Source organism: Helianthus annuus, chromosome 11 (assembly GCF_002127325.2).
Source record: "Helianthus annuus cultivar XRQ/B chromosome 11, HanXRQr2.0-SUNRISE, whole genome shotgun sequence".
NCBI classification, from domain to species: Eukaryota; Viridiplantae; Streptophyta; class Magnoliopsida; order Asterales; family Asteraceae; genus Helianthus; species Helianthus annuus.
This window is the reverse complement of record NC_035443.2, coordinates 176,215,087-176,282,032: the sequence shown is the minus strand read 5'-3', so window position 1 is coordinate 176,282,032 and position 66,946 is coordinate 176,215,087. Positions and strand designations below refer to the sequence as shown.

The following is a 66,946-nucleotide window of genomic DNA, read 5'->3' as shown; positions in this document are numbered from 1 at the left end:
CAGTTGTTCTGTACTGATGATCGGTTTATCTTGGCCATTCAAGCTCACAATAGAACTTATCGTTTTGTTTTCTTCGTCATACATTGCATTTTTTCAGAAACGTTCAATGTGTGATCTGAAAACAAGATGTTGATTCGTCAAAGCTTTCTGTATAGGTAATCTCTTCATGAATTCCAGAATACTCTTGAATTCAGCCATCTTTGGAAGTTTCTCATCATAAACACAACAGATGTTGTGTAATGGATCAAACTGCACAATCGAAGCCTGAAAAATACCACAAAAATTCAAGTTAAACAGTTAGAATAGTTTTCAACACAAACAGTTCATTCAAACGAAATGCCCTCAAGCGAAATGACCTTACATATGAAATACCATATTCACACGAAATAACATTTACAAACGAAAAGACATTTTCAAGCGAAATGATTGTTTCAAGCGGAATGACTTTTCATACGGAATAGCCTGATTTCATACGAAATCAACTTCAAACGGAATAGTCATTTCGTTTGAATTTGACACATTTATCAATAGACTATTTCGTTCGAAATACCTTATCATTTCATTTGAAATCCATGATTATGAACAATGATTTCTAACACGATCAACAACTGAACTGATGATTAAATTGATCTCCTGGGTTTGTTCTTTAGCAAATTCCGAGCACATGGGTTTGTTTTATTTTCATTTTTATTCAAATATACATCCTAGATCTAAGTTCGAAATTTTAGATCTACCGTGTTCATGCGAATCAACCAAATTGAAACCCTAAATTAGATCTACAACACATTCCGAGTATACAGAGATGATTATTGTTCATTTTAGGTCAAAATCAAACCCTAGATCTATGTCTGAAACAACTGTTCATCGACAAACAGTCGATTCGGCTCAAATCAACATGAATCTCACCTTCCCCATGATTATAAGTTGAGTAAACCAACTTAAAATCAGATTATAAGTAATAAACAGGCAAGATCTCGGCAAGAAACGATGGATTTGGTGATTTCGTCTGAAAATCGCTTTGACGGAGTTTTGATACGAAATGACAGAACTGATGCCTTCAAGCGAAATCAGTCCACTATTTATAGATGAGCTCATTTCGTACGAAATGAGCTTTGAGGCTGTTTCACGCGAAATCACAGCTTCAAGCAAAATGGCTATTTCGTGCGAAATAGTCATTTCGTTTGAAATGGAAATTTTTTCTAACTTTTTTGACTTTTTGAATTTTTACCATCACACCCAATTAACCAAGTCCAAGTTAATGACCTTGGTCAACTGTTTAGCCTGCCAAGTCCAACTTAATGACCTTGACTGACCAAATTATGAAGATGCTGATTTTCTGACACTGCTTTTTGTTCAAATTAATGAACTTTTACACTTTCAAGCAATTACCAACACTTTATCTCAAACTTCTGCTTACCCAACCCTCATAATCCAGACTTGTTTAGCACAATAAGACTTTGATCATCAGATCCCCAACGTCCGTTGTCGAAAATAAGATGAAAATCAAATCTTTTTGGATTTTTTAACTTTGCTTAAACAAACAGACCATCTTTTTGGATTTTTGATAAGCAACAAACTGTAAATACATATTTTTGATGAGTGTGTTAGAGGATCATATCAGCTGCTGACAAGATACAAGTACCGTTAAGCTTTGATTTCATACACAACATTAAACAATTCGCTTTGATTGTCGATATACTGATCCTCTTAAATTTTCACACAAACTTCAATCTGTTCATGATACGAATTTAGTGTTTTAAAGTCTTAACTTTTACGGGTGTACTACCTAATAATATACCACCTCACTATATTCAGTCTTACAGGTGAGTGTACACTAATGAAATCTGTAATTAGGTGAATGCGAGGCCATGAGAGCTCAGGCTACGTTCAATCAGAGAGATGATGGCTCGACTTTAGGTGGGTTCCCTTTGGGAATCGTTTTTACAACAGCACATGATTAGCATCTTTCAATGTTTCATCATTTTTTATGCTGAGGGGAGGCTTTATGAATAAAGCTGTGCAGAGTATTATACGAGGACTACGTTATTGCTTCAGCAAAATCAGAAGTCCTGGTATAATACCCCAGATATCATCACATACAAAGACCTAGTATGTCAGAAATAGGATCTTTCAAACAGGATTTCAGGGGTTACCTATATATCCTGGAGATGTTCCCCACGTAAAAGCAAGTTGATATATTATGTGTATATCCAAACAAATCTACTAAATGTGTAAAAATCTATCGGCACATCGTCAGCGAGACTGCTTAACACATTTTAAACTATTCATTTCTTTAGCGTACTGCATCTGTCTAGCTAATGTACTATCATTTCCCCTTTTTACACAAACTCTTTTTCAGTTTTTCAATGTTTTTGGATTTTGTAATTTTATCATGTTTTTGGATTTAGAAATTTTATCATGTTTTTGGATTTTCTGCACATTTCTCCCCCTAAAAACAAAAACATATTTTTGTGTTTTTGGTTTTATCAAAAGCAGAAAATAAACTGTACAAAAACTTGACAACATGACGTGGATCACTTCAGATCGCAGTCCTCCTCGGCTTCACACTCAATTACCCTCCCAGAAAACAAATTTTTCAAACCATTTAATTTTAAAAGATAGTTAAATCTTGTTCTATCAAAAGGTTTGGATAAAAATCAGCTCTCAGATCATCGGTGTGTATATGTTCAATGCGAATCAATTTCTTCTCGTGACAATCACGGATGAAATGATGTCGGATTTCAATATGCTTTGTTTTAAAGTGGTGTACCGGATTTTTTGTTATGTTTATCGCCGCCTCATTGTCCACAAATATAGGCGTGTCCAAGAACTGCAAACCAAAGTCCCTTATCTGCTGCTGGATCCAGAGGATCTGAGAGCAACAGCTGGAGGCCGAAACGTATTTCAGCCTCGCATGTAGAGAGAGCGACTGAGGTTTGTTTTTTGCACTGCCAGGTGACTAGTCGAGTTCCAAAGAACTGACAGCCAGCAGTGGTGGACTTTGCATTTTGCTTGCAGCTACCAAAATCAGAATCAGCATAACCCGTGAGAAAAAAGTCACCAGACTTAGGATACCACAAGCCGGTGCTTGGGCAGCCTTTTAGATACCGTAAAATTTGTTTCAAGATCGTCAGGTGTAACTGTCTTGGGGCTGGACTGATATCGGGCGCATAAGCAAGTCAGATACATGACGTCCGGGCAGGAAGCAGTCAGATACATCAAAGATCCAATTATCGACCGATAATACGTCTCGTCCACTTTCTCTCCACCTTCATCCGGACAAATCCCATGATTTTGAGCCAAGGGGGTTGATGTTGGAGTAGATTCAGACATGTTGAACTTTTCCAGAACATCGTTCACGTATTTGATTTGATGAATGAAGATTCCTTCGGGTATTTGCTCCACCTGTAGCCCTAGGAAGAACTTCATCTCCCCCATCGAACTCATTTCAAACTTTCTTTTCATCACTTTCTCAAACTCTTTACACAAATCATCATTTATCGATCCAAAGATGATGTCGTCGACATAAATCTGCATGATCCATAGATGCCCTGCAACCTCTTTTGTAAACAAAGTACTATTAACCGTCCCTCTGGTGAACCCGTTGGTCAGCAGATATTGGGAAAGCGTCTCGTACCAGGCTCTCGAGGCCTGGTGTAGTCCGTAAAGCGCTTTGTCAAGAAGATAGACTTTGTTTTTGTGCACTGGATCTGTGAACCCCGGCGGTTGTCCAACGTACACTTCTTCTTTGATTTTGCCATAAAGGAATGCAGATTTCACATCTAATTAGTATACTTTGAATCCTTTCCAAGACGCGAATGCTAGGAAGATTCTTATTGCCACGAGTCTAGCAACAGGCGCATACACTTCGGTAAAATCAATGCCTTATTGCTGACTGAAACCCTGTACTACCAATCATGCTTTATTTCTTACAATCACTCCTCTATCATCTCTTTTACACTTAAAAACCCACTTAGTCTTTATCATCATTCAAATGAAAATTTAAGAGCTTCTGTGGGTGTGACTTCTTTGTTTGTTTTCCCTTCTTGCACTCTACACAATCATCATTCAAATGAAAATTTTTAAGATTTACACCTTCAACAAGATCATTGTGTACAAGGAAATTCATTTTTCTGACATGAATGTGGCCCATCTTTCGATGCCACATTCTTGACTCCTTTTCTGTTGCTTTTGTTTTTGTCACAAAACATTGTTTCTTTTGATCTGTTGTTGTTGCGACACTCATATCCAGGACATACAAATCGTTTTCCTGGGGAACTCGCATCAACACCATGTCTTCAGGAATTTTAAAACCAGGTTTTATGATTAAACACTCATTTTTTGTAAAGTGTACTGTAAATGACTTGTCACAGATCTGTGAGATGCTCAACAGATTATTTTCAAGTTCGATAATATAGTTCACTTTGTCAAACGTTACGACTCCATTTGTTAGAGTTCCTTTACCAACAATTCTTCCTCCCTGATTTCCCGCAAATCCAACATATCCTCCACTAATTGCTTTAACATTGTTAAGCAGTGCCAACATTCTAGTCATATACCTCGAAGCTCCGCTGTCCATGATCCACTTTGAGATTATTGACCTCGTAAGCCCCTGCATACATCAAAGAAATTCATTCAAACAATGAAGCCCATGATTTCTTTACCTTTGGAACACTACCAAACACAAGATCACATGACACATCAACTTTCGGAATGTTAAAGATGACGTTTGGAACAGCAGGTTTGGATTTTGGTTTTAAATATCCCTCCTTAATTGGTGGAAATTCCTCAAGCAACCTGTCTAGTTCAAATTCCAGTTTTTCAACATCATTTTCAAAAACTTTTGATTCAGATTTTAAAACAATTTCCATCTTCTTCTCTTCAACTGATTATTTTGATTTTGCCACCCATGATTGGTTTTCAAAAATTTTCGTCTTCGGATAAACCTTTGAAGTCTTTTGGATTTTCGAAGATTCGCCTATCTCAAAAGTTGATTTCGGCTTTTCTTCAGACTTCAAAGATTCACCTCTTTTTAAAATTCGAACGGGGGAAATCATTGGTGTTTTGCCATTAAAATCAGTTGAAATTTTAGGTTTGGGTTTTTACAAAACTGGTTTCTCAAGCTTTTTCATGCACTGCTTGGCCATGTGACTAATTTCATTGCAGCTGTAACAGATTCTTTTGTCATACTCGACAAAAGTTGATCTGTAGGTCTCCTGTCTCAACTTCTTCGCTGCATTGAAATCGTCAACGGCTTTTTGACTAAAGATATAATCCTTTTCATCAACAGTGTTCTTACCAGCAACAAAAACATCACACAACTTTTCCTTTGGTTTTACCTCATTTTTAGCCATCTTCTTTTCAAAACCGACACCCTTCTTTTTAAAGTTGTTACCTTGTCTTTTGTTGTGTCCATGATTACCCACCCACTCTTTCTTTCCTGAGTTGTTTGGTTGTTGCTTTACACAAGACTTTTTCGGTTTTGAAAAAAATGTGTTGTTGTGAACTTCTGAAATGTCAATCTCAACCAGTTTAAACACCTTCTTAACATTTTATAATCTGGCATTTTGAATTGGATACTCAAAATCAGAATAAAGTTTGTCAGTTCCGGTCATTGTGTAAACCACAATGATCGAATCATCATTCACAACTGTATCTGATTTATGAACTTATCTAAGAAGTTACCATCTTCTTCAAAATCAGAAATGGAGTTTTCAAAATGAGTTTTCACAGTATCAAACTCCGAGTTATCACTTTCTTCATCTAACACTTGGTCAACAACGGTTTTGATCACATGTGACTCATTATCAGTGTCAGATGGAGAAAATGTAACATCAATATTCTCAGGTAACTCATTCTCAACGGTTCTCAATTTGAGATTCAATGCAGCTTCCACCCCATCTGGATATTTTTGTGTATAATGATTCCACATTGGGGGTGGAACACTGTTGAAGGCAGGTGTCGCATCAGGTTGTTGCGGAACAATTTGATCAATCACATATGATGAAGCAACATAACTGATTAATTTTTTTATCAATTCTTTCATTTTCAATTCTCATTAATTCTAGTTCCTTTTTCAACGAAGCAATTGTGTCCAAATGGATGTTAATTTCCATCTGTTTATCCATGAATGTGGATTTTAACAAACTTGTAGCTTTATCATTTTCAAAACTTTCTTTTTGGATCATTTTGATTGATCGTGCCAAAGTATCATATGCTTCTTTTACCTCACTTAGATCATATTTTACTTCATCAGTATATTTCTTCAATTCTTGAAATTGTTTGTCTTTTTCAAGACAATCCATGCAGGGTTTTGAATTGTTTTTGCATGGAATTTCAAGAATTGAATCAACCTTTTCAGAAACCTTTTCTTCGTTATCAATTTTAACATCCGGTTTACCAAACCCATCAGACTCTGACTCAGACTCTTCTCCTGATTTGATCTCCTCATTTTCTGATTTTTCGTCAGACTCCTTTTTGACTGACTCCATATCGACAGACACATTTTCAACTGACTCTGTTTCGACAGACTCCATTTCTACAGATTCTGTTTCTACCTCTTTCAGCTTGCCCATCAAAGCTTTGTCAGCAATTTCCTTTAGAGTCTCTTCATTCATTTCTTTAGAAACGTCTATTATCTCTTCAACTTGAGCTTTCTCAGCGTCGTATTGTGGACAGAATCCTGTGGTTGGCTCACTGAAAAATCCTGTAAAAGAGTCAAACATGTTAGGAGGCATTATTGATTTGAAAGAACTAGCAATAATCTCCTGTTCAGATTGATAGTAGTAAACTTCTGCAGCTGCTTCTTCAAGATCGGCCAAACTTTCTTCAGACATGACTTCACTGACTTCTTCTATTTCAACAATGCATTCCGGTTCTTCCACAATCTCTGCCATCATGGCCATACCCTCACTACCAGGGATATACTTATCCTAACTAAAACCTTCTGCAACCTTCTCATCATCTTGATTGACTAAAAGAGTTTTTTCAGGCTTGTTTTCGATCTGAGGTCTTTATGTGAATGGTTGTTGACTTGTCTTGTGATAGATTGCTTGTCTGTAGTAGTCGTTTGTGAATGGGTTTTGATGGTTGTTGACTTCTCGGTTTGGACATTCACGTTTGAAATGCCCCTTCTCTTTGCATTTGAAACATGTGACTTTTGATTTATCAAAACCAAGCTTGCTATCTGGTCCTGAAAGACTATTCCGACCAGTTATTTCCATAAATCTTTGAGCTCTCCTCACCAAGATTGCCATTCCCCATTTGATATCGATCAACTCCAGCTCCTCTGGATCAATCTGATCATAATCTTCCTTAGTCATATCAGGGTTCCCAATTCTACCTGCAACCAAACTTTCATAAGATTCAAGAACTGATGCAAGTAGTGCAATATGTTGTTTGGCTGCTGACTCTATAAACTCTTGGCCATTCTTGATGTTCACTGCTATGTTGCACCAAATTCCTGGACCTTGACTTTGACTGTTTGATCCTGACGAACTTTGGGTATAAGATTGATCTGGTGAGTTTTGAACCTTTAGATTTGGTTCAAAACTTGCAAATGGTGAACTATTGTTGCTTGATGTGCCAGGTGAAACTCCGGATGTCGAATCAGCACTAAAAGCTATCTGGATCTTTGGACTTAGATTCGATGTTGCTGGTGAGTTTCCTTTGTAGTACAATGAAACGTCTTGTTGTACACTTGAAGACTTCATTTTTCTAATCTTTTTCAACTCAAGCTCATGTGATTCAATCTTTTCAATGAATGTGCTAAGATTGAATCTAACATACTCTAAGTTTTTTTTAACACCAACAGATATGTGCCCCATTCATCGTACGGTAAAGCATCCGCCAACTTATCAACCATTCTTCATCCATCTTGGTTATGTTCAACCTCTTCATCTCAACGACCAAATGACAATATCTCTCGATCAACTAGTTTGTTCTCTCACCCTTTATACCTGTAAAGATATCAAACTCTTTCTTCAGCAAAGCTGTTTTGCTTTTTATCATAGACACACTACCAAGAAACTTTACTTTCAATGCATTCCAGACCGACTGTGAGTTATCCTGATGTTGAAGCAAGACTATGATATCCTCTTTGATAGCTTGTTGCATGATACTCATCATTTTCTTTTCTACTTTGAAACCTTCTTGTTCAAGTGGAGTTAAACTTCCGATAGTTTTCTCTATTCCCGAACCATTCGTTGGAGGAACATACTTAGACTCGATTTTCATCCAACATTCGAAATGGTTGGCTTGCACCCAAGTCTTAAACCTTTCTGACCACCCAGCATACTCATCAATGTTCATCAACTTCGGCGGTTTCTGCATTGTACCGAGTTCATTTTCCATGTTCACATTTTGCACGATACTAGCTGGGGTTTGAGATGATGTCATTCCCCCTCCGGCAAACAAGTTGTAAAACTCTTGGTTATCCATTTTACGAAAATAGTTTCGGAAAAATTTTCAAGTTTTAGAAAAACAGTCACTTTCAAACGAAATACCTTCTACACACAAAATGAACTTTCGAACGTAATCACACAAACAAAATGGACTTCAAGCAAAATCAGTTTTTCAAATGAAATCAGCTTTTCAAACGAAATACCACTTTCATGCGAAATGAAGTGCCATTTCGTACGAAATCAATACAAAGCTTCTTTTCGTGCGAAATACTCAAACAGAATGATGTTTCAAACGAAATGAGTCATTTCGTACGAAATGAACTCAAATTTTCAAACGAAATAAGGTACATTCACACAAAATGAAGTTTTTGGCCCATTTTTTTGTCACTTTTAGTCTGAATTTAGGTTTGATTCTTTCAAGGATTTGTTAAAAATGTATTTTACACGTTATATCAAAAGATCAGTCCATTTTGTCCGTGAATTTGTCCAGAAATCCAAGAATGAGTAGAAAAACAGAGTTCTAAGCACTAATTCAAACGAATTGACTCATCTTGAGCTCTGATACCACTTGTAGGATTGTTTTGCGACCTATATGAGTTGTTCAGAGTCAAATCTAAGTCGTTTGAAAGGCGGAAACAGTCAAACAACTGAGAATCAGTGATAGAAAGGTGTAGAAACAGAGAATTATACTTAAAACAGGCTTTTCATTGATTTTCAACTTGATTACACGGTGAGAATTGGGCAGCACTTCGTTACACGTCTCACTATTTCGTACCAAATGAAAAATCCAAGTGCCATATTTATAGGCAGATGATTTCGCACGAAATGGCAACATGCCATTTCGTACGAAATAGCAAACTTGCATTTCGTACGAAATAGCCAAATGCCATTTCGTGCGAATTGACTTTCAAACATACATAAACTTACATTTTTGACATATTTAGCCCTATTACAAGCTACCGACATGACCTAGACTGTTGACGTAGGCGATAGACATCGTGCACCAACAATCCTAAACTTTGAAAATCTTAGAGGCAAGAATCTATTAATAACTTCCTAATACAAAACAAGTGATCGGATTAAATAATCTATATATGACTGAATTATAGTAAATAAACTACAAATCAGTAGGATGGGAACCCTAGAAACATCTAGACATATGCATCAATTATGGATATTTCATGTGAGTTTGTTTAATCAGGAAAAAACATATGAGTTTCTCTGATGTAACAAGCCACAAATAATGCAATAAACCAAAGAAATTACAATGAATTGTATGTGCAATTGTATGAAATTTCATGAAGACGTTTAGTCAAATATATGGCCATTAAATGCATGATGAATCAAGAATAAAGGTTGACTAATGTTGGAGAAAGTTGGAACCAAATAACTAAAATTTTGTAAAAGCATGTTATGTTTCTTTTGTCTAAATGATAGTGAAAATTAAGTGAACGAAATACAAACCTTGGTACCCCCTTTATCGAGGGCTTCATTGCTTCTGTGTCAACTTGCCACTGAAAACACATGCTGGAATCATATCAAAGTTCATGGTGAATAACTGAATTCAGCCTCAAAGTAGACAAATGGATTTTTTTTTAAAACGTTAGTCTTGGTGCTATATATATGTGTGTATCTGCACATAGTTTAGCTAGTTTCCCATTTTATAATGATTGAAAACATCCCATAATGTGTGTTTCAGCAAGAGTACCATGTCATTTTAGACCCCTTCCTGCAGCCTAACGTTTAACTTTTTGTATAAAATTATTTTCAAGCTCAAGCTCGTTTTTTATACAAGTTTTTTTTAGTCTCGGACTAGAGCTTGTTTAAGCTCAACTTAATTCGAGTTTTTAGCGAGCCGAGTATCACGTAGTTCACAAACGGCTTGGCTCATTTACACCCTCATGCTTAATGTATCTTAAGGGAGTAAAAGTAAAGTATCTCTTCAATAGCAAATATAAGAAGTTTTACCTAGGAGCAAGCTTCTGAACTTTTGTCTAAAAGCAACCCTAGGAGCAAGCTTCTGAACTTTTGTCTAAAAGCAACAGGTCTGTTCATGTAGAGTCAGTTGATTCTGTTTCAAATGCATATGAGGATCAATTCCTCCTGTAGTATCACAAGCCTTTATGAGTGTTGTCATGATCTTATTATCCAATAAGCAAATTCCAACTATACAACGAAAATATTAATGTGAATCATTATTGAAAAACAAACTTTAGCTTGGCATAACAATCTGATCAGGCCATTCATTGCCATATCAGAATTCTAAATGAGTAGAAAACTTTTAAGTGTTGCTTTATCTATGCTCACTTTAAAGCTCAACAAAGATGGCCACAATACTAATTATCAATTTGTCACTTGGCATTATAAGAGAAGCAAAAAACTACTGTTTTATTAAGAAAAAAATAAAAACAATGCTGCTTATAATATATGTTTAGCAATTGCTCGAACAATTAGGATTCGATTTATAGCAAAGGAGACACCTTGTTCTCTTGTAACAATTCAGTGTCAAGACATCTTACTTTACTCTATCTCTATGTAGCATATCATTAGACAGGTTGTGTGCAAAGAAAGCAAAAAAACCTAACAATCTCCAAATATCTAGATATAAAGTAAACCACACTAAACAAAACAACTTACAACAGAAAATTTCAGAACTAAATCGAATGGAAATAAAAAGAAATCAAGAAGAGAGATTGAACTTATCTTAATGAACGAGGTCGGTTTCCACCAGAGCTATAGACCGAGACACTAATTTGCGTTGATCAGTTTAGGGGGAAAAGGTGGAGAGGAATCCTAGATCGATTAGGAAAGGGAGAAGTGAGCAGATAGGGTTAGATGTAGGGGAGTTAATTTGGGTGTGGGGGAAATAAAAAATTCAAATCATTGAGAGGGAGTGCTGGAGCGGGAATTAAGTTGGAGAGACTTTTCATTTTTTCCTAACTTTACATATATATTGTATTAAAAATATAAAACTTGGATCATTTAATTTGTAAAAATTTTGAAAACTTTAATTTCACTAACCTTTATTTAAACTTTAGTTTTCTAACTCAAAAAAATATTATAACCTTTCTTTAAACTTTAGTTTGCTAATTCGAAAAAAAATATAAAAGATAGAATTAAAATTAATAGAAAATGAAATATTCTATAATTTAGATAGTGAAATTAAATTTATATCTTTTTTAGCTTATAATATAATAAAATATGGTTATAAAATAATAAATATTAACTTTCTAAAGCCAAACTTAAATTAATCCTTCATCCCTTAGACTACGGTGTGAGAGGGCATGAAGATGGGGCATTAAGCATCATGTGTAAGGCATGTCAGCAAAGAGGTGTGGTAAAAAAAAACACAGGGTGGTATTGGGCGTGAAAAGGACCCCACTTTTATTATATAATTCTGTAATGAGTCATATAGTTCATGATATATCGTAAGTGCATTAACTTGTCGTAAGGATTACCAATTAATCATTATAGTTTAGTGTTTTCTTTAAATCATCTTAATGAGTTATATACACATGTGTCACTATGTTTAACAACGCTTCACCACTTTTGGCTAGGGATAAGCTCGATATGAGTTGCATTAACAATAACTTATGGGAGACTAAAAATTAGTCTTCAATAAATGTCTATACAAAAGACATTTGAGGTTAATCATTAGTTTCCAATATGGTTTCTTAATGGAATTGTTAGGATTTTTTTAATCCCTTAGCATGTTTACTTATAATAGTATAATACCACTCGATTATTAGAGACAAAATATCACTCCCTTGCTTATTTCAACTACATAACTTGTTGGAGACTAAATATCAGTCCCAAATAAGGTCCTTTTACAAGATATGTGAAATCGATTTTCAGACGCCAATATTTTTCTCAAAATTACAGAATTTACGTCAAAAAGTTAGAGACTAAAAGTTAGTCCTTGATCCTTTTTCGTGTAGAAAAGGCGTTCAAGACTGAATATCAGTCCCTAACTCCATACATTTTAGAATATTAAGAATTGAATCTCTAATATTTTCCTTCCATGTTTGAGACTGAAGATTAGTCGCCATACATTTGGGTCATTATCTTCTATGTATCTAGGACTGAAATTTAGTCGCCAATAAGTTTCCCTCCAAAACCTAATAGTGCCTAAATTTGTTTGGGAGTGAAATTTAGTCTTAGATAAGGTACTAAAATATTTGCAACTAAATATCAGTCCCTAAAATTAGTCGCATACAAATCAGTCTCCGATATTATCAGTGAGTGACTGATAAATCAGTCCCAGATAGTATGTACAGAGGAGACTGACTGATATATCAGTCCCTAATAGTTTAGTCTCTGACGGCCACTTTTCTTGTAGTGTAACACGTGTGCATTGTTTAATTTTAATAGATAATAACCAGGAGAACCACCAGGAAGCTAAAGTATTACCTAAGTAAACAAAGTGAGTACACTCTCTTTTTGTAAACCCTTTTTGTGAAACCTTAAATGTTTTAAATTATAATAAACAGTGATTGAGTCTATGTGTTCTACAATTACTGTCGGTATGCTGGGGTTTTGTACATTACTTGAAATCTGTTACTATTGGACAACGCGTTAGCCAACGAGTAACATGACCACAAGTCAGGAATTGACCATACTGAATGAGTAACCGTGTAGATAGAAACATTGTAATCGCTCTCAATATTGTGAAGTTATTTAAACTGTTTTGATTAAACTGGGATGTACTCGCCAGTATTTCTTGCTGATAAACCTCTTTAAAACGCGTTTAAGGTAACTTAATGTGAAAGCTATTAGAAGCCTCTAGCTATAAAAGTTACCTAAATAAAAAGGATTTTATGTTTTCAATAAAATAGGCTTTTATCCCGATAAATGTATTGTAATGGAAACTTGGGTTTTATCCAATTTGTTTATTATAAAAGTTTGGTATTTTTAAACTCTGATAACATTTCCTAACTACGGTTCTGATGTCTCATTTCTGCTGCCAAATTAATAAACACCGATACCACTAGCACTGTGACAGCAGCTCCCGCGGTCGCCCGCCTCCCGGGGCAGGGGTCGGGGGTTGCGACAGTATCCATCATTGTCTTGAACCAGAGAAAAAGACAACAACTGATTGATGAGGAAGATGAAAAGAGAGAAGCTGAAATCAGAAAAGAGGCTATCAGAAATCAGTTACGATATGGATTGGATGATGCTTCGTTGCAACTACAAACTCAAGTTTCTTAAACACTTAAAAGGTTGGCAAGCAGGCCTCAATCGCCAAACTCCTCTCAAATAAAACTTCTCCCAAGATACCCATCAGACCCAAAAATACTAAAGTGGAAGTCTGACAAACAGACCCATATATTGACTTTGCTCAAGTCTGATGGTAGTGTTGAAAAGATATCAAGGGAGAATGCACTTGGTCTGAATTCAGTTGACTTCCAAGATCTTTTTAACCTTCAGCTTGATAGGGATGAAGATGATACTGATTCCTTGGATTTTGAGCTCCAATTCAAAGGGCAAATCTGGGAAAGGTTGATGAGAGAATAAAGATCTGCTGATTTCTAAATTCTGCTGATTTATAAAGGTTGTTATACACAAAAATCTGCTGAAGCCTAAAGTCTGTTGAAGACCTATCATCTGTTGAAGTCAAAAGGAGTGCTGGAAGTCAAAGGCCTGATCAACCTTGATTTAGCTTTGGTGAAAGTTGTGAGGCAGGTGATTGTGTGTTCGTAGTTAATGTTTGTTGAAACTTAAGTTGTATTCAAATTCTATTAAGTTTGTTAGACATCTTTTATATGTACTTATGTCTATAAGCAGTTTATATTGTCAATAGATGGGTACTCTGTTTTTTGGAAAAGAGAATAGAAATAATCGTATGTAACTGATATATTAACTGATGATCTATGTTTATAGTTGTCTTTTAGCTATAATAGAAAACACTTTTGATACAATATCTATATACCTATCTATACTTTCTATTAAAATGTGTTATGTATGGTTTTCTAAAAACCACCCGTGTTTGCACACGAGTCTTACCGCTAGTACTATATAATAAAAGAAACCAATATGCGACACGTGTCATTTATTGAAGACCTCTAATTTTTTATTTTCCCGTTTTTTTTTCTGTATTTATCTTATATTAATTAAATAAAAAATAAATTAATATTAAATATTATCTTATCGGATAGAATCATTCTATTTTTCTACTAAAATATTATTTTCAAATTTAGATTGTTAATTTAAGATATCTTTAATAACACAAAACAATAATCTTAAACTTAAAAAAACAATAATACGTTAATATCAAAAATTAAAAGTAGAAATGAAATACACAAAATAATTATCAGACATTAGACCAAATTTTAAAAAAAAACCACTAATTAGGAATAGAAGCGAATAATTTAATTCTGTTTTTATTTTTCAAATTGGGGTTGTAATCAATTTATATACTATTAATTTGAAACATTTGTGTGCATGTTTGGTTGTAAGTTGTGCTTAAATACTTGTACCTTAATCAAATATAGGTTCTAAGTTGTGTTTAAGTGGTTGTACCTTAATCAAATAATAACGGTTTCATTACCTTACCAAATTCTATATGTTTTGTATGCATGTATGGTTGTAAATTGTGCTCAAGTGGTTGTACCATAACCAAATAATGGTTTCATTATCTTACCATATTCAATCGGTTTGATCTATTCAAAGTTGTGTTGTTTTATTTGTAAATTATTATTTATAATAATCTAATTCATTTAGCCAAAATCTTGTATAAATATAATTTGCAACATATTGATAAATGGTTGTTGTAATGTATGCATTATGGTTTGTATAGTGGTAATGATATATATTATATATAGATTACAATTAACCTGTCAAACGGGATAAAATAGACGAGGGTTCATCTTAACGCGCGAGTCCTAGATCAACTTAGTTATTTTATTCTATGTTTTACGTTTCGGTTTAATTTCTTCGCATTAACACCGCAGCTTCATTATCGGTGGTCACTGATAATAGTGTGGCATTAGTGCTCGTCCCCGCCGCAACGCGGGGATGCTTAATACTAGTTTGAATTAAATTGAAACAAAATTATGGTTTTTAAATTGAATCCAATAACATATTCAAATTCGAATTATATAAATATATATTTTTTATTAGAGTTAATTACATAGTTAGTCCCTGTGGTTTGCACAAAATAACATACTTAGGTACTAATAGTTTAAAATCACCTACTAGGGTATTAACTTTTTATTTTGTAACGTTTGGAGGTATTAACGTTATGGATTTTAATAATCCAAACTATTAGTCATTGGTCGGTGACGGTCCCAACTTCAAAAATAACCAGTGGTGTTCCTACCTTTTCACATATTGTAAACTAATGGACATTTACTAACATAACCTTAATTTCTTTTTGTCTCCTTATCGTTTTCGGTTAAGTAAATGTGCATTGATTTACAATATATGAAAAGGTGAGACCACCATTGGTGATTTTTGAAGTTGAAATCGTTGCCGGCCAATGGCTAATAGTTAGGATTATTAAAATTCATTATTTCTTTATTTAAACCGTTTAGTAGATGGGGTTTTTAAAGTTATAACTTTTTTTATTATTTACCACACAAAAATACATTTATTCTACTCGTGTAATATACGAGATTTTTAAAAATACAAATTTCATTATTATTTGGTATTTAAAATTAGATTTAAATTTAACACGTGCAACACATGATGTTTTTTAAAAAATATAACTTTATTATTATTTAGTATACAAAATTACATTTATTCAATCCGTGAAATACACAAGGTTTTTATTGATATAACTTTTTTTATTATTTGGGATATAAAAAAGTTACATTTATTCAACTCGTACAATACACAAATACACAGGGGTTCTTAAAGATATAACTTTTTATTATATAACAATATAACATCAAAAATTACATTTATTCAATCCATCTAATACACGGGGTTCTAACCTAGTTAACCTACTAAAGTAAATCACTAATAGACAAGGGTTGAGGAAAAATACAAATATAAATAATAAAAATTCGGATATATGATCGGGTATATAGTTCAGGTAAACGGGTATGTGGTTTTGGGTAATCAGTCCGGGTATCGCCTAATTCCATACTCGTCCCGTACCCACGAATTTATAAAAAAAACTAATCTCATACTCGTCGAGCTTCAGGCATACCCATTTCATATATTTCGGTTTCAGATATACATATTGGACTGAGGTTTTTGTTACCATTTAAATTTTAGATTTGTCTAGCATGACTGTAAGTATCAAACACACCGCATATCATTGAACTGAACAGGATATTCTCAAATTCCAATTCAAGTAACTTCGATTATTTGATTATTTGGACGAAGCTTCGTAGAAATTTCTCACCGCATTACTAACTTTCACCGCATTACCATATTACCATATTGTAAATTAGGAAAATGTTTATGCATTATGGCTTGTACTTCAAGCATGGGGAGGCTTTCAAAAAAAATTTTGATTTTTCATTTCTAACCTAGAGGTTTTATTTTTTACATTTTAACCTTTTTTTTGTTTTACTTTTAACCAAAAACTTTTCATCTTTTGCAATTTAACCCCAATACATTTTTATTTTCAACTTTGATCCATGTATTTTTCATCTTTTCAAATTCTTCGTTTTACGTTTTGTTCTACTTTTGCGAGTAAACACGCCGTAACGTACGTGTGGGTTTCAAACTTTTTTCGTCTATTTTTTCCCGTTTGACAGGACCGTCACAACGCGTCTATTTTTCCATGTTTGACAGGTTCGTCGCAACGCACATGGTATTAGATCGACTTAGTTATTCTTTTCTATTTTTACATTTCAGTCTTATTTCTTCGCATTAACATGTCGCAACTGGCATACATGGTTCAACGATTTTACGTATGCTTTTTGTTCGGTGTTATTTTTTCCCTTTATGTTTATTTTATTTTTACGAACTTTTCCGGTGTTGTTGGTCGCTGGTAGTTGTGTAGCATTAGTGTTACTTGGCACGGTCTATGCCCTCCTCCCTAGCAACGCGGGGGCACTTAATACTAGTTATTAATCAAATAGTTCATTCCACCTAAATTTAATATTTTTTTTTATTTTGAAATCACAATATTATATATTATATATTATCAATTTGTAACATTGTTATGTTTACGGTTGTTGTAAGCTATGCATTAAGGGTTTTACATGTTGTATGTGTTTATGTTTTGGTTGTACTTTGACACAAGGATTTGTTTTGGGATGTGTGTAAAACCCTAGGCTAAGACTATGGGGTATGGGGTGGGGGTTGGGGCATGGGTTGGGTACAAACGCCCAAGTCACCACCCCGGGTGGGCTTGTGTTTCGGCGTGGCCCCTTGGACAGGGGTTTCAGCCCGGGCGTTGGGCGGGGCTAGCGGTCTTCCGTGGCCGGCTATCATTGGCTGGGTTGGCTAGGCTATAGGTGGCTAGGATTTAAATTTTAAAAAACAACCGTTTGGCCAAGCCAAACCCATACCCCAACTACTATAAAACCCCCCACCGCCTGTCTACATCGCTACCCCAACCCCTGGGTGTGGGAAATGAGCTTCAAGGGATGGGCCAAGTGTGTGATGATGAGCTCCTTTATATATACATATGTATGTATGTATGTATGTATGTATGTATGTATGTATGTATGTATGTATGTATGTATGTATGTATGTATGTATGTATGTATGTATGTATGTATGTATGTATGTATGTATGTATGTATGTATGTATGTATGTATGTATGTATGTATGTATGTATGTATGTATGTATGTATGTATGTATGTATGTATGTATGTATGTATGTATGTATGTATGTATGTATGTATGTATGTATGTATGTATGTATGTATGTATGTATGTATGTATGTATGTATGTATGTATGTATGTATGTATGTATGTATGTATGTATGTATGTATGTATGTATGTATGTATGTATGTATGTATGTATGTATGTATGTATGTATGTATGTATGTATGTATGTATGTATATGTGTGTGTGTTGGATAAGAAAGTTGGCTCGTTGTGCATGGCTTGGGGAGGACGCTGGAGACGGGACAGACCAGGGGGCGTGGACGTGTCTCCACGGGGCTCGAGGACCCTCCGCTGTCCCCGACACCGCATAGCCTAAGTATATTGTTAAATGTTAGTGAGATGATAACAACTAAAAAGAAGCAATACGATCGCATATATGGCAGAAAATTTTGAATAATTGAAGCAAAGTTTGACATCAATTTAGAAATCGTTAATGCATTTATGTTTTCTGCACCCAAGTTTGATGGTATGTGTTTGATTGCATGCATATAATTGTATAAGGCTCTGTGTTGTCCATTAGCGCCTAAGCCACCTCACCATTTTGTTAGTTATCCAGCGCCCCCATCAACAAAGTCGCTACTAAATCCAACCTTAAGAATATCAACAATCAAAAGCATTAAAATAGTATTTATAGAGATAGTAGGGGTGTTCACTATCTAAATTGGGTTCGGAAAACTCGAAATTCGATTTAATTCGAATCGAGAATCACTTATCCGAAATTTGAAGTATGAAATCAAATTTCAAATGTGTGATTTTCGATTCAATCTAAATACATGCATATTTCTTGTTGCATTGCGTGATTGAATTACCATATAAACATTAAGTTGTAAAATTTGTTGATGGATTAGCTAGAATGTCAAAAACCATCAAAGGGGCAGTGCTTTAGCGGTACCCGAATGATTTTCCTTAGAGAAGGATGTCGGATGGAGTCTCGATCTCTACAAAATGTCATACACGAGCCAAAAGTTTTAAACACAGTGAGCCTTCGGTTGGTTGATTTCTCCTAGAATTGGTGACGAGCATGGGTAACCTTTTACCTATGGTGTATAATAAGGGGCTGGGCTTTGTTCCGCTTTAACGCTCTCCTCCTGAGTTAACTTAATGAGGGGAAAGAAAAGAAAATAAAAGTGAGAAAGAAAAACATGAGAAACGAAAAAAACAAAATGTCTTTCCCACCATTTCCTCCCAAATCGGAAGGAAAGAAAAACAAAAGACTTTAGCCTAGTTTTCATTTCATTTCCTTTCTTAAATGAAACTCGGGAACATGACAAGTTTTATTTTTCTTTCTTTTACTTCTTTAATGAAACTTTGGAACACAAAATATTTTTAATTTCTTTTTGTTTATTTTCTTTTCCTTCGGTTAGTAAACTCTAGAACACAAAAAAAAGAATATTAAAAACCATTTTAATTTTAGAGTAAACTGCCATTTTGGTCCCTGTGGTTTAGGCACTTTTGCCATTTTAGTCCAAATCTCAAACTTTTTAAATCTGGGTCCCTGTGGTTTCACTTTTATTGCCATTTTAGTCCAAAAGTGAAATCAGGCCGGATTTCTCAAATTAAACCCTCATGTTTTATCTTTTTCCTCAGGGGTAATTTTGTCATTTTCATTTTATTATAACTGATTAGTAATTAAAAATAATAAAACTAAATAAATCATCCTATAACTTGATGTAGATGTTGTCTTCTTCCCCATCACCACCACTACTAGGGGTGAGCAAAGGGTAAGAACCTTTCGGAACCGACCCGGACCCGACCCGTACCCGGAACCATTTATTAAGTATTATGAAAACCATAACCGAACCGATTAGTAATGTAATGGTTCGGGTCCTAGGAGGGTCTCACGGGTCTCAAACCCATATGGTTCCACCGGAACCATTTATTTAATTTTGAGCATGCGACATCGTTCTACATAGTTACTGGTCGAACTACTCGCCAAAGCCCATTGACTGCAATAGTCATTGACAATTGGCTTTTGATAGTCAGCATTACTATGCAATATTGGGTTTAGGACCATTACATTACTTATATTTTTTGGAACATGATATGCAATAGTAACAGTTCGTTGGTTAAAACATGAACATAAAAAATATGAACTCAAACCAATCTAATATTAAATAATCATCATTCAAACAATAGCATAAATCAATCCACAAATCAAAAAAGCCAATTCAAATAGATCAATCTATCAAATAATAGCATATAAATGATCCAAAATCTAATAAATAAATTAAATAAATAGCATATAAATGATCGTAATATGAAATCCTAGTTGATATGGAAGAATTGTGTTTTAATATGGAAAAAATTCACTACATAAATGATGAAGCATATGAATGATCGTATGAAAATCGGTTCCTTGTGGTTCTTATCCAATACCCATGGGTCGGAACCGGAACCGACCCGGAACCATTTTGTTGAGTATTATGAAACCCGCAAACCGACCCTTCTAGAGCAAAAGGTTCGGGTCCATTGTGGTTCTGGTTCAGGTTCAAGGTTCCGTGGTTCCAGAACCGTTTTTTGCTCACCCCTAACCACTACCACTCTCTCCCCCCTTCTCACCACCGCCACCTCCTCCCCCCTCCGTTAACACCACTACTGCACCACCACCATCCCCACCGCACCACCACTACACCACCACCCCTGTCTCTCTCTCTCTCCCTCTCTCCTCTCTGCCGCCACAAGCAACACCACCACCACCGCCGCCACCTCCTCCCCCTTCTCACCACCGCCACCATCAACACCCACCCCACCCCACACCACAAAACTCTAAAAAAACCTCAAACAATTAAAAATTGATGCATTTCATTCAACTGCAGACAACAAACTTAATAACAAAAACGGCCCCTGCATTAATCATTCAAAAAACCCTAACCTAATGATGGATCTCCTTCTCGGTTTGCCACCGTCGTTGTGTCTAAAACCATCCCGTCTCCTCCACCAAACTCTGCACTCTCTCTCTCTCTCTCTCTAAATACCCATCTGTCTCTCTCTCTTCCCTCTCTCCTTTCTCTCTATCAAAGATCTACAACCAGAATAACACATACACCAAAATAAAAATACCAAACAACAACAACAAACAAAACCGTAAACTTACCTTATCATCCACCGCAACCTTAAGCTGCAAGGTCCAACTCTTCTGCTTCATCCTATACAACCTACTTATCATCGTCGCCGCCACCGACAAACTCCACACCGGACTCGTCTTAAACAAACAATAAGTCAACAAATCCAACGGAATCTTCCACCACACCCCCACCCTTCGGAATAATCTTGTTCGATTCCGTGGAGATAGGCGGCGGTTTGATCGGAAGTGGAATGGTCTAGCAGGGGAGAGAAGGTGGTGGTTGTGTTGTTCATGGGGCGGTGGTGTTCGAGAGAGAGGTCAGAGAGAGAGAGAGAGAAGAGAGAGAGTAATGGGGTGTTTAGAGAGAGGAAGTGCAAAGATTTAGGGGTGTTTGGGATTTTGTATATGTTATAATAAAATTAAAATGATCAAAATGTCCCTGAATAAAAGGACAAAACAATCAGCTTTCAACAGTCAAAATATGGGGTTTTTGTATTTTGGACTAAAATGACAATAAAATTGAAACTACAGGAACCCAAATTTAAAAAGTTTGAGATTTAGACTAAAATGGTACAAATGTCCAAACCAAACTAAACCAAACCAAACCAGGACCAAAATGGCAGTTTAATCTTAATTTTAAGAAAGACAAACTCACCAACAATTCTGTAGCACAGATCTCATGAACACTACTCCCCTCAACTCTAAGGTACGCCTCTTTAGATCTATCTATACACTCATCATTTTAATCTACAAATCGTTTATTTTTTGTGTGTTATCTTCTTAACATCGATTCACACTGCTTCGTTTATGATTAGATCTCAGCATCTATTTGTTGCTGATCAGATCGTTGTTTTATTTTATTTGGATAATTCGATTGAAATTTGACTGATTTGTTCGATTAAACGTTGAATCTTGAATGGATCTGTTGAATATCTTTCATTTTGAATTAATTTATGTTTTATAGATCTCACAATCGCAACTTGCAATTCTGATGGGATTTAGAAGGAAACGGAAAAAAACTGAAAGAATTCTCTGGTGATATAAAGTGTCTCTTCATCAAATCTAACATATCAATGACATCTTTCATGTCTTTTTCTGAATTAATTATGTATTGTTCTTTTCAGTCTGGAATCATGATGTTTTTCTCAGTTTTAAGGACAAGATACGCTCAGGATGTGAAAACCGGCAAAATTACAGGTTAATCCATACAACCTAACTAGGTTATCCACCAAGTAATCTTGCAAAGCAACCAGTTCCATTTGATTTACCACCACACGGGTTGGATAAGACTACAATGTATGGTGATGGACCATCCTTGGAGGATGATCCGTCACGTAGGCGCCACGTCATATTCTTCCCAAAGATGGTCCATCCTCTAAAACTAGAGGGCATGGTAGGATGGTCCTAGTCATAGTCCTCCACCACTTTTTATGTTTCTTTTATTTTTTTTAGTATTCTATTTTTTTTTAACATTTAACAAATATACTAACAAAATATTTTCATTAATATTAAACCCACATTACATAACATTTAACATCATTTGTTGAAGGGCTTGATTTTGGGAGATTTGAGCGAATTGGTTTGGCGAGTGTTGGAATGAAGCAAACGCATTCGATGAATATTGCGAGAATTGGTTCGGTTCTAGCGTCGGATAATATCCCGGAACCGAGAAAACATTAGGTTGGGTCGGATTGTTGGGATTATTCGGGTTGTTCGGAGTGTTAGGGTTGTCCGGGTTGTTGAACGGATCCATGAAAAAGTGTAAAAAGGTTTATAGTGGAAGAAGGTTTATAAAATAGTGGAAGAAGGTTTATAAAAATTATGTGAGAGAGAGATGAAATTTTGGGGTTAATTGGGTGATTGAAAGTGAAAATGGAAGGTAAATATATATATTTTAAAATTGTGACCGTTTGTTTTTTCTCAAAATTAGGAATTTTTGTTCTTTTTTTTATCAACGGTCGAAATCATAAATGATGGGCCCCACTTTTGGACCGTCTCAAACAGCGAAGAAGAGACGGGGAAGCCGGGACGTGGGGGGGGGGGGGCGGCATGGTGTTTGCTGTGTCGCCGGTCCAAGACGGTGTGGGGACGGACCCCATACCGTGTAGCCTAATGGTGGGTCGTTGGGGCTCCAACATTCTTATGATTACCAGTTCAATACAATGTTGGCTTAGAACCAGAGTATGATATAATATTCAACGATAAATATCGAATCTAGTTGGCACTGAATTTTATACATTGCATACATTTTAACCATTAAATAGCATTGTATAATTATAATATATATTATACCATATATTAAATGGCTTCGAATTTAATAATACTAATAATAATAATAATAACAATAACGTTAACAATAACGTGACGTTTCATACTTTCATGTGGCGGTTACACCGTATCAACATGTCTTTCCCTTTTGTGCACCTCTATCTGACCCATTTAGACTTGGCTTATGGCCCATATAAATACTAAAGTTATTTCCTTCCTGCACCTTACAAGAAGATAGAGAGAGAGTTCCCTGAGTGTCATTGAATATTCAAAAAATATGCAGAAACAAATGAGCGAAATGTGGAGAAAGGGGAAATCCCTTCTTCTCACGATATGTCTGCAAGAAGATATGGTGGTTTGGGGCAAAAGCAAGGAGCAGGAGCACAAAGATCCATCCATTTTTATGGATGAGCATACAACACCCGAAAACCAAATATTGGGTGAAGAGTCGGAGACAAATTGCAACGACCAGGTTATTGCTATCAAAACATCTGATGAAATTTGCGATGAACATGATGAGATTCAGCCGGCTAATGTTTGATAGGCGTGTTCGGGTTCGGCATGCATGGGGTTGGGTCGTATCTTTATTATTTGTTTTGTTTCTTTTAGTTAAGTGTGTGACTAATTATATGTTTACCAAGTTATTGTTAATCACAGTAGTTTTGTTTGTTAATTATGATTTAACAATTATATGTTTACCATATCGATCTTCCCTTCTTTAAAACCACTTCCATCACTTAATTCGAATCACACTCGCTCAACTTGAATTACATTTAGGTTTATTTTTTAATTTCATACTCTTGGTGATTATTTCAAATACATTTAGGTTTAATTTTTAATTTCATACTCTTGAATTGCTATCAATATTTGATGATGCTACAGAAACAAAATTTTAGTAAACAGGAAACCTTCAATCGAAATTATCAATATGGTTGCTATGGAAACAAAATTTTAGTAAACCGGACAATCAAACTTCAACCGTCAAAACACTAACTTTTCCAGTGCCGGTTTCGAAACCGATCTTCAAGTCTCAACCGTCACGGTTCAACAAGAAGAAACGGATGTTGATGGGTGTAGTATTGCAGGGGGTTCGGGATGAGTTATGGGCGAACGGTGTATAAAACGGCGATGGGCGCAATGACATATGCATCTAAGCAATGGTGGAGCTTGACCAAAAGCTCTGGAGGGACGGAAAGTCATAGGACCCATTTATATATTGCATATATACGAGTAGACGTCACCCGGACGTTACGGCGGGTTGTTGAATATGTATTCATTTAGTATCATTATATGAGACGCGAATATTCTTAGTGATAAACAAATATTGAACTAAAATTTTGGTATCGACTTGTCACGGTTCAAGAAGGAAAAAAACGACAAACATGGAAAAGGCATACGTGTGAATCGATTGGACAAAGATGGATTGGTTTTGGTTTACGAATGGAGTTTGAAGGAGTGAGAACATGATCCGGGATGTTAAAGGATTTGGAGATATGGTTCCGGTTGAAGCGGTTCTTGATTTACAAAGTAGAGACACGTTTTAAAATCAATCTGGTTGTTTTAGAATTGTGAAGTAATTGCTAGTTGTGTTTTGAGCGAGAATGGTAGGGGTTCGCAGAGGGAGACAACCGGCGAAAAAGTTGGTTAATAGTTGTAACTAGGATTTAGCCATGCCGCGCTTTGCGGCGGCAAAACCATATATTCATGTACTCAAAGTAGTAAATCAACAAAAGTATTATCAACTCCAATACAATAAAAGAAAATCCAAGTGTATTATGTGTTTGATACAATGTACATAGATGGTTGCATATTCAATATTTTCCAGGTATTAGTTATATAAAGTTATGTGAAACTCAACAGATCCCTTGTCAAGGCATTAGCATATGACGATCATTCGCACCTGATCCCGGATAAGCTGATATATCCACCCTTCTTGATTATCTCTTCCCATCCCAGTTGTTTTCTATTTTCTCATGAATCTGTTGTAAACAAAATGAAGATCAATGAACTTTGGAACCCTAAAAGTGTATAAACCAGCTATACAAAATGGGTTGAATTAAGAAGGAACTGGCAAGTAAGGTTTTGAATTAATATGGGTTGTGATTTTTATAATATTCCTTAAATAACCTTATCCTTGATTTTGTCCAAACCACAATAAAAATTGCCCTTGCGGTAACAACCGACCCATTTGTGAGGTTACATGAATATACTATACTATATAAATAAGTTGACCATTTACGATGTTACATGAATATCCTATACTATAAAAATAAGTTTATGGTTTGCAATGTTACATGAATATGCTATACTATACTACATAAATAAGTCTACTGCTGCACGATGTAGCAGTATCCTACATAAATAAGTCTTATCACTAAAAAAAATATAATAACAAAACATAACCATTAACCATCATGCTGCACAAATCCAAAGTTCAATAACACAATACAAAAGCATATAATATTTACCTTTGCAGTTGTAAAAGCTGCAACAATTCTTTGAATCCCTGGCAAAGGAAAATTTTTGTTTATATCACAATGCAAACACATAAGGTTTGATTCATAAGACTATAGAAGATTAGCATTTTTATAAGCCACCCTAAGACTCCTGTCTTAAACAACACAACCTATAGTATTTACAAAGCAACGTTGATAGACAATAAATTTATTATTTTTATATTTGACTATTTCAACATTTTGAGTAAAAAGCCATAGCCAACATCATATGTAGAAAGAGACATTGATGTAATAAAAGTGTGTTCTTTCTATTTTATAACTGACGTGAAACTAAAAGCATTATGAGTTGGCATGTGGCGAACTTTTTGCTCAGTAGTGCCCGGTATGTAGTTTTTGTATAGAACTACCAGTAGGCTAGTTGAGTCAAGTCCCATGTATTTCCTATTTAAAGGCCATCTCGATGCATGAGAAAGTTTGATCCAAGTCTTCCCTCTAAACTTCTTTCAAGTCCTTATCTTATTTCTTTAGCCATTTCAAACACTAATTGATCCACATCATTGGTATTAGAGTGGTCTAGATCCAATGGAAAACCGAAACTCATCAATGTCGAATTCCAACAACAAACCCACGTTCGTTTTGTCCAGCATGACACCATGTTCAAGAGGCTTTTGGCTGAAATGCAGTCTCTCAACACTTCTATGCGGGCCGCACGAACAGCAATCTATGGGGTTCTAGGGTTCTCCATCGGGCGACGGAGCATCTCCTATCACCACAAAAAGAACCCATGACATATACGACCCCGCCCCATGCATGCCGACCCGTACGCCCAACCCAGTACATATCACAAAGAAACTATAACCATAGATTGTAGCAAAACTCCTGAACCAAACTCTTATTCCATCTCTGCAGATAATCCTATCAACAAATATACAAAGCCCTAATTAAACAAATAAATCATAAAATTCCATGATGAATGGCATGAAATAGATGGATAAAAGAAAAAAAAAGATTCAAACAAAATCCCAAATTATCAAGTCTACAATCAATGAACATTAACCAAAACACAATAAAGTTAAACGATTTTCTTTAGATTCCTCAGACGAACGGATGAATTAGTAACATATCTAATTCAATTGAAATGGTAAAATCATTTCCCTAAACATGCTTCAAATGATTTATCAAGAAAAAACCAAGAAGATTGCATATAAGCTATTTAATATTTTCTCTTAAAATTAGGGTTCAGTCGTTAAAAGAGATGCATACAGTAGGGAATCGGGCACGTTACCGCTAACGATGCGCTTTAGCAACCAACATTGCAACATTTAGAGACCCAATTCTTGGAACCCTAGCTCTACCGCCGTCGACGCCGGTTTGGTCGATGGAGATGAGTACTACGATGACGGTGATGATAAAGAAAAGTAAAAAAGTCAAGATCTTTGTCCATGAGCCCCAATCGGAACAACAACCATATTTTTCGTCTCTTCTTCGGTAGAGGCGGGGGTGGAACTCAAGCTTTTTCATGAATAGAGTTTATCTTGTAAATGCTTTGGAAGAAAACATGTGACCGCCACCGGACAACTCAGGAAGGAAGGACGAAGGGAAAAAACATACAAAAGTAAAAGAGTCAAAATGTAAAAATCAAAGCAGGGACCAAACTTGTAAATGGAACTGACATTGTACTTTAAGATTATATAAGACTGGAAGGTATGGGGGCCGGCTGATGCCCGGCGCCGGACCCCCACACCGCCCCCCTGGGGCTCGGCCCATCACACCCGGCGACCCACAGCCGGGTCAGCCGATCCATTTGGTTTGAAAAGTAGCCGTTGGCAACGGCATTATTTAATTAAAAAAAAATTCCCTTTTTCTATAAAATCACCTATTTTCACCATTATTTCCCCACTTTCAACCCAAAACCCTCTCACTTTTATACCATTTTCTCCCTACTTTTATAAAAAAAAATATCTTTTCACCCACAATGGCTTCTAATCCTTGGTGGCCCTCGTCTTCGGATGACGAAGAGGAGATGTTTTTCGCAAACGCTGTACTACGGGCGGGACAGATTCTAATCGAAGAGGAAGAGGAAGACTTCTCGTCTGAAAATGTTATTACCACACGAATACGGATTAACAGAGACCGCCAAGGTTTTCATTACAAAATTTCATTGTCCTTATTTTTTTTAACTCATACTTATATATTTTATACGACAAGAGCGCACGAGAAATTGGTGAACGATTATTTTTCGGATGAACCACTTTACAACGCCGACATTTTCAGACGCAGGTTCCGAATGAGTCGCCGCTTATTCACACGGATTGCCAATGATTTGGCGGGGCTAGACCCGTTTTTCACGCAACGTCCTGATGCTCGAAGTTATGAAGGGTGATGAAACAATGGTTAACCGGGCAGGGTTAACACACTGGTCTCGTCAAGAAGGGTTAATCCCTTCCTCTCGAGGATCGCTGGCTGGATCACCGGTGGTTGATCTCCTGCACAAGGAAACAAGCCGTGACTCGTAACAAGGAGGATGGGGTGGGGGGTGCTCCTTGTTACCACTCTCCGGCGTGAGAATCAGTAGTTTGTTTGGGTAGCAAAGTAAGATAGTAGTAGTAGTGAGAGAGTTGTGAAGAGATACCTCAAACCTGGTTTGGGGTTGGTATTTATAGCCGAGGAGTGAAGGAGGAGGATGATGGATGGACTGACGACGTGCTGCACCTTTGCAGGTGTGTCAGGCTTGTCGGTTGTGGAGGTTACGCCACGTCAGTCCATTGCTTACGTAGCTCTGACAGGTAACTGCCATTGGTGCCACTTGCACTGTGGTGTCAGTCCCACTTGTTGAGTGCATAGGATGCGGATGCGGTGCAAGCCGCATCGCTGCATGCGGTAACGTCTGAGGTTACCGCGTCTACTACTTGTGATCAAGAAATACGCGAGATGCGGTGTTGGCCGCATCGTCGTCCACGGAGACTATTTGCCTGCATCCCTTGTCGTGACGAAAATGCCCATATGGTGCGGTGCCAGCCGCACCGTTATGTTCATCTTCTTCTATGCCTAAGGTAAGGCTTTCTTGTATTGATAGAAGTGTTCACTGGATGCGGTGCGAGGCCGCATCGCTGTGAATACTTCCGTTTTCATACACCAGATGTGATGCTATGTCGCATCACTCTACCGTTCTCATGTTCCATGTAAGTCCTCCTTCGTTACTAGATAGATTGGATTCAACCCTTGTGCCGACGCGTTCTCGCATGGGCATAAGTAGGTTGTTAGCTAGTAGGGGTTTTGATAAGGGTAATGGTCACTCGCGGTCGATGCTGACGCGAGATCTGGGACCATACCCCTTCAAGTCCCCCCAGTCTAGTGTTGCTGCCACATACAAGTTGTATGTGGGAGGAGTACTGGACTATGGTGTTTGGAAGGTAGTTTGGAGTCTGGAGAAGATCCTAGACCATGTGTGGTCTTTTCTGTATGTAAATCAAGCTGGAGGTCTGGAAGGGTCATCTGACGCCTCTTCCGTATCGGTGAAGGAATTTCGTCTGATGCGAAATTCTCAGTCGATTTATGTCACCAGGTGGCTTGCCACCTGTTGTTGTGCCGAAGGTCTCTTGGAGACTTTGTTAGTAATGCTGCACAAACTTCGAACTAACCTCTGAGATGGTGGTTTGAAGGTATGCACAGGTTTTCAACCTCTGAGAGGTGGTCTTGTCTTCAAACCAATTGTTGAATTGGTGCATGAAGAAGAAAAGAAACTTTTGGATCAATCTCTGAGATCGGGATCAAAAGTAGTTGATGCTTGTAAGTGCTTTGCTCAAGCTCTATGTTCAGCATCTAGTCATGAGATGACGAGCCCTTTTTTGTTGGGTTTTCGTGTTCGTCGTCATAGCTCTCTAGTAACCGCACGTCCTTTGCGGTTACCTCGTTGCGTCATTGTTGGCCATGTTTGGTCGAACAATGTAGATTTGTACTATGGGTAAATAAACATGGTCATAGGCAAGGGTATGCCCACCATTGTTTATTCTATGCGGCCCATAGGCGGGCAAACAAAGTCATAAGCAGACTTGTTACCGCTGTTCGGACGCTTGCTGTTCGACAAGGGCTCGTTTAGAGCGCTTATCTGCGTTCGTTTTGGAGCCACTTACCTTCCCGCTCCAATACCGAGTTTGCCTTGAAGTAGCTTCGCTCGGTGATGTGGAGTTAGCTTGGCTCTTCCGTAGCAACCAGTCTGCGGAAGCTATGGTTATGTTCGTAGCTCCTCGTGAGTGTCTGCGGTTTTGCATTACCATATTCGCTCGAAACGGGTGTGTTGCTCGGATGTAGCTCTTGAAGGTTCAGGAGTCAGGGTTGCTGATGTGCGCGCGCGTACATTCCCTTCCTTCTTTATGTTAAAGAAGGTGTTCATGTACCCTCTGCGGTTGGGAACCGGACAGGAGGGATTTGAAGCTTGAAGAGAAGGAAGGCGATGCGGTTTACCTGTGTCTGAGATGCGGTTCAGTCCAAAGAACAATGCTGGTTCTGAGCATCTGACACACCTGAACGGGCTCGTGTGTGTCATGTCCGCATATTCCACATGTGCTCGTGGGTAGTGCGGATAGGTATTATACCCTCTTATAGTGTAGAGATATATATTTTTACCTATTTTTAGGGGTATGTTAAAAAACGACATGCGGTATGGGTTATGGTTTGGTACACCAGAGAAACCGCATGCCGCTTATAATTGGATAATGTAGTCGCTTTTTGTTGCATACGTGGCTGATCTCACGTGTGAGTTGGTGGAAGTTGGTGAGATCTTCCTGGCATGTGCTGAAATGAAAGGACGTTTGTACTGCCCGAGGCATTAAATGCACTGTAGCAAAGAGTGTAAACGTCTCCTATGTCAGGCGCGTGGGCGGCCACGCGCGCGTGATAACCGTCAGCGAAAACGGCGCTTGACACGTGGTGTCGCGCGATTCGTTCTTTTTGAACGTGATGATTCGTTTTCTCCCTCCGCATTAATTGCGATGGGTATATAAGGGGAAACCGTTCGTGGTTTCCCCTCACTTGTTCAAAATTTCAAAAATTTGCCGGTGAGAGAAAACTTGTTCTTTGTCTTCTCCGACGATATTTCTTGAAGTTCCGGTGAGGTTTTTAGTTTTTCCACTCACGTTCTTTTATTTCCTCGATATACCTGATGGCTGAACCGTCAAGTCCACACAATGTGGAGGGTGAAAACCCTGAACAGCCGGTAGTGGTGGAGGAAGAAGAAGAGGGAGCCGCCGGTGGTGGTTTACCGGCGTTAAAGTGGACCAGGAAGAGCTTTGATCGTCTAATGCTTGACGTTCAAATGCCCCCTGAATATGGGGCAGTCTACCCATCGGAAGGTGACACCGGTGCCGACGCTCCGGCCGGTTACGTGACCATGTGGGCAGACTTTTTTGGTGACTGCAATCTCCGGTTACCTTTGACCGTTTTTGTTGTCGAGGTTTTGGAGTGGTACAAGGTCCACATTTCTCAAATGAGTCCGTTTGGTATGATCCGGATTCGAAATTTCGAATTTACATTTCGTGCTCTTGGTATAGAGCCTACCGTTGGAGATTTCCGACGGTTTTATCAACTGACGGTGTCCTTGGGGTTCTTTTCTTTCCGTCAGCGAGAGGGTAGTCCCAAGCTGATGACTCCTCCCAAGGGGTTGACGATGTGGAAGAAGAAGTTCTTTTACATCAAGGCTGCTGCCATTGTTGCAAAGATGACGTTTCGGAACGTGACCGAGACGATCATAGCAGAGACCATTGGGGTCCCTAGTGTGAAGACGGTGGAGTGGTTTCCGCAGTTGCAGACCATTGAGTCTGTGAAGTTGACCAACACCCAGTTGTGGGTGTTGCGTATGATGTTGACAAGGAGGAACAAGAAGTCGAAGCCCGTGGTGCGGGAGAAAAGTTGTGGTACGTACTTTTCATTTGTTTAACTTTCTTATCCTTGTATGCGTTACTGACTTGTGCGTTTGTTATCAGAGGACGCTCCCGTATGGAGGATGTTTGCCCCGGATTTCCAGGGTCAGGTGGAAAAAGTTGTTTGTGCGGATGGCGAGGAGGAGTTTAATGTTATCATTCGAGATAACTTCCGGGTGCCTACTGAAGCCGCATTAGCAGTTGAGTTGCCGCGGGGCAAAGGTATGTTTAGGAATCCTTTATTTTTGTGATAACAATAATGGTTGCACTGACTCACCTCTTGCATGGTTTTCATGCAGGTGATCTTGGGGCCTTAGGGGATCCTGATGCGAAGGGTGTGCCTAAGAGGCAGACGGTGAAAGGCGTGCGTTTTCGCCAAAAGAAAATATCGGAGGTCCCTGTTGTGCCTCATTTGGTACCGCAGGCGGCAGGTATCTCTCACTCTTCTTTTCGTAGATACTTGGATTATGTGATAGTATCTGATACCCTTGAGGGTTTGGGTACAGCTGCGGGCTCGCAGTCTGGTGCGGGGAAAAGGCAAGTAGAAGAGACGGCTGCTGGTGCCGGTGGACCGAAACGTCGGAGGCTGCAGTCTAAGAGGACTGTTCCGACGTCGAAGAAACCTGCGGTTACTGTTGGTAAGTTTTGTTTAGCTGGTCTCAAGTGTGATGTATAACACGTGTTTTGACAGCTATTTGATTTTGTTTTGCAGAGCTTCAAGATAAGGATTTCTCTATCTTTGATGCTCCAGAGTCACCCCCGCATGACGCGGGTGCGGGTGTGACTGAGGAACCTACAACACCTCCTGTCAAGGTGGTGCCCGAGTCAACCGTGCGGAAGGAGGGTGCCGCAGAGAAGGTTGCGACCCAGATATTCGATACCGTTGACTCGTCCAACAATCTAATCTCTCCCAATGAGGGAGATAATTTGAGTGTGCGGTTTTCTGATTCTGGGAAACAACAGTCTGATGCAGAACCGCAACAAACTGATGCTGAAGCGCGGCAGCATGATGCTGAGCCTCGAAGGTCTCCTGCTGGTGAGAAGGGTACCGGTTCGTCTGCCGGTGGTGCGGGTTATGATGGGCCTCCAATTCAGCCTGGGGAGTCTGAGTTGGAGTATTATTATCGCACCTATACCCAGGGTCGAAGTACTGTGTATCACCGACCCCCCTGGACTATTATGCAGGGGGATGATATTTCCAACGACCCTTCGGCATGTAAGGAGATTCTGGGTGGTCTGGGCACCCCCTTCGAAGTTGAACGTGCCCGTGCCGCACCTCGTGAGCTGCGTATAAACCAGCTCTCAACAATGTTAATAGGATCTTCCATTGTGGCGAATGCCATTTTGGAAGATTACAAGGTGTTGGGCCGCCGCGAGGAAGAAGCTGCTCGCATGCGGGCTGAAGCGGAGAAGTTGGTCGAGGCTGCTCGTGCGGGTGCGGAGCAGCTTGAGGAAGATAGGGCTGCTTTTGAGAAGCAGAAATAGACCGCGGAGTGGGCTGCCGCTGCTCAGCTTAAACAGGTTCGTACTCTTGCCAAACTCCTATCTGATGAACGCAAGAGTTGGAATGAAAAGTTGTCCAATGAGCGTAAGAAGTGGAATGAATCTTGGGCTAAGCAGAATGACACTCTGTTTCGTGCTCGGCAGGAGTTGACGAACGCCAAGGCAGCGAACGTTGCCTTGGGTAAAGAAAAAGCTGCAGCAGAGGCCATTGCTGTGAAAGCGCAGCAGGCGAAGGCCGAGGCCCTAAAGGCGCTTGAAGAGGCCAAGGAAGCCGGGGCGCGTGCTGCAAAGGCCCTTGAAGAGGCCGAAGAGAAGGAGAGCCGTTCTTCTAAGGCTCTTGAAGAGGCGAGTGCGGAGCGCATTCGTTTGGATAAAGTTGTTGCCAGCCTTCAGGTATGTTTCGTTACCTCTGTTGTATATTTCCTTCATTGTTTTGAAAATGTTTATCGAGTGAACTGTTTGCTGTTTTGTGACAGGCTGAGGTTCAGGCCCGGGAGGTCGCGGTTACAGATCTTACTGCCCGCGTGTCGGTTGCGGAGGAGCGGGCTGATGCCGCTGTTGAGGCCAAGGATGCCTTGGTGTCCTCTTTTGACCAGCTGAAGGCTGACCGTGAGTGGTTGCGGACTCACGGTATCGCGCGTGTAAGTATCCGTTGCCTTTATATTTGCTTGGACTATCATCTGAGACTTATGATCTTTTTATTGCAGATTGTTGAGGCTATCATGAATGCCCCTGAGACCGCAACTGGTTTGGACCTGGTTAAGGAACGTGCGCGCGATGCTGGTTTTAAAGCTGGTTATAACCACTGCATTGGGCATATTAATGTAATATCCGCGGGCGGTTATACTGATAAGCGATCCGGGTTCCATGGTGTGGACACCGAGTCGCTTCTTAAAGCGGCCGAAGTCTCCTTTTATGATACGTCCCTTGCCTGTGTAGAGGAACTGGACAATTGTTTGGAGGCTGCGGACTATGTTGATCGCCTGCGGATGCTTTATCCGGACGCAGAAGAGGAAGATCCCGCTGGTGGCGCCGGAGGAGATGCGGGAACCAGCGGTACAAAATAGGGTTTAGGTTGGCTAGTGTGCCTCCTTTTTGTTTTCCTCTTGTATAGAATAGGAACTTTATGTAAATTCATTAAGCATCACGTGGGTGCTTGAATTTTTTGAATATAAAGTTTATTGTTCAGTTTGTACAAGTGTTTTTAATTCTTGCATGTCTGAATGTATGTACGCGTAACTTTACCCATTTGTGAATGGGGTCAAGTATACTCCATACTTTTGTCGTATGAGTACGCATCAATTCTGTTATTTACCGCGTTAGGGTTTTAGAATTGTGTAAGCTTTGTAAAAGCTTATGTATCCGGAACTCTACCCATTTGTGAATGGGGTCAAGTGTACTCCATACCTTTGTCGTATGAGTACGCGTCAATTCCGTTGTTTGCCTTTTTGGGCTCAGGGATTGTGTTAAGTGTTAACAAAAAACTTGTTTATCCGGCCGGATAAATATGCAAGTCTTTTTGCCTTCTGCTGGCCTATTACAATATTTGTGTGTGGTTACCACTTTGTATGGGTATCGCGAATGAAGATTTTGCCAATCTGTTTTTGGGATACCGCAAAATGGAACACGCATTTGTAATAGTAGTAACAAACAATAATGTATAAAATTGCTTATTTATTTATTTGCAAATGGCCTGCGGCCCGATAGGTTACATAGAGAAATGTAAGAACATGGCTTACATATAACAGCGTCGAAGCTGTTGTGCATTCCATGTGCGTGCGATAAGTTCGCCTTCTAGCGTTTGTAATTTGTATGCGCCTTTCCCTAAGACCTCTTTGATGAGGTAGGGTCCTTCCCACTTGGGGGCGAGTTTGCCTGGGCGCTCGGCATTAGATGCCTCATTGTCGCGTAGGACGTAGTCTCCTGGGTTGAAAGTACAAACGCGGACGCGCATGTTGTAGTACTTTTCAAGTTTGGATTTAGATTTGGCCTCGTTGATGGCGGCGTTTTCGCGCCTTTCCTCCAAGAGGTCCAAATCGATCTTGCGTTCCGTGTTGTTGTCTAGTTTTTCAATAGCCAACATTCTAGGAGAGGGGAGACCTACTTCTGCGGGGATCACCGCTTCTGAACCGTAGACTAGGCTAAAGGGTGTTTCCCCATTGCTTGTTTTTGGGCTTGTACGGTGAGCCCATAAGATACTTGGGAGTTCATCGACCCAGCCACGCCTGGCCGTTCCCAACCGTGCCTTGATCCCTTCGACTAGGCTTTTATTGATACTCTCAACTTGGCCGTTCCCTTGCGGGTGTGCGACTGATGAGAATATGTGCTCAATATGTAGTTCTTCTAGCCATTTCTGAAATTCGTCGGCAGCGAAGTTGGTGCCGTTATCGGTGACAATGCACATTGGTAAACCGAAACGGCAGATGATATGTTCCCAAATGAACTTTCTTGTTATCATGGCGGTGGTTGAGGCGAGCGGTTTTGCTTCTACCCATTTTGTGAAGTAATCAACCGCTACTATGATAAATTTGACCGCACCCGGAGCGTCAGGGAATGGTCCCACAACGTCAATTGCCCATTTCTGAAAGGGCCATGCGGTTGTGACGGGGACTAAGTTGTTCTTTGGCCGCAAGGTTTTTGGAGCATGACGTTGACAGTCGATGCACTTGCGCAACTCTTTGACGGCGTCCAGGTGCATGCCGGGCCAGTAATACCCGGCATTCATGATTTTGGCCACTACCATGCGTGGTCCAGCATGTATGCCACATATGCCCTCGTGTATCTCTCGGATGAGGTATGTGGCATCCTGGGGGTTGACGCATCGCAGTAGTGGCCCTAGGTATGATTTGCGGTACAAGATACCGTCTCCCATTTGATAATGGCACGCTTTGTATTGTAGCTTGCGTGCCTCTGACTTGCTTTCGGGGGTCACACCTGATTGCAGATATGCGATAATAGGTGTCATCCATGATGTTAAACCGTATTGAATGACGTTGACTTGGCGCAGGGGTACCGAAGGATTTTGCAGAATTTCGATACGTATCTCCTTTGCCAAGTGTTGGAAGCTGGTAGATGCAAGTTTTGATAGTGCATCTGCGGACTTGTTTTCGCTTCGATTAATATGTCGGATATTAAACGAAGCGAATTGGGATGTTAGTTGCAGGGCTTGTTCAAGGTAGAGGATCATGATGTCCCCTTTTGCGGCATAGTCACCGCGTATTTGTCCCGCAACCAACAAAGAATCGACGTGCGCTTCCAAGTGTTGCACGCCGAGTTTGACTGCTAAACGTAGTCCCGCTAACAGGGCCTCATATTCTGCCTCGTTGTTTGTGCTTTTGAAATCGAGGCGGATTGCATATGTAAGCTCTTGGCCGTTAGGGCTGACGAGTCGCAGACCTGCACCCGCACCTTCCTCGTTGGAGGCACCATCGGTGAATAGTGCCCATGTTTCTGAGGAGGATGGCGTTGGTGCAGGAGTTTGTGCTTCTTTGCATTCTTGGATGCGATTCACCGGTACTTCGGCGGCGAAATCAGCTAAGATCTGGCCTTTAATCGCGGGACGCGGTTTATAGTGTATCGTGTGCGCGCCCAGCTCGATTGCCCATTTTGCTAATCTCTCAGAGATGTAGGGTTTGGATAGGATCGGGCCGATCCTGTAATTGGTTAGCACTGTGATGACGTGGTTTACGAAGTAGCGTCGTAACCGTCTTGAAGTGTGCACTAATGCTAGCACCAATTTTTCCATTATTGAGTATCTCGTCTCTGGGTCGTTGAGCATCTTGCTGATGTAATAGATGGGTGTTTGAACCCCCTTTCGCTCCACTATTAATACCGCACCCACCGCGTTATCCGCGGCGGATAGGTATAATATGAGTGGCTCATCCTTGCGTGGTGCGGTTAGAGTTGGGAGTTGTATCAAACACTCCTTTATTTCCCGGAAGGCCTGTTCAGCCTCTGCGGTCCACTGGAATTGTTCTTTCTTTGAACAGCTCCGCAGGGTCTTGATGAACGGATAAGACTTAGCTGCATGGTTGGCTAAGAATCTGTTGAGTGCCGCTAGCCTGCCGGCTAGCCGTTGCATATCTTTCATCGATGAAGGCGATGGCATGCGCTCGATCGCCTGGACTTTCTCTGGGTTTACCTTGAATCCATCTTTAGTCACGATGAACCCCAGGAATTTGCCTTCTTCCATTCCAAAAGAGCATTTCCCTGGATTGAGCTTTATGTTAACGCTTCGCAGAGTTTGGAATGTTCTTTCAATATCCGTGAGCATGGTATCCTCTTCCATGCTCATGACGACCAGGTCGTCCATGTAGATCTCGACACTTTTGCTTATTTGCCCGCGGAAAGTGTCGTTCATCAACTTTTGATAGGTTGAGCCCGCGTTGCGCAACCCAAACGGCATCTTTGTATAACAGTAATTTCCGGTGGGAGTCCGGAATGCCGTTTTGTCTTCATCCTCGATTGCCATTTGTACTTGATGGTACCCTTTGTAGCAATCGAGGAAACACTTCCACCTGAATGGTGCGAGATTATCGACTTTTTCGTCGATTTCTGGAAGCGCGTAACAATCCTTGGGGCAGGCTTTGTTAAGGTCTTTGTAATCAACGCACATGCGCTAGCCTCCGGACGGTTTTTCTACCATGACTGGGTTGGATAACCAAGTCTGGTATTTAACTTCCCGCAGGATGCCTGCGGAGAGCAGTTCTTCGATCTGCTCTTGCATCGCCTGATTTTTAGCTGACCCAAGGTGGCGTTGGCCTTGGATCACTGGCTTAATACCTGGCAAGGTATTTAAGTGATGTTGCGCAATATCACGTGGGACCCCGGTCATGTCCGCGGGTGTCCACGCGAAGATGTCTTGGTTCCTGAAGAGAAGCTGCTTCAAGTGCGCTTTGGTGGTCGGGGATAAGGCGTGACCCAATGTGACCTTTTGTTCTGGGTATCTCGCGTTGAGAACCCATTTTTCTGGTTGGTCGTTGGGAGTGGGCCTTGCGACCTTGGTCGGACGTACTTCGTCCGACATCATGACGTCCCTGCGGGCATAGATTATCGCGACCCCCGATTCGGTTGGGAATCCAACCGCAGAGTGGGGGACGGATGTAATCATATTGAAATCTCCTTGGGATTCTCTCCCGAGGAGTACGTCATATCTGGAGGTGTGAGGTAAAACCATGAAGTTTACCTCTTCTGTCCTTGTGCGATTTCCGTTGGAAAGACGCACAGGAAAAGTAATCTGGCCCAGGGGAAAGACAGTTTCCCCTGCGAACCTGGTTAACGGGTAATCTACTGCTTGCAACCGATCTTTGTCCTCCTGGTCGAACTGGTTGAAGCATTGTTCGTAGATTATATCCGATGTACTGCCCGGGTCGATGAATAGACGCTCGGTGCAGTAGTGTGCCAGTTGGCCTGAAATAACGACGGCGCGCCTATCGCGCGGTCCGCCTCGGACTTTTGGAAAGACGACTTGCTCGTCTTTCCAGTCACATTCCGGCCTTCTCGCCGCTTTGCGCGGCCTGCCTTTGCCTCCGTGGATCATGTGGGTGGAAGCCACGTACATGGTTCTCTTCCCGGAGGAGGTACCTTCGCCATGAGGGGTGATGCGCTTGGTGGGTTTTTGCCCACCTGGCAAAAGGTGTTGCAGTTTCCCCTCCTTTAAGGCCCGCTCAATCTCCAGCCGGAGACTGATGCAGTTGTTGGTGGTGTGGCCCGAGTCCTTGTGGTACTCACAGTAGAGTGTGAGGTCCTGATTTTTCTTGGACTTCATTGGTTGGGCCGGTCGCAAGAACTGTGGGTCCGCAAGGAGGACCTCACTTGGCGACATGGTGATCTCGGTCCAGTTGCGGTCCCGAGAATCTTTTTTTGATGCCCGACTGTCTCGGGCGGGGTTGTAGTTCTTTGGGTCAAACGTGTTGGTTCGCGGGAAATACGGTTTGGAAATATCACGATTTCCCACGTCCCGGTTGTGTTTATTGTTACGCTTGGACCCTTGGTGGGACGTTTCGGCTTGGGGCTTTGCCTTTGCCACGTGCGGTTCAAGTGACCGCTGTGTCTGGGCATATGTCTTGACCGCGGTCATAACATCCTCCCATTTTTTGGGCAGGCCCTCCTTGCCAGAGATGGTCATGATCATCTCTCTGTCTTTGACGGCCCGAATGAAGTGGTTTCGTGCCATCTGGTCTGCCACGTCACCTATCTCCAAGCACTCTTTATTATAACGGATGACGAATGTCTCGAGGGATTTGCCGTCCCTTCGCCAGATGTTCATGACGTCCAACGAATCACGTTCGTGGCGTCGCTGCTGGCTAAAATGGGCGAGGAACTTGGTACGCAAGTCCTCGAATGAATCCAGTGATCCCACTGGCAAAGAATCGAACCATGCCCTGGCCAGGCCCGTAAGGGTCTGGGGGAAAAAATTACACCAAGTGGGTTCATTCCACTGGTCGTTGATGCCGGCGCCCATGAAGATGTTCATGTGGTCGTCCGGGTCGGTCGAACCACTGTATTTCCCAACGTTGAATGGGAACTTTGTCGTGGTGACATGGGTGTTGGCGATCCGCGTGCCGAACTTGGAATTTTCGGCCGCTGCCTTTGGTCTGTATGGTTCATTCGCAGGGCGCTTAGCCGCCCTGAGGTATGTGTTGCGGGGGTGACTGGGAGGAACGTAGTTGCGTCCTCCCGGTCTGCTGCTGGTGTCATGTGAATCCCCGCGGTAGGTACAGTCGTCAGGGTCGGTATGACCGTACCCTTCGGTGTATGGTTGTGGGCCCAATCGGCTCTGAATGCCTGGGCCGCGTCGGGAGGTTGATCGCCTCCTGTCCTCGCCATGGGGGCCAAGGCGGGTATGCACTGGTCCTCTGGTGTGGGACCCGTATGAGGAATCGTCCTCGTTGAGGGTGTGGACCGAACAGTAAGACGATCCGCGGTCTTCACGTCGGCTTCTTGAAGCCGGGCGTGAATATATCCTGCCGTCGTATTGTAAAATACGCTCAGCAGGGGTGTACGGTGCTGGGGTAGGCCCAGCTTGTATATTCGCTTCCGTACAAGCGCGGTTGTATGCTGCTGTCAGCAGGGCTGCCTGCTTCTCGTACCAGGTATGAACGGTCATGCCTGGTGGGATCACAGATGCGAACTGTGATAAGTCATGTCCAAACATAAAGGAGGGACTCCTTTGTGTGGACGTGCCAATGTGTCCGGGTTGGGAGGTCGAGGCATTGACCCCTACCGGAGGTGGGATTGGGGGATTTGGGTTATCCGCAGTGTTGTTTTGGTGATCAGTCATGATCTTGAGAGAGGGAAAATGATAGATGAGAAAATGCTAAGAGTAGCGGTGGGCGCCAATGATGAAACAATGGTTAACCGGGCAGGGTTAACACACTGGTCTCGTCAAGAAGGGTTAATCCCTTCCTCTCGAGGATCGCTGGCTGGATCACCGGTGGTTGATCTCCTGCACAAGGAAACAAGCCGTGACTCGTAACAAGGAGGATGGGGTGGGGGTGCTCCTTGTTACCACTCTCCGGCGTGAGAATCAGTAGTTTGCTTGGGAAGCAAAGTAAGATAGTAGTAGTAGTGAGAGAGTTGTGAAGAGATACCTCAAACCTGGTTTGGGGTTGGTATTTATAGCCGAGGAGTGAAGGAGGAGGATGATGGATGGACTGACGACGTACTGCACCTTTGCAAGTGTGTCAGGCTTGTCGGTTGTGGAGGTTACGCCACGTCAGTCCATTGCTTACGTAGCTCTGACAGGTAACTGCCATTGGTGCCACTTGCACTGTGGTGTCAGTCCCACTTGTTGAGTGCATAGGATGCGGATGCGGTGCAAGCCGCGTCGCTGCATGCGGTAACGTCTGAGGTTACCGCGTCTCCTACTTGTGATCAAGAAATACGCGAGATGCGGTGTTGGCCGCATCGTCGTCCGCGGAGACTATTTGCCTGCATCCCTTGTCGTGACGAAAATGCCCATATGGTGCGGTGCCAGCCGCACCGTTATGTTCATCTTCTTCTATGCCTAAGGTAAGGCTTTCTTGTATTGATAGAAGTGTTCACTGGATGCGGTGCGAGGCCGCATCGCTGTGAATACTTCCGTTTTCATACACCAGATGTGATGCTATGTCGCATCACTCTACCGTTCTCATGTTCCATGTAAGTCCTCCTTCGTTACTAGATAGATTGGATTCAACCCTTGTGCCGACGCGTTCTCGCATGGGCACAAGTAGGTTGTTAGCTAGTGGGGGTTTTGATAAGGGTAATGGTCACTCGCGGTCGATGCTGACGCGAGATCTGGGACCATACCCCTTCAAAGGGTTTACAACGTTACAAAAGTGTACTGCGGCCATTCGCCAACTGGCGTACGGGACAGTGGCCGACGCTTTGGACGAGTACTTACAGATGTCGGCAAGAACTACGCGGGAATGTTTGTATCGGTTTTGCCATAATGTGGTGAAACTGTATAGCAAAAAATATTTGCGGAAACCAAACGCGTATGATGTTCAACAGTTGTACCAAGCTCATGAAGCAAGGCACGGGTTTCCGGGAATGCTTGGTAGCATTGATTGTATGCATTGGGGGTGGCATAATTGCCCGACTGCGTGGCGCGGCCAATATACGCGAGGTGATCACGGCTATCCAAACGTGATACTTGAAGCCGTGGCATCACAAGATTTGTGGATATGGCATTCTTTCTTTGGTCTCCCTGGTTCACTCAACGACCTCAACGTGTTATACCAATCGGCGATCTTTACCGATGTCGTTAATGGAACCGGTCCGGACACACGTTTTACAGTTTCTGGGGTTGAGTATAGACGTGGGTATTATCTTGCTGACGGGATATATCCGTCTTGGTCTACAATTGTAAAGACTAATCCATATCCCGAGGACGAAAAAAGGAAAAAATTCGCCAAGCGTCAAGAAGCTGCAAGAAAATTGGGTCAATCCTATCCAGAAAGTTTAAAATTGGGTCAGTTTGCACTTTTTCTTTTATAATTATAAGGACGAAAAATCCCTACACACTTCTCTCACTTGACGGTAGTGGGTGGCTTATAAAGAAATTGGTATATACTCACGACAACATCATCGAAGATGGCGTTATGCAAAAGGTGGCGAGAAGGTGCTGATTGACGAAACAAAACAAGTGCGCTTCTTGAACACCCAAAAGTATGTTAATTCTTGCCGACGGATAAATATGGGTGGCTATCAATGATGTACAATATTAGTTGAGTATAAAAATATTATAATTAATATTTTATATTGATAATATAACACAATGCTTTTATAAATTTACATCGAAATAGTTGGTATAACATGTTCTATTTTTAAAAATAGAACTAATTTAAAGTAATGTGGTCTTTAACATGTTCTATTTTTAAAAGTTGTAATTATCAACGATGTAATTAGTATCCAACCAACATATAACATAAGACATGAATATAATACCAAGTTTTATTTTCGTTTTTTTTTTTGGGTGTCTTTTCATGGCTTAGACGGAGGCGGGTGGTGTGGTGGAAGAAGATGGTAGTGGAGGGGCGATGAAGGGGTATGGTCCCAGATCTCGCGTTAGCATAATCGTGAGTGACCATTACCCTTATCAAAACCCCCACTAGCTAAAGACTTATTTGTGTCCGTGCGGGCACGTGCGAACACAGAGGTTGAATCCAATCTGCCCAATGATGGAAGAGGACTTACCTAGAGTATAAGAACGGTATAACGATGCGGCGTCGCACCGCATCTAGTCTATGAAAACGGTGTACGCATAGCGATGCGGCCTAGCACCGCATCCTGTGTACACTTCTATCAATACAAGAGATTTGGATAACAGCAATAGTCACCACAAGTGGCGATGCGGCCTGGCACCGCATCCCACAGTCTTCGCCAGAAGGACAACGCGGGAACACGGCAGTTACCGCAGATAGCAGGCGTGAAGAACGCGGCTCCTCTTACTGTGAGGTCCGCACAATTGATGAGGTCGATTCCTCATACGGGTCTCACACCAGGGGCCCAGTACATAGCCGCCTAGGCCCTTGTGGCGAAAACAGGCGGCAATCTACGGCCCACCGCGGCTCCGACATCCAGAGCCGGCTGGGACCACAATCCCAACAAGAGGGACATGGCCGTACCGATCCGGACGACCATACGTATGGCGGGGAGTCACACGCTACTAGCAGCAGACCGGGAGGACGCAACTATGTTCCTTCCACTCAACCCCGCACCCCATATATCCGCGCTGCAAAGCGCCACCAGAACTAACCCTACAGGCCAAAAGCTGCGGCCGAAAACTCTAAGTTTGCCCCGAAGATTGCCCACGCCGATGTTACCACCACTAAATTCCCATTAAATGTTGGGAAATACAATGGTTCGTCTGACCCGGACGATCACATGAACATTTTCATCGGCGCTGGGTGCAACGGCAAGTGGGACGAGCCCAGCTGGTGTCAATTTTTCCCCCAGACCCTCACGGGTCTGGCCAGGGCTTGGTTCGATTCTTTGCCAGTGGGATCACTGGCCTCATTCGAGGACTTACATGCAAAGTTCCTCGCACATTTTAGCCAGCAGCGACGACACGAACGTGATTCGATGGATGTCATGAATATCTGGCGCAGGGACGACGAATCTCTTGAATCGTTTATCGTCCGCTACAACAAAGAATGCCTGGAGATAGGTGACGTGGCAGACCAAATGGCATGCAACCATTTCATCGTCACCGTTAGGGACGAACAAATTGTAATGACCATTTCCGGCAAGGATGGCTTGCCAAAGAAGTGGGAAGACTTCATGACTGCGGTCAAGACGTACGCCCAGACTCAGCGGTCCCTTAAACCGCACCTCAAAAAGGCACAGCCCCAAGTGGAAGGCCAGTCCTCCCGCCATGAACCTAAGCGAAACAACAAGCGCAACCAGGACACAAGGAATAGCGGCAGCGATCCCAAACCATATGTCCCGCGTAACAACCAGCCCGACGCAATAGCAACAATCAACGCCCAACGTGAAAACTGGGCGTCAAAGAAAGAATCTCGGGACCGCAACTGGACCGAGATCACCCAGTCGCCAAGAGATGTCCTCGTTACGGACGCGCAATACCTGCGACCGGCCCAACCGATGAAGTTCAAGAATAATCAAGATCTCACACTCTATTGTGAGTATCACAAGGACTCGGGCCACACAACAAACATCTGTTGCCTGGCGCACAAAAGTCAATCAAGCGCATCACCCCCCCACAACGAGGGCACCTCCACGGGTAAGAGGACCATGTACGTGGCCTCAACCCACATGATTAATGGAGGAAAAGGAAGGCCGCGCAAAGCGGCAAGAAGACCGGACAATGATTGAAAAACGAGCAAGTTGTCTTTCCAAAAGTCCGAGGTGGACCGCGCGACAGGCGCGCCGTCGTTATCACAGGCCACGTGGCTCACTACTGCACCGAGCGATTATTCATTGACCCGGGCAGTCTTCTGACATCATATACGAGTAGTGCTTCAACCAGTTCGATCAAGAGGACAAAGGTCGGTTGCAAGCAGTGGACTACCCTTTGGCCGGGTTCGCAGGGGAAACCGTTTTCCCCTAGGTCAAATCACTTTTCCTGTGCGTCTCACCAACAGAAGGCACACACGAACGGAGGAGGTGACCGTACCCCACTCTGTTGTCGGTTTCCCAACCGAAACGGGGGTCGCGATAATATACGCACGCAGAGAAGTAATGTCGTCGGACGAGCTGCGTCCAACCAAGATAGCAAAGCCTACCCCCAACACCTAACCAGAAAAATGGGTTATCAACGCGAAACACTCAGAACAAACGGTCACGTTGGGCCAAGCCTTGTCACCCAACACCAGAGCGCACCTGAAATAGCTCCTCTTCAGGAACCAGGATATTTTTGCGTGGACGCCCGCAGATATGATAGGGGTACCACGCGAGATTGCGAAACATTTCTTGAATACCTTTCCAGGTATCAAGCTGGTGATCCAAGGCCAACGCCACCTTGCATCCGCAAAGAACGAGGCGATGCATGAGTAGGTCAAAGAGCTGCTCTCCGCAGGCATCCTGCAGGAAGTCAAGTACCAGACTTGATTGTCCAACCCAGTCATGGTAGAAAAACCATCCGGGGGCTGGCGCATGTGCGTCGATTACAAGGATCTCAACAAAGCCTGTCCCAAGGATTGTTACGCACTCCCGAAGATCGATGAGAAGGTCGATAACCTCGCACCATTCCGATGGAAGTGTTTCCTCGATTGTTACAAAGGTTACCACCAGGTACAGATGGCAATCGAGGACGAAGATAAAACGACATTCCGCACACCTACCGGGAATTACTGCTATACAAAAATGCCGTTTGAGTTGCGCAACACAGGCGCAACCTATCAAAAGCTGATGAACGACACTTTTCGCAAGCAAATCAGTAAAAGTATCGAAATCTATATGGACGACCTGGTCGTCATGAGCATGGAAGAGGATACCATGCTCACCGATATTGAAAGAACGTTCCAAACTCTGCGAAGTGTCAATATGAAGTTCAATCCAGGGAAATGCTCGTTTGGAATGGAAGAAGGCAAGTTCCTTGAATTCATTGTAACCAAAGATGGATTCAAGGTAAACTCGGAAAAGGTTCAGGCGATCGAGCGCATGCCATCGCCTTCCACGATGAAAGAAATGCAACGGCTAGCCGGAAGGCTAGCCGCACTAAATAGATTCTTAGCCAATCATGCAGCTAAGTCTTATCCTTTCATCAAGACCTTGCGGAACTGTTTAAAAAAGGAACAATTCCAATGGACCGCAGAGGCCGAAAACGCTTTCCGGGAGATGAAGGAGTGTTTGATACAACTCCCAACTTTAACCGCACCACGCAAGAAAGAACCACTTATCTTGTACCTGTCTGCCGCAGACAATGCGGTAGGTGCGGTACTTATAGTGGAGTGAGAGAGAGAGAGAGTTCAAACACCCATCTACTATATCAGCAAAATGCTCAACGACCCAGATACAAGATACTCCATCATGGAGAAGTTGGTGCTGGCACTGGTACACGCGTCAAGACGGTTGCGACGTTACTTCGCAAACCACGTCATCACGGTGTTAACCAACTACAGGATCGGCCCGATCCTGTCTAAGGGGCTGTTTGGTAGCCTCTTAATGACCATTCAGATGCTACCTCTTAATGATTTAAAACCTCTGAATGAATAAGAGGTAACCTCAAGTCTGAATGGTTAAGAGGTAACCTCTGAATGGTAAATCATCACATGTCACATTCTTCTACCTTCTCATTGGTAAAATTCTTAATGGTTCCATTAAGAGGTAGCCTCTTAATGACCATTCAGAGGCTACCAAACAGCCCCTAAACCTGACATCTCTGGGAGATTAGCAAAATGGGCAATTGAACTGGGCGCACATACACTGAACTATAAGTCGCGCCCCGCGATCAAAGGCCAGCTCCTATCTGATTTCTTCGCCGAGATACTGGCAAGTCGCATCCAGGAATGCGAAGAAGAACAAAACCCTGCGCCACTACCATCCTCCTCAGAAACCTGGGCACTATATACCGATGGTGTATCCAACGAGGATGGGGCGGGTGCGGGTCTGCGACTCGTAAGCCCCGATGCCAAGAGCTCACTTATGCAATCCGCCCCGATTTCAAGAGCACAAATAACGAGTCAGAATATGAGGCTCTGTTGGCAGGGCTGCGTTTGGCAGTCAAACTCGGTGTCTAACATCTGGAAGCACACATCGACTCACTATTAGTTGCAGGGCAGGTGCGCGGCGACTATGCCGCAAAGGGGGATATCATGATCCTCTACCTTGTACAAGCCTTGCAACTAAAATCCAAGTTCACTTCCTTCAATATCCGCCATATCAACAGAAGTGAAAATAAACCTGCGGATGCACTTTCAAAACTCGCATCCACCAGCTTCCAACACCTGGCAAAAGAGATACGCATCGAGATTTTACAAAATCCTTCAGTACCCCTACGCCAGGTCAATGTCATCCAATACGGTACAACATCCTGGATGACACCAATCTTTGCATACTTGCAATCAGGTGTTACTCCCGAAAGCAAGCTAGAGGCACGTAAGCTGCAGTATAAAGCGTGCCATTATTAAATGGGAGACGGTATTCTATACCGTAAATCATACCCGGGGCCATTCCTACGCTGCATCAACCCCCAAGATGCCACATACCTCATCAGAGAAATACGCGAGGGAATCTGTGGCATACACGCGGGCCCACGAATGGTGGTGGCCAAGATCATGAACGCCGGGTACTACTGGCCTGGCATGCACCTAGATGCGGTTAAGGTTTTGCGCAAGTGTTTTAATTGTCAGCGGCACGCTCCGAAGATCTTGCGCCCTAAGAACAACCTAATCCCCGTCACTACCGCATAGCCATTCCAAAAATGGGCAATCGATGTGGTGGGACTATTTCCAGACGCACCAGGTTGCGGTGAAGTTTATCATAGTGGCTGTCGATTATTTCACAAAATGGGTAGAGGCAAAACCACTAGCCTCAACCACCGCTATGATAACAAGGAAATTCATCTGGGAACATATCATCTGCCGTTTCGGTCTACCGATGTGCATTGTTACCGACAATAGCACCAACTTCGCTGCCGAAAACTTTTAAAATTGGCTAAAGGAACTAAACATTGAACACATATTCTCTTCAGTGGCGCACCCGCAAGGGAATGGCCAAGTAGAGAGTATAAATAAAAGTTTAGTCGAAGGCATCAAAGCAACAGCTAGACGCGGCTGGGTCTATGAACTCCCAAGTATCTTATGGGCTCACAGGACAGGCCCAAAGACAAGTCACGGCGAAACACCCTTCAGCCTTGTCTACGGCTTAAAAGCGGTGATCCCCGCAGAAGTAGGTCTCCCCCACCCCGAATGTTGGCTATCGAAAAAATAGACAACAGTGAGGACCGCAGACTTGACTTGGACCTTCTAGAAGAAAGGCGTGAAAACGCAGCAATCAACGAGGCCAAGTACAAAACCAAACTTGAAAAGTACTACAATGCACACATTCACATTTGTACCTTCAACCCGGGAGACTACGTCCTGCGCGATAACGAAGCTTCTAATGTCGAACGCCCAGGGAAACTTGCCCCCAAGTGGGAAGGACCCTACCTCATCCAAGAGGTCCTGGGCAAAGGCGCATACAAACTACAAACATTAGAAGGCGAACCTATCGCACACACATGGAATGCACAACAGCTTCGACGCTGTTACATGTAAGCCATGTTTTTTACATTTTCATGTAACCTATCTGGCCGCAGGCCATTTGCAAATAAATAAGCAATTCAATGCAATATTGTTTATTACTACTATTACAAATGCGTGTTTCACTTTGCGGTATCCACAAAAACAGATTGGAAAAACCTTCATTCGCAATACCCACACAAAGTGGTGACCACACACAAATATTGTAATAGGCCAACGATGATAAAACATCAAATGTCTATCCGGCCGGATACGCACATATGGGTGTCACAAAACCTACACAATTCCTAAACCCTAACAGGATAGAAACAGGAATTGACTAATACTCATACGACACAGGTATAGAGTATACTCAACCGCGCTTCACAGCCGGTAGAGTTCTTCATACTTGCATATCACCTAGATATGCAAAAGGCAAATTCAGACTTAGTGTTATTCACAATAACATTAGCTCATACAAGTTCAAACATGCAAGTAATAAAAACACTTGTACAAATTGAACAAAAACGGTTAAACTTTATATTCAAGAAATTTCTACACCACGCAGTGTACAAAAGATTTACATAAAGTCTTAACATGTACATTGAGGAAACAAAAAAGGGCACGCAGGCCAACCTAGTCCTTCTTTGTACCGCTGGTACCCGCGCCACCATTGCCGTCACCAGCAGTCTCTTCCTCTTCCGACTCTTTATCATCGCCATACAACACCCGCAAGCGGTCCACATAGTCTTCCGCATCCAAACATCTGTCAAGTTCGTTAAGAGCGGAAATAGACATATCGTCGTATGCTGCAAGAGCGGCAGCAAGAAGCCCTTCGGTATCAACGCCATGGAACCCGGACCTTTCATCAGTATATCCGTCTCGGGATAAAACATTGATATGACTGATGCATCGGTTATAACCAGCTTTAGAACCAGCATCCCTGGCGCGCAGCCTAATCTGGTCTACACCAGCTGCGTTCTCAGGCGCGTCAAGGATAGCCTTAACAATCTGCAAAGCACAAGCAATAAGGTTATCACAGGCAAATACAAACAAAAGCAAAGACACCGGATACTTACATGCCCAATACCGTGATCACGCATCCACTCGCGATCATCCTTGAGCTGATTAAGTGAAGACACAAGGCTATCCCTAGCCTCAGCAGCCTCTCTTTCCCGCGCTTCAGCTTCATTTGCACGGGCAGTGACATCTGCAAGGATGGTCACGCGGTCCTGCACTTCAGCCTTTCAACAAACAAAGAAAACAGGTATATAAACATACTTATGAAAGAAAGACAATTCAAGAGCAAAAACAACTCATACCTGGAGGCCCTCAATAGTCTTGTTTAAGTTGGCACGGCCAGCATTTGCCTCCTCAAGCGCCCTGGCAGGGCGGGTCTCCGCTCCCTTTGCATCATCAATCGCCTTGGCAATGCGGGACTCAGCCTCTTTAGCCTCTTTGACAACCGCCTCAGCTGCGGCCTTCTCCTTGACCAAAGCAACATTCACTGCCTTGACATTAGTCAGCTCCTAACGAACACGAAACAATGTTTCATTCTGTTTGGCCCAAGATTCTTTCCATGTCTTGCGCTCATTAGAAAGGGTTTCTTTCCAACTCTTGCGCTCATCAGAGAGCAATTTGGCGAGAGTACGAACCTGTTTAAGGCCAGCAGTTGCAGCCCACTCCTCAGTCTGCTTATGCTGCTCAAAGGCAGCCTTATCCCTTTTGAGCTGCTCCGCACCCTCACGAGCAGCCTTCACCAACTCTTCAGCCTCAGCGCGCAAGCGAGCAGTTTCCTCCTCCTTGCGCCCCAGCACCTTGTAATCTTCCATAATGGCATTCGCCATTATGGAACTCCCCACAAGCATGGAGGAGAGTTGGTTGATCCGGGCCTCACGGGGCAAAGCGCGAGCTCGATTAACTTCAAACGGGGTGCCTAGACCACCCAAAATCTCCTTACAAGTAGAAGGATCACTTGAAATATCATCCCCTTGCATAACACTTCAAGGGGGCGATGATAGTTCACAGCCCGGTCCTCCGTATAGGTGCGGTAGTAGTGCTTCAATTCAGACTCTTCAGGCTGAATTGGGGGCCCTTCAAAACCCGTACTCCTAGAAGCGGAACCGGAAGCCTTCTCGGCAGCAGGAGTCTTGTGCTTTTCCACATCAGACTTTTGCTTTTCAACATCAGAAAACTTTAAGTACAGATCATCGGTATCCCGCGGGGAGATCAAATTATCAGAGGAAGTGTCAAAGATCTGAGCCGCAGTTTTCTTCCCAGTATCCTCTGCCTGCACAGAGGGCTCACTTACCACCTTCACAAAAGGGCCGGTAAATTCTTTATTAACCCCCGCGTCCGCAGCCGTGTTATGCGTGGGAGAAAGGGGAGCATCGAACAAAGAGTAGAAGTCCCCACCTTGCGGTTCTGCGAGCAAAGCAATAATAACCATCAAATACAAGTTACAATGGCAAAAACTTACAAGGTTATAAGTCACTTACCAGCCGCAACCGAAGGCTTCGCCTGAGAAACCGAAGTGGTCCGTTTGATCTGTATCCTCGGATGCTTCTTCTCACCGGCATCAGCAACCTTCCCCTCTGGTTTTCTCTTCTTCTCATCAGCAGGCTTGGAACCCGCAGAGGTCCCACCTGCAGCCGCACCACCACCTGTAACACCCAAACCCTCAAGGGTGTCAGATACAACCACGTAATCGGTATATCTGCGGAAACAAGAATGAGAGTTACCTGCCGCATGCGGCACCAAAGGAGGAACAACAGAAGCATCAGGTTTTTTCTTCTGGCGACCCCGCACAATTTTTTCTGTATGCTTTTTCTCCACATGCTTCTTGGGGGCACCCTTCGCCTCAAATTTCCCCAGGGCCCCAAGAATACCTATGTTCAAATCATTAAAACAACCAAATAAGAAAGGAGAACTCCTTTACAAAGCAATTAAAATGGTTATAGATTATACCTTTGCCTTGCGGCAGGGGAGCATTCAACGCCTCGCGCTTAGGAACGCGGAAGTTGCCAACAATATCCAGGTTAAAACCTTCACCTTCCGCGCACGGAAGTAACTCAACCTTGCCCTCAAAAGTCGGATCAAACATCCTCCATAGGGCAGCGTCCTCTGATAATACACTTACAAATTCAGCAACATACAAGGAAGTAAGGAAACCGCACAAGAGTAAAAATACTTACCACCACTCTTTTCCCGCACAACGGGCCTTGCCTTCCTATCAGGCCTGGTCAACATCATCCGCAGCACCCACAGCTCCGAGTTGTCCAGTTTCTTGAACTCAATGGGTTTCAGCCTGGGAAACCACTCCACCGTCTTCACAGTAGGAAGAGCAATATCCTCCGCAGGAATGGTCTCATTCACATTCCGCAAGTTCATGTTAGCAACGACCGCGACAGCCTTAACATATAAGAACTTCCTCTTCCACTTTGTGATACCCTTGGGAGGGGTTATCAGCTTAGTGCTCCCATACCGTTGGCTAAAAGAAAAGAACCCGGTGTTCACCGTCAACTGGTAGAACCGACAGAAATTTTCAATGGTAATCTCCAAACCAAGAGCACGAAAGGTATATTCAAAATTCCTGATTCAAAACATCCCAAACGGCCTCAGTTGGGAGATATGAATCTGATAGTACTCCAACACTTCGGCAACAAACACCGTCAATGGCAGTCGGAGGTTGCCATCATAAAAGAAGTCATACCACAGGGTGAGGCATCCCGTCGGAGCGTCGGCACCGGTGTCACCTTCTTGTGGGTATGTAGCCCCGAACTCTTTGGGCATTTGAACACTGGTCATCAGGGTCTCAAACTGACCCTTTGACCACTTTAGTACTGGTAGGCGACCGCCGGGGGCACCACTATCATCTTCATCTTCTTCCGCCGCCGCCGGCGACGAATGTTCAGGATTGTCACCCTCAACATGGTGGGGATTGGATGGTTCAGCCATCAGGGAATGTACTAAAGCAGAGAGCAGTATAAGTTCAGAACAAACTTGGAAACCTCACAAGAAAAATCAAATAATTGATCGGAGAAGACGAAGAAACTCTCTTTCTCTCACCGGAAAATTTTTGAAATTTTAAACAAGTGAGGGGAAACCACGAACGGTTTCCCCTTATATACGCATCGCAATTAATGCGGAGGGGTAACCAAATCATTACGATCAAAAAGAACCAGTTATGCGGCGACACGTGTCGAGCGACAGTCCCGCTGACGGTTACCACGCGCGCGTGGCCGCCCACGCGCCTGACAAAGGAGACGTTTGCACTCCTGCTACAGTGCATTAATGACCTTGGGCAGTGCAAACGGCCTTTCCTATCAGCACATGCAGAAATCCTACCAACTTTCATCAACTCACACGTGCGTCCAGCCACGTATGCAACAAAAAGCGACCACATTATCCAAATATAAGCGGCATGCGGTTTCTCTGGTATTCCGCACCATAACCCATACCGCATGTCGTTTTTTTACACCCCTCAAGGAATAGGAAAAATATATTTACACTATGGTAAGGGGTAAATCAATATCCACATATACCCACGAACACACGTGGAATATGCGGAGATGACACACACGAGCCCGTACAGGTGTGTCAGATACTCAGAACCAGCGTTGTTCTTTGGACTGCGAAAACCGCATCTTAGGAACAGGTAAACCGCATCACCTTGAAGTTCTTCAAGCTTCAAATCCCTCGTGTTTGATTCACAACCACAGAGGGTACGCAAACAGTTTCTCCGTAGGGAAAAGGGTAGGAATGTACGCGACCGCACATCAACAACCCTGACTCCTGATCATTCAAGAGCTACATCAAAGAGAAACCCCCCTTCAAAGCGAGTCTTCTGAAAGAAACCGCAGACACTCACGGGTAGCTGCGGCGGAATGCAACCCCGCAAACGGTTGCTACGGAAGAGCCACGACTAAGTCACAACGCGAATGAACGAAGCTACTTCAAGGAAAACTGCTTCCCATTGAAGCGTGAAGAAAAGTGGCTATAGAACGAGTGCGAACGAGATTCCCAATCACCTAAAGAGATCTCGTTTAGCAACAAGCGAAGGAACAGTGGTAACAAGTCTGCTTATGACTTTGTTTGCCCACTTATGAGCTGGATAGAATAAACAATGGTGGGCATCAACATGCCTACGACCATGTTTATTTGACCATTATCCAGATTCACATTGTTCGGCCAAACACGGCCAACAATGACGCAAGTATCTCACATTCTTCAGCCAAACACGGCCAACAATGCCAAGCAACAAGGTAACCGCAAAGGACGTGCGGTTACTTGAGAGCTAATTGGAAGAACATGAATACCCCACAAAGTAGGGATCATCATTACATGTCCAATTACTGAACATAGAGCTTGAGCAAAGCACCTACAGCATTGCATCAGCTACTGCAGAGGTTACAACTAGAGTTGCGGCTGCAGATATCTTCTGTCACCGTTACAAAGGGTGGTTCGAAGCCTACTCTCTTCTTCATTCACCACCTCAAAGGTTGGTTCGAAGTTTGTGGACATCTCCAACCACGATCTTAGAGGTTGGTTCGACACACCAACAGGTGGCACCCAACCCTGATGACATCAGAAAAAGGTAGCCCAAGCTACCACATCAAAACCATGGGCTGAGAAATTCGCATCAGACGGAACTTACTCACTGGTACGGAAGAGGCGTCACACGATTCTACCAGATCCCCAACTTGATTTTCTAGAAGCAGGAGCCATCTACATAGCTTAGAATCTTCTACAACATACGCACTACCTTCTAGACACCATAGTCCAGTACTCCCCCCACATGCAACTTGCATACGGAAACAGCACTAGACTGGGGGGACTTGAAGGGGTATGGTCCCAGATCTCGCGTCAGCATAACTGCGAGTGACCATTACCCTTATCAAAACCCCCACTAGCTAAAGACTTATCTATGTCCGTGCGGGTACGCGCGAACACAGAGGTCGAATCCAATCTGCCCAATGATGGAAGAGGACTTACCTGGAGTATAAGAACGGTATAACGATGCGGCGTGGCACCGCATCTAGTGTATGAAAACGGTGTACGCATAGCGATGCGGCCTAGCACCGCATCCTGTGAACACTTCTATCAATACAAGAGATCTGGATAACAGCAACAGTCACCACAAGTGGCGATGCGGTCTGGCACCGCATCCCACAGTCTTCGCCAGAAGGACAACGCGTGAACAACGACAGTTACCGCAGACAGCGATGCGGCGCGACACCGCATCCTGCCCACAAGGCAAGTGGGAGTGACAGTACAGAGCAAGTGGCACCAATGACAGTCGCCTGTCAGACCACACGTAAGCAACAGACTGACACTGCAGTAGGACGTGGCTTCACCTCCACAACGGACAAGCCTGACACACCTACATAAGGGCAGCACGTCGTCAGTCTGTCCTTTCAGCTCCTCCTTCCCTCCTCGGCTATAAATACCAACCCCAAACCAGGTTTGAGGTATCTCTTCACAACTCTCTCACTACTACTACTATCACGCTTTGCTTCCAAAGCAAACTACTGATTCTCACGCCGGAGAGTGGTAACAAGGAGCACCCCCCACCCCATCCTCCTTGTTGTGAGTCACGCCTTGTTTCCTTGTGCAGGAGATCAACCGGCGGACGATCCAGCCAGCGATCCTCGAGAGGAAGGGATTAATCCTTCTTGACGAGACCAATGAGTTAACCCCACCCGGTTAACCATTGTTTCATTAGGTGGATTTGCTGATTGAACGGTAAATTCATCCAATTTTGTTGATACAAAAGTCTGAAAAAATCGGTTGATAAAAGGGGGAGACTGATTTATCAGTATGATGGTGGTTAAGATTGAAGGTTAAACGGTTATTATATCTCACATAGTGATACATGACTGTTGAATGATTATTTATAATAATATAATACCATTTAAAAATCCATAGACTAAGGCCAATAGTTATGTAATTCAGAATTCGGTGGGATAATCTCAACCATTATTGTCAGTTACCATATACAATAATAATGATATTTAAATATCCTTATACTAAAGGTGTTCGGAGTGGAGCGGTAAACATGTCGACAAACGGTTTTGCCGATCGGCAAACATCGCCGCCAACAGTTTACCGTTGCCAACGAAAGTATGAATCGGGGAGGGGAAGCCGACGCGGTGAGGAGAGGAAGGAGAGAGAGGGGTGTGTGGGTGGGGTCCATTCCATCTCTCAACCAATCACACATTTTTCCTTTTTTTTTTAAAGTTTACCACTTCACCAAATGTCTAAACCATTGCCAACTCTTTTCACCAAAGTTTAAACACTTTTCACTGATTGACGTGACACATCTCATTGGTTGATTTTTTAGTTTGCCACTCTCAAGTGTTTAATCACTCCTAATACCCTAAGGATAAAAGTTAATAGTATTTTATGATTCGGTGGGATCAACGTATAGAAGATTGTAATTTTATTAATACGGTACCAGTATATATTATATGAAGGTAAAAACCGGTAGCGAACCGGTACCAGTAACATCAAAAGTCGTATCGAACTGGTAATTAAGATCTTTCGGTTTGGTAAATTCGGTACCGGTACGTAGTATCATTTGCTAATCTCTGACCACAGGTTTCATACGAACAACATCATTACCATACAACTTTTTTGGTTGAATTTCTTTTGGTTATCTTCTAGTGTTTTTTTTGTATATTTTATTTTTATTCTTGTCAGCGGTTACGTGCGTAACGCGCTTGTAATTATTTCAAAACACATGTAAACACAGACTAAACAACAAAGACGTTCGCCGCAACACGGCGATAGTAAAAAAACTAGTTTTATTAATTCAAATAGTTGTTAGTGTTTTTTTGTTGACACAACGGTTTTCAAATGGTTGTTACTTAAACGATCTGGTTTTTGCTGACACAATGGTTTGGTTAGCCGGTTTAACTACATATAAATGGTAATTGCATCTAATTGTCACGACTTTTAAGTTGCTAATTGTTATTATATACTATAATTTAGGCAAAATAATTGAGGATCCTTTATAATTTTAAAGTTTTTGTATGAAAAATCGAAAATTTTACATTTCTAATCGAAATATTTGGGGGAGAGGGTGGATGAGTTTAACGCATGATGATATTCAGAAAGAGAGAAGATGGTTTTGGTTTTTACCGTGGACAATTTGTGTGCAATTTTAAATACATAGAATTACCAAATTACCAACATGCTAAATAGTGATTTAATGGGATGCGATATTAATCGGATGGTTTACCAATTATTCGTAGTCACTTCGTATAAGAATTGTTTTCTTCTGCTGAGTTTTTTTTTTTTTTTTAAAAAAAAAAACTATTTATCTAAATGGTAACTTTGAAAATTATTTACAAAAATGGGTTTTCTTTAAACTAAGTTTTTCTCACTCCTAATCGTATTGAATAAATTAATTTCTTTTCAAGAATATATTATTTAACATGAGTTAAAGGAAAAATTATAGTTCAATTAAAAAACAAGAGTTAAAGGAAAAATTATAGTTCAATTAAAAAACAGGTGGCGTGACTTTGAAAAATTTATTTGAACTAGTTTTTTTCTATCGCCGCGTTGAATGAACAAGAACAACTGTGGCGAAGAACACAGCAAGTTGCATCTTTAGATCATCCATGAAAAAAATCATGATAATAGAGAAATAGAATCCTTTCCACCATTGATAATCTGAATTAGTATTGGAGGGAGGAGAGAGATAACGAGATATATATTAAACCATAAGATCACCCGTAGCGGTGCTATTTGTGGGCGTTTTCTTATAAATAAACGCCCCCAAACACCCTAGATTCCACCCCATGGGCGTTATTTTGGTGATTTTGGGTTGTAGCGTTTTTAATTCCACGCCATCAAGCAAAAGGGTTTGGCCAATCACCTGTTTCCATGCCTTTTTTGTCCAATAACATTTTTATGGATTTTTTTTAATTCTATTACACCACAATCCTCACATCTCCACTACACCTATTTTAGAAAACGCCCCATAATGCCCCATTGTGCACATGACGCAAAACTAGGGCTGTAAACGAGCCGAGTCGAGCCGAGCTAGACCCAGCTCGAGCTCAGCTCGAACTCGATTCGAGCTGGCTCGGCTCGAGCTCGAATTTCAAATCGAGCTGAGATTTGAGGCTCAAGCTCGACTCGATAAGAATTCGAGCTAGCTCGGCTCGGCTCGATCTAGCTCGAACTAACAAAAAACCACACAATTTTCTACTTAAAAACCCCTTAAAAATGAATTTCTTCATAGACTAAGGGCCTTAATTGCCATTTAATTTATCCATATGGCTAAATATGCAAGTATAAATAGTTAATTCACTTTGTACATTGTATTTAACTTCTTTTATAGGGGAAATACTCCCTTAGTTTTTGTTTTCTAAGCGATGTGGGACAAAAAAAAATGAATGATGTAAACCTTATCGAGCCAGCTCGCGAGCTCACAAGCCGAGCCAGACCAAGCTCGAGCTCGGCTCGTTTACAAACCGAGCCGAGCCGAGCTGGCTCGTTAAAAACCGAGCTAATTTCGAGCCGAGCTTTCTTCGAGCTTTTTTCGAGCGAGTTTCGAGCGAGCTGCGAGCTACGAGTTTTTTGAACACCCCTACGCAAAACGCCCAAGGGTAAGGACATTACCACTACACATGGTCTAAGCACATTTAGTTGTTGAATTTTTTTTTTGAAAGGTGTGAATTATTCGCGAATGTCGGGAGGTCTTGCATACGTTGTCTTAACCGGGTCCGCGCTAGAGAGCCCCCTCGCACAATAGATCCCCAATTTAAACCCCTATCACCCAGACTCGCACTTGAGACCTGGAGAGAAAAACTTACCCGGGCTCACAATAAAAGGAACTTAAATACACGTGGCCACCACTACAACACTAGTAATGGTTACATTTACTTGTTGAATACACTCAAAATCTCAAATAAATCATTGCTTGAATTACGGGATTTCTGTAATCCATATTTACATTATCTGACAATATTCTCCCTGAATATAAATTAACTTCTAATTCATGTGTAGTAATTTGGTTGGTTTTTATAGTCTTTACACAAAATTTAGTTTGTATTTAATCTTACTCCTATATATGTATTCCCTGTTTAATGAGTTTCCCTCTCTGTAATGATAATATGCAGAAATTAACTCACGTAGCTCTCAAAAAACCTATCACGTCCTCTCTTATTTTCTGGCCACTTTTTATCCACATCAATTTCCCACAAGTCGTTTATTGTTGAAACCGCGACTCAACACTATTTATTTTAACCACGCCTAATGCTTACTTTTGTATTAGTTTATTAGTTTGATCTCATTTAACAAAATTAATTAAACCGAACTACTAATCATACTTTTTGGTATCATTAGGTGAGGGAATCTGAGATATTGATGGTTTATAGGAAAAAAAAGGCTAAAACTATTGTGACACCTAAGGTGTTTATTTGCACACTTTATAGTTTATGTATGCTACATACAGACTAGTATGTGGTGTATAGGGTTACATAAAAATCAGTGTCTGACTAGTGTCAATTCGAGTCTGGCTACATCTATACGCCGTGCATAGGCCTATACACGGCGTATAGGACCTCTCGTATAGGTCTTGTATAAGACCCATGCCTTGTATAGGCCTATATGGAGCGCATATATGAGACCTATACTACGCCTATACAATACGATAGATATGATACTATACTACACCTATTCACCTATACAAGACTTATACTACACTATATGATACGATACTACATCAATAGATTTAACATGTAATAAGCAATGTTGTATCAAACCCACTAATTAAGTCACCGAGAAAAATGCCCGGATAGTCCCTGTGGTTTCGCTTTTTTTCACCTATAGTCCCCAACTTTCTAAAATTACCTGAATAGTCCCCAAGTTTTCAATTTTTGTTCCCGGATAGTCCCTGAAACGGACGGGGTTAGTTTTTGGTGTTAAGTAGGTGTGAACTTACTAAAATACCCTTATCATAAAACAAAATATATACACCCACATATTATCCCTTTCTTCATCCCTGTTCTCTCTCTTGTACCACCACCACCGTCACCTCCACCTCAACCGTCGCCATCATCACTGACCACTACCACCATCGTCACAACCACCACTTACTACTCTCACTCAAACCACTAACGACGTCGTTTGCAGTCCTAACTCCTCTCCCCACTGCCCTACTAGTACTTGGTTCATCTTTCACAACACGACTGCCGCTGCTGTTCGGCTTTGAACGCACAACCGCATCCTGTGTGTTTGCAGTAGTAGTGTTACGGCTTAAAACCCTAGGAGGTTCCGATCGTTTGAAGCTTGGAGTGTTGAATATGATGTTGATTGCAGCAGTTGCGTCATTGTTCGCCATGTGAAGAGCTCTGACTACATCCATTTTTGAGTAATCTGGACCTACGATCGATTGAACTGTTGCGATCAGTTCATCGGTGATTTTGTTCCCCATTTACAGTGCGTTGATTAGAAATAGGAAAATTTTCTAAACCCTCACCCTAACTGAAATGAAATTAATAAATAGGCGCTAATGGATTATGAGTTCTCGTGAAGCGATTGAGAATCTGACATAAGAAGAACAGGGTTTTAGGGTTTGATAAACCTAGGTGAGGTGGATCTTCTGGTGAATGAAAATGGCTCTTTATCTTCTGTTTATATTTAAGAAACAGAGTGGTTCGTTGCTCCGGGCCGGCCTTCATTGATTTAAGAAACTAAGTGTTTGTTTATATTTATTCGATGGTCTGTGGATGGTGGCGGATTAAGTGGTGGTTGATTGGCTGAAGAGGCAATGATTGGAGGCGGTAGGCGGCGGCGGTGGTGTTGGTGGTGGTGGTTCTCCGGTGGAGGGTAGTGGTGGGTGCTGGTGGGTATAGTGAAAGAGAGAGAGAGAAGGGATATGTTTATAATAAACCATATGGGCCCCACCTGAATTAACATATTAATTGTTTTGTTTTTACATTAAGGGTAAATTTGTCATTTCACACCCACTTAACAGGGAAAACAAACTGAAGTTAGACCCAGGGACTATCCGGGAACAAAAATTGAAAACTTGGGGACTGTTCAGGTAATTTTAGAAAGTTAGGGACTATAGGTGAAAAAAGGCGAAACCACAGGGACTATCCGGGCATTTTACTCTTAAGTCACCATTAAATGGAATATTATTCTCTCCATTTAACCAATCAATCAAGATGATTGACCGTCCATAATTCTTGCCCAAAGATCAAGCCCTTGACCATCCATAATTCTTGCCCAAAGATCAAGTCCTTGTAATTATTTTGTAATCATTGTACCTCTATATATTGTGTTGTGAATAACTAGAAAGTATCCTTGATTCAACACAAAATTTCTATTGTTTATATGGTATCAGAGCCTAAAAGCTCCCTTGAGCGATCTCCGATCCAAAACTCGACAGACACCTTCTGTCCGCTTCCCTTTTCTTTTCTTTCGATTCACCATGGCCAAACCAATCATCCACAACCGTCAACCCACTACTTATGACAATCGCCCAACATGCAACCCAAATCCACCCACAACCCGAAACCAATGGGCCATCTAGAACTACCAATACCAACACTCGCCCGACTCGCAACAACAACACCTATTGCTACTATTGTAACATTCCCGGACATGACACCAAAGATTGTCGCAAACTTAGTCGCTTCCTACGAGAACACAGTGTCTCGCCTCAAAATAACAACACCCCGGTGGTTAACTACACCACCCCTCACCCAACGGCTACAACCCCATCTTGGATGTGGGACACCGGTGCGTCCAACAACACCGCGAACAACAACCAACAATTTCCCATTCTTTCCGAATACGGAGGACCCGATAAGATCGTGCTAGGTGATGGCAAAACTCTCCCTATAACTCATATTGCTCAAACAACTATTCCAACAAAATCTCGCCCACTTCTTTTAAATAACATTTTAATGGCTCCTAATCTTCGAAATAATCTTATTTCCGTTGCCAAAGTTTGTCGTACTAATCGTGTTTCTGTTGAATTTTTTCCCTATCATTTTTTGTCAAAGATCTACGCACGGGGGCGCGTCTCATGCGGGGAGTGAACATCAATGATGTCTACTATGGACCAATCTCCTTGTCCCCTCAAGTCAACAACACCCAAACAAACTCTCTTCTCATGTGGCACCACATACTTGGACATCCATCGCTTCAAGTATTTAAGTCTTTAATTTCTAGATTAGGACTTCATAGTAATAATGTCACACCCCAACCAATGGCAGAAACATCGGGATGAGACGAAGTGTGAAGATTGCTAGAGACATCATAACGCTATTTGTGACAATATTTAATAAACCGATTTCATTTCATAAAGTAAATTGTCAACATTACAAGAAATTCAAATACAACAAGTTCAAAGAAGTACATAACAACATAAGCAAAATTGATACAACATATTAAACCTAAACGTCTATATGTGTATCTAGGCATCAACGCTACTTCTTTTCATAGGATCGTCATCATCAACCTGTAACATGTTTAAAATACAATTCAATGCAAAAGCAAAGGCGAGTATACAAGTTTAAGCATAAGTATAAGTATAAGTATAAAAGTTTAAAACGAATCCACATGGCAACTTAGTCTATACGAGATCAACCTAACGTGGCATGCAATATTTCTAGCCAACCTCTGTTTACGCAGGAAAGTTTAATTAATTCAACATGACCCAAGTTTAAGGGGGGCGGTGCGTTACTCCTATAGCGCTATACATGTCAAATGGAGGCTCGTGAAAGCTAATGACTAAAACATATCACATAAGTATGGTCCACGTAAGCATCAAGTATAACAACATAGCATTCATGTATAAGGATTGTTTTCGTGCATTGCATAAAGAATAAGTTTAAGTGTAGTTTAATGGTTAAACATGTTACACCCCAAAAGTGGTAAACATAAAAAAGGGGTTGCGAGTATACTCACAAATTTGCATATGCTTTCCGATTATCCAATGTGACGAAGTTGATGAGGTTAGAAGGTTGAATGTGTTTGTTTAGGGATTTAGGAAGTTAAAACACAAGAATATAAGTATTCGAAAGTAGTCATCTTTTAACACTATGTACTTGTTCTTGACACTATGAAACCTCAAGGGTTAATGTTTTCATGAGTAATATACTCATTAGAATCGTAACAAGTCTTATGCCTTAGATGATGTTATTCTAATATCTTGACAAATGAACACAAGTCCATCATCAAGAGTTCAAATAGTATGTATAGATATAAGTATTATAGGTACTATTTAGTCCATTAATCAAGCATGAGGTAGAAGATTATTCTTCATTTAGGCACCTCTAGTATCATGGAAGTCATATAGGAGGTAGGAAGAACAAGCTTCCATTTAGGTACCTCTTATGGTTCACCACTACACTTGATGTAAAAACATAGAAGGAGGGTCATGAACTAATAATAAAGTAAATCTAATCTAACACGTTATAAAATGTTCAAATGAAGGAGTGGAACTTAGTTTGGAAAGCCAAAGCTTCCATTTGTTCACACTTCACAAGTCACAAGTCCATCATGTAAAAAAATGATGTCTTGTGCTTGTTTTCATCATTGATTTGTTATGTATAAACAGAAATAAAAGGGGTGTTTGAACCCAAAACTTTGATGGAAATCCCCTTAACACAAACTCACAACCATAGACTAAGTTGTGAGCTTGGTGGGAACAAGATTCCACCAAGTTTTCTATCAAAATATGAACACAAAAAGAAATAAAAATGAGCAGAATTTTATATGCACTTTGGACCTCAAAAATGGTGAGGTTTCACCTTAGTTTGCCCAAGCAAACTTGTGAAAACCTTCCTAGAGGTTACCCAAGTGTTTTAGAAGAAGAAACAAGAAGAAAAGAGTTGAAAAAGTGAGCTAGAACTCACTTTGAATGGCTTAAACTTTCTGCTCAAAGCTGAGAATTTTTGAGTGATTTAGAGTGAATTTTGAGAATGTTTAAGGGTTGTAAAAGTGGTAAAGGGGCTGATTATAAGTTGTATTTATAGGAAAGAATTAGGGTTAGTGTTAGAGGTGTATTAAATGGAGTGGGTGGGAGGTTGAACCAACAAATTGGAGCCAAAATTCTAACTCATGTGTTGCTGAGTTCGGACCCTTTTTGACGCTCACATGGGCTGTTTATGCTTCTTGTTTTTCTTTTGTAAACTAGATTAGATATAATATAAATGTTATGTTATTATTAATTTATGTAGCATAAGTATCTATTAATATAAGAATGATGAAGAAAGCCATAAAAAGTCAAAGGACCAGCCATGTTTTTGGGTGTGGATCACGGCCGCAAGGCATCTTAAAGTTCTATTTATTTATTTATTTTTTTGCACATGGTATTTGATTATTATTATTATTATTATTATTATTATTATTATTATTATTATTATTATTATGTATAAGTAATATTACTATAAGATATGTAGTTTTTTTTGGGTAAAGGGTTACCCCGGTAAATTTTATATCAACCACCAATCAAAAACAAGTGAGAAGCAAAAGTACTTCTCAGTTCTCTCGGGAGACATGCCAACCGAGAGCCAACACGCATCAACAAAAAAGATGCCAACAAATACACTAGTCAAACCAAAACATACGACAAATTAAAACAACTAAAACCTAGCCGTTATCATCATCCGCTAACAGTAGCCCCCGTGGAAGCGACCAATCTCGTAAAACTCGTTCCGTTTGCACCGAACGCCTGAGTCTCATTGTTTGGAGCTTTAGCCGAACCGTTGAGAGAATCACGTCCACCAACTGCGCCTTACTTCTTCGTTTGGTCGTAAATAATCTTCGGTTTCTTTCATCCCATACAAAGTATGCCGCCGCACTCACCACAAGTTTAGCGATCACATGAGAAGCCTTCTTGGAGTTTGCTATACCCACCAAGTAATCAAAAATAGCATGCCACTGGTTTGAAATTACTCCCATATCAGCTTTAACCTTCACTTCATTCCAAACCTCCGATGCATATCCACATTCAAAAAACAAATGCTCATGAGAGTCCGGACCTGATGTACACAAAGAACAACACATAAGGTTAAAATTAGCATTTCCTGAAGCGTTCCATGCTTGCATAACGTGTTGAGTCTTCAGCTTTCTATTCACTATGAGCCACATAACGAAAGAATGTCTCGGGATCGCTTGCGAAAACCAGACCACCCCCGCCATGGCACCTCGTTCTGAGTTATAAGATATGTAGTTTATTAAGCATATATATATATATATATATATATATATATATATATATATAAATTAATGCTACCATATTTCAAGGTATATTATGTATAATAACATATATTTAGGTAACGATTAAGTACACACGTGACATATTTTAAGTATTAAACGAACATAAGAAGTGAGTAAATGTTTGAACCAAGTATGCATGGATTGTAAAATGTATAACAATGTAAGTACATGTATAGCACGTTTAAGGATATGTCTTCATGATAATTGTTTGTAAATTAAACGCGTCTTTACGAGAAGCATGAATATGTAGCGAACGATTGTATGGATCAAATGTGTAAACGGATTTAAATGTACAACTTGAATAAATAAACAAAGTATAATTGGTATGAAATAGTTAATTTTATTATGATCGTAGTTACGAATTACGAAATGGAGGCGAAATACGAATACATACGGATGTAAGTTTCCAAAAATAGGTACATGAATAATCTTTCTATTTAAAATAAGTTTCAAAAAGCGAGGCGTTACAAATAAGGTGACCCATGAGTCTTTTCATTGTGCTTCATGTTCACTAAATAAAAGCCACAAACTACCTTTTGGCAAAAATTCTTTTGTTGCTAATCAACCACTACAACTTCTCTACTCCGACGTATGGGGTCCCGCAAAAACGTCAATAGATGGCTTTAAATACTATGTCATTTTTGTTGACTATTTTTCCAAATACATTTGGTTATACCCAATCAAACGAAAATCTGATGTCAAAATTCTTTTTCCACAATTTAAATCTCTTGTTGAAAAATTTTTAAAAACCAACATTGTTGCGTTATTCACTAATAATGGGGGTGAATATGTGGGTCTCTCACCATATCTTGTCTCTCAAGGTATCTCCCATTACACGACACCATCTCACACACCGGAACAAAACGGTATTGCCAAACGACGTCACCGACACGTTGTTGAAACCGGCCTCGCATTACTCCACTACTCCCACTTACCACAACATTTTTGGTATCATGCTTTTCAAACTGCTACTCACCTCATAAACCGTTTACCTACACCCATTCTCCACAACAAATCACCCTATGATGTGTTGTTCAAACCCGACCCTACCTATTCCAAACTTAAACCTTTTGGTTGCCTTTGTTACCCGTGGCTAAAACCATATGCCACTTCAAAACTACAATCACGGTCCACGACATGCATCTTTCTTGGATACTCCTCCTCTAAGACGGCATTTAAATGCTATGACCCTCTTAATAAAAAACTTTATCACTCTCGACATGTTCAATTCATTCCCCACATCTTTCCATCCCAAACTGTTGGTGCATACGTCTGTCGACTTCGTCTTGTATCGAGTCTTGTATGGTTGTAGTTAGATCAGTGCACGTAAATCAAGAAATCATGTAATTTCGCATGAACAAGGTAATTCCGCATGAAGGGGTTTCGAGGTATTTTCGCACGAAATTACTTTGTAATTTCGTGTGAAATGCTAATTTCGCTTAAACCTAATTTCGTGTGAATATGTTGGTGCGAAATTACCTTGCCTATAAATAGTGATGATTTCGTTTCATTTGGTACGAAATTAGACAGGTGTTTCCGGAGCCGAAGTGCTGCCGAAGTGTCGTTTCACTGTAAAATTTTGTCAAATCAATCAGAAAGATATTTAAAGTGAATATCTAGCTGAATCCAACTCGATATGTCTGTTTCCGCCTTTCATATTGAGTAGAACGCCTCTGAATATAACACCATGTGTTTTCAAAAGTCAAAGTCAAAGTCAAGATTGACTTCCTTGACTTTAGTTAGTTTATTTTGTGTTTATGCCAGTTGTATTATGTGGAGTAATTAATTACAATCGAAGTAATCGAAGTATATTTCTCAATACGAATCGCTTTACGACTGTGAATAATAGGAAGTAACAATGCGATAAAGTCAATTAAACGCTAATCGAACTAAACTAATCAACATCGCGCTCGCAACTTGAAATACGCATTTGGATGATTATTATACGTGTGTGTGCCTTACGTGTTACTTGTGTATGTTTATTTATGTAATGTGTGGTGAATCAATCGAAACGCAATCGAACTCAAACGCAATCACAAAACGAATACGAATTAAGGATGATTGTATGTTGATATAGTGCGATAATTTGTGGAGAAGAGATAGTGCAAGATATGAGTAGTT

At 41.4% G+C, this 66,946-nt stretch overlaps 3 long non-coding RNA genes across 3 annotated transcripts; 1 reads left to right on the top strand and 2 right to left on the bottom strand.

The window, feature by feature from the left end:
* Positions 1-9,323: 9,323 nt before the first annotated feature.
* Positions 9,324-11,262, bottom strand: LOC110891112. Its single transcript, XR_004873006.1, has 3 exons — positions 10,371-11,262; positions 9,867-9,929; positions 9,324-9,458 (listed from the first exon to the last, which is right to left on the bottom strand). It is a non-coding gene; the product is annotated as an uncharacterized LOC110891112 (long non-coding RNA).
* Positions 11,263-21,873: 10,611 nt separating this feature from the next.
* LOC110891111 lies at positions 21,874-24,231 on the top strand. The gene is made up of 3 exons (XR_004873005.1): positions 21,874-21,968; positions 22,227-22,297; positions 22,387-24,231. It is a non-coding gene; the product is annotated as an uncharacterized LOC110891111 (long non-coding RNA).
* A 1,047-nt stretch (positions 24,232-25,278) lies between these two features.
* Positions 25,279-27,502, bottom strand: LOC110887340. The gene is made up of 4 exons (XR_004873004.1): positions 27,272-27,502; positions 26,394-26,901; positions 25,999-26,036; positions 25,279-25,509 (listed from the first exon to the last, which is right to left on the bottom strand). It is a non-coding gene; the product is annotated as an uncharacterized LOC110887340 (long non-coding RNA).
* Positions 27,503-66,946: the final 39,444 nt, after the last annotated feature.